This window comes from Dermacentor variabilis, chromosome 8 (genome assembly GCF_050947875.1).
Source record: "Dermacentor variabilis isolate Ectoservices chromosome 8, ASM5094787v1, whole genome shotgun sequence".
NCBI classification, from domain to species: Eukaryota; Metazoa; Arthropoda; class Arachnida; order Ixodida; family Ixodidae; genus Dermacentor; species Dermacentor variabilis.
In genome coordinates, this window is record NC_134575.1 from 21,595,595 (window position 1) to 21,667,683 (window position 72,089).

The 72,089-nt window shown below is 43.3% G+C and overlaps 1 long non-coding RNA gene across 1 annotated transcript; it reads left to right on the plus strand.

The window, feature by feature from the left end:
* The first annotated feature begins 23,217 nt into the window (after nucleotides 1-23,217).
* LOC142590944 (uncharacterized) lies at nucleotides 23,218-29,814 on the plus strand. The gene is made up of 2 exons (XR_012830280.1): nucleotides 23,218-23,486; nucleotides 29,545-29,814. It is a non-coding gene; the product is annotated as an uncharacterized LOC142590944 (long non-coding RNA).
* The last annotated feature ends 42,275 nt before the right edge of the window (nucleotides 29,815-72,089 follow it).

Sequence of the window (72,089 nt, forward strand, 5' to 3'; positions counted from 1 at the left end):
CATGCAGTTTTTAAAAAGATGTCTAAATCATCGACATGGTGAGTGCTAACAAGAAGAAGGTAACGATATTATTTATTTAGTGAATCACAATATTCACACGCTGCGAGAGCCCGATAAAACCACACGGCAACGGTACAGAGCAGTGACGCGATCGGTCAAATCTCGTCGAAAGGACAGGGTCATTCGACCCATAACAGCTGTTTTAAGTATAGATATTGAAACCAGGCCTAAATATTACCTACCTCGGGCCTTCAAGATCACTCGTCGGTTCCTAAAATCACAAGCATTTATCTTTGCAACTTTGTCTTGAACGATGGCTCAAATATTATTTCACACTAACACTGAATATCAGAAACGGTGTAAGAAAATTTTACATTTAAAGTTCGTCTCTATTGATAGCGATGAATATTTGCCGCAAGGCATACTATTCGATATGCAGTATGTATCCTTTAAAGCATTCGTTCAGTATCAATTCAGGCATTGTATTTGCCATTTGCTACTATCGTCCGCACAATCATAGCTAGTCGTCACACAGTAGCGGAGGAGATGGAATCGATTTACTTGCAAGCCAGGCTGAGTTCATTCAAAGAGGTAGGCATCTGCTTCCATCCTCTCATCTCATCATCTGCTTGCCAACCAGTCCTCTTTGACCTAGATTTGACAGCTGGTCGAAAGATCACCCTGATCAATGGTCATCGAAAAAATCTTTCTCCGCCATAGTAAGGCGATGCAGGCAAAGAGTAGATAAGACAGCATGTGTCCCACAAGTTCAAGAGGGAACCTTTGAGGGCGCTAAATTACATGACGAGAAAGCAAGGGGCTTGAGGCCTGCCATGCTGCCAAGACGGTGGGTTAGTAAGTGCTTGTATGTCGGTTTAGTAAATATTCGAAAGAGAACATATGAATTTTCGGCGCAGCTTGAAGATGCTTATTACGCTTCGAATAAGGTAATTTAATAAGAATGACGCACAAAAGAAGAAAACACACTTCATAGAACAAATTGTCTATCTATAATATTTCGAAATATTAAAACGTTGGCCCGAATTTACTGAAGAGCAAGCATAAGTATTTTCACTAACAGATCCGAACACAGGGTTCTATCAAACTGTACACTCGAACGAAATTGCCTGCGTCTACTTAGACGGGAGTTGCCTCAACGTACTAAATTTTGTTCGTGTATCTTGATTTCTAGAAAATGCTTTACTAGACAATAGAGAAAAGATGCTAAACTATCAATCTACTTAATTTAACAGCACTGTTTTTCTACTATAATTAGCCATTTCAGTTAAAAATATTACGCAATATAAATAATTTTTATTGATATATTAAAGCTCTTGCAGTAACGTATTCGATGGCGCTACTTTACACTTGTAAGTGTAGGTTAAGACATTCTTATTTAATTTCCTCAAGTGCATTGGCGATGGTATTTCAGAAAAATATACAAAGTGAAAAAAAGAAGGCTAATTCACATTCCGAAAATCATGCTATTGCACAAAAATAGTTTAAATCCGGAGGCTGCGTTGGTCGGCGGCCGTTAGCATTTCGCACCTGTCCCCTTTTCGCGCGAACAACGAAGCCACGGAAAGTTCAGTTGCTTCCGATGGCTTTGAAATGCTAGTCTTGAAGTGCAACAATCGCCATTTTGCAACAGCAAAACATGTGCGCCTGTCGAAAAAATTATTCCACCTTCTTTGGTTCGCAAAGGAGTGCGTGAGTGCACAACGCATTACAAACCTTACCTGGGGCTGACTTCAGAAGTGCATGAAATTTTGCGAGTTTGACCAGTGCCATTGAGTAGTCGCTATTTTAGAAAGGCTTCTTTAATTATTTGCAGAATTTTGAATATGAGCCAATCAACTTCATAGATGTACGTCCGAAAAAACACTTTCAGCGAAATTCTAAATGTGACTGCAAGCCCTCTAAAAAAACAAAATTTACTTGACGATGCGAAACATTTAGAAGTATCTGAGCACAGTACCGATACTCCGACAAACAGATCGTCAGTTTCAAATAGTTTCAAAGTACATCTTGCTTGCATGAACCACCGCAGCTTTGGAGACTAAAGATATGTAATTTGCTCCGCATTGTGGTGCCCGGGCCCCCAGCTCAGATATACGGCCACGGTGTCTTTTAAAATAGTTAAGCTGGCACCTATGATGAAATGAGTGAGACATTGTTCATATAATCGATTATCTTGAACTTAAGCGTGTCGTCTTATAGAGACGATGTATTTAGCGCCTTCTGACACAGTCGATTAGGCTGTTGCAGTGGCCAGCCGGCATTATTAAAGAACAAACACAAGTGTCTTCTACACCCAAGTTACAACAGCGTATTAACTTTAGTTGAGTGTGAAATTCCAAATGAGTCGCCCATATAATTGTAGTCTTACTCTGTTTGAGATGTTTCTGCACGTGCTCAAACTGTTTCAATGAGGTACATTCAACTTTAAGGACTGCTTGATTATAAAACAACTTTATTTTGCAGCAAATCAATTTTAAGGAAGCCCATCATTAGAACGAATATCTGTTAAAGACAAAATGACATTTACCGAATTCTACCATGGAGCTAAAGATAAAACGCTCTGTAATACTTTGCAAATTTTTATCATCAGACGGCATCAACTTTTTTAATTTCACTGTTCGTATTTTTTTCCTGTAGGGTGAAGACTGCATCTCTGACACGTCTTCAAAACAGAAAAGAGAGCCTAGAGTCCGATGATGTAAAACAGGAATCGCTGTTTAAGTGTCTTTCACCTGGTGAAGCGCCAAGCCTAGAACTCAAGTGACTTTCTGTGGAAGGGCGCAGTTTGTAATGACATAAATATAAAGATGCTTCTTAAAATTTTCAAGGCAGCCCCAAGATCTCTCACTGAGGTTGGCAACATAAATGATACGCCTTATAACATTTGTTTTTGCACGCGTAGAGAAATCTACCTGGTACAAAGGATTATGCCTCACACTAACGTACAAAATATGGCTTCTTTATGCGGGTCACAAAAATATTCCCGTTTCATGTGTCATCTTGCCTACAGTTTTGTATACAGACCATTTAACCACAAGAAAGTTTGTTTTGAAGTCAAATATTGTTCTTCGTAAATATTTATCGTCCTATTGCGAAAATGATTTCCGACCGTCTAATAATGTTCTCATAGGTGCATATATTCGGATCATATTACCAACCTATCCATGCCTAGGCTAAGATACCAAGCCTGCGAGCTTACTTTGCAAATGAAATACACATAGGACAGCCAACTAAATGCAGATTATTCCACGTAAAACGCCTGTAGTGTTTTTAACGCACGTATTGTGGGCGTTTATCCCGAACGCCTTCTTCCTCTGTATATTATTGCAGTCATCCTACGTTGATCTCATATTCAGTGCCAAGGGATCACCATCATTGGGTGTGTGCATTTGCTGGCTCGATGTTCAGTACTCGGGCTAAACAAAAGTCATTCCAACAGAGATTTCATACGTGGTGGAGGTTAGTCCAAGATCCTCAGAACTGTACCCGCTTAGCCTACCCTTTGGAGCATCGTTCAGGCCTCCGCTTGCGCTCACTGTCCACTAGCATCTTTAAGGCGGCTCCACCCTCCACTTCTACCACTACAGGTCGGACAGAGCAAGACACCCTGTATACTGTAACCAGCCACCAGCGTGACCCCGGCCTCTTCGCTGGTCTTCGTGGGGAAGATGTGGAAGGATGGCTGGAAGACCACGAGCGAGCAAGTTGCGCTAACCGTTGGGACGACACCCCCTAGCTCCACCACCTCCCCTTCCACTTGACGGGTGTGACGAAGACTTGATTCTACAACCAAGCTGCCTCTAAGCAGCACCCCCATCCAGCAGTTGGTAAACCAGTGGTTCTTCCTGCCATCGCAAAGAAAAACCATGATACTCGTCAACAACAGCCAGGCGAGTGTTACGCATCGTATATCGAAGATGTTCTTGTGCTGTGCCGCCTTGTGACCTTATTTATTTCAGAGTCAGACAAAGTACGCCCTATTATGACAGGCATCAGAACATTCGCCTTCATTGCCCTTGCCATCAAAAACACTGCTACAATTGCTGATATCGTCACAACATGTCAGCGCCTCGACGAAGTTGAGTCTCTTCATCTTCAGCCGGACGTTGACGCATATGCTACTGCGGTGGACTTACAACTGCGTATCATGATAAGAGCCATGATACGCGAAAAATTAGGGGCAAATGGCTAGTCATAGCCGCCGGTGTGCCCCAGTCCACCTACTAGTGTGGCGTCGCAAGACGTCATCAGAGATGAACTGGTGCCTTTCACTACTCCGCTGTTATTTTTGTGAAAACACGCCATCTGAGGTGCATTTGTAGTTCGCTTGAACTTTTAATTTCTCGAAGATACCCGGTAGCCTGCTGAATATCTCCGCGGCAAAACTTTCCTAATCAGTGCGCGCAAAACCCTTATATTCTAAACGCAAAACGTCCGAACACTATGTGAAAATAAACAGTGAATTTTTGCGCACTTGTCAAAGCAGCATTAGGGATCAAATGCCGAACTGGGGTTCAGCAGTCATCGTATATAGTTCACAATTTTGAGAGTAATGTGCATTTGCTTAATTTCAATTTCTTTTGTGCTACATTTAGGTGTGTTCGCTTCCCCTCAATTTGTGGAACCATTTTCTTTGCCCAAAGCCTCTAATAGCATGGGCCGAGCCACATCCAGAAACTTTGTTCAGCGACCAACATATGAAAATTGGTATCGTAATTTCGCGGAAGCTGTTACTTCCTGTCAGAATAGTGCTTTAGCTAGTCCGGGAGGCTGCTCAATGATGATTTAGTTTATTTGCTGTAAAAACTATGTAATTTTGGCCTCGGCTGAAATGTTCGATATGTCCATGGCGCAATTGTAACGCAGCCCTAAGTTTCACTGTGCAATATCAGAAAGCACACAGCTTGACGACAGCTTCTCCATGCCTAGATTGTATTTGCAACAGCTGGAACCTAGTGCGCTCTTGCAAATACGCTATTACAACATTGACTATTCTATAGCAGCGGTCAATGCCAAATGGGATACTGCAGCTGCAGTGACGTCGTACTGCGGCAATACTACCTTAGAGTTTGCCGTATGTGTGTGGCCCAACAGTGCCTAATAAAAGAACGTTGTCACTGCAGAAGCGGTGCGAAGTTTACCAAAAGGTTTTCAAATACACCCAGAAATTTACGCCTTGTAAGTAACCTAGAGAGTAGCTATATTAGTTTACTGAGCTATACTCAGCCGAATTAGGAAGCTGTAAGGCACATGATAAGCAAGGACCCTACTATTTCGCATTTACACTGCCTGCATTATTAAATTGCGTACAAGAACATCGGAGCGTATTTTTCCAGCCAGAATTTCGTGCTCGAGAGCGGGAGTGTCTCATTCCGATAGTTCATTACCCTGTTAGCATGCAGGAGTAATGTTAACCAATGCACATGTTGAATCATTGCGTTCGTCGACCAGATGGAAAACGTATTCGGAGACTGAAAAAGGCGTCACTTAGGAGGATGTCATTAGAATCACAAAAGGCTCGGCACTGGCTACAAGAGCGTTACGCTGCAAAAAAAATATGGCAACCACAATAAAGCTTCAATCCATCGAATTGATGATGATGATGATGTATGGGGTTTTGTGGCGCAAGGGCCAGGTATGGCCAAAGAGCGCCATGTCTGTGCTAATGATTTTGCGGTGTAATTATGATTAGTATGAAGTTCGTGTGAGGTGGCTGTAAAGAGGCCTTAAAATATACGCTCTACAGTGCGTAAAATCTGTACGATAAAATTAGGGCGATGACGTGTGACTTGTACTATGAACATTTAGATGCATTTAAAAAGAATGATACGATTGGTAAAATATATGTGATTGTGGAAAATCCATGAGCACTACTGCCTCCTTAGAGCCCTTGAAAGACAAGGGCCTGGAGGCATGTGCTATGCAAAACAATTATCGCAGTGGCATCCTCGCAAGAGAGAAGGCGCTACGAATTCATGGGACTAATAACATGTAAGACCACATCTTTAAGATAACCTAGCACTGTGTCTGTATTAAAAAGCGGTTCTGGACCAAGAAGCATTTCAGGATGAAGAGGAATGTGCTGTCGGTATGCTAATGAAAAATGTCTTTTTCTCTCAGATTCGGCTTCCCGACACTCCAGGAGGACGTGGAGTACGGTCAGCCTCTCCCCGCATCTACCACAGGTTGGAGGCTCACTTCCGGTGAGTAGAAAATTATGGGTGCCGAACGTGTGTCCTATTCTGAGACGACAGAATAGGACATCTGTTCGGCGCGATTTTGTAGTAGACGGCCAAAATCCTAACTGTGGTTTTATCAGATGAAGCTTATTATCCGTTTCCGCATCCCACATGTGTTGCCAGTGATCGCGCAGCCTCCTTCGCAAGAAAGGCCTCAGATCTGTGACAGGCACCGCAGAGGTAGGGTTAACAGCTTGCAATGTGATTGACGTGGCCATCTCGTCCGCTAGAACGTTACCTTCAATTCCCCTATGGCCAGGGACCCAGCATATTATGATATTCTGGTTAGATGAGTACGCTTTGCACAAGACCGAATATAGTTCATTAAATACGGGATTTTTATGTTTGCTGAGTGACATTAAGGCCTTCACGACGCTGAGAGAGTCTGTATAGATCGCTGCTTTTGGAAGTTTCGATTTTCTTATGTGCTTTACAGCAGAGAGTAGTGCGTAGGCCTCGGCCGTAAAGATACTTGTTTCCGGATGCAGTACATCGGATTCCGAAAACGATGGGCCGACGGCTGCATAGGATACCCCGGCATTTGACTTGGAAGCGTCTGTGTAGAACTCTGCGCAGCAGTGCTTGTGCTGGAGTTCTAGGAAATGCATTCGGATTTCAGCCTCAGGAGCGTGCTTTGTAACTTTTATAAAGGATATGTCACATTGTATCACCTGCCATTCCCAAGGAGGTAAGAGCTTGGTTAGGTGCATTAAGCGATGCTCGAGGAGCGGGACATGCATTTCATCGCTAAGCTGCTTCACACGCAGCGAGAAAGGCTGTCTTATGGAGGGACGATTGCTGAAAAGTGTAGCGCACGTCATATCGGTAACGTTATGAAAACATGGATGTTCAGGATTGGAGCGTGCTTTAAGGAAATATGTAAAGCTAATGAATGATCTCTGTAGGTGGAGAGACCATTCATTTGATTCCACATATAGACTTTGTATGGGACTCGTTCTGAACGCGCCAGTGGCCAGTCGGATTCCCAGATGGTGGTCTGGGTCTAGCATCTTTAGCGCGCTCGGGGCGGCAGAGTTATACACAACGGCACCATAATCCAATCGAGACCGAATTAGGCTCTTGTATAGGTTCATTAAACACTTCCTATCACTACCCCATGTAGTCTGGGATAGAAGTTTCAATAAGTTCATTGTTTTCAGACACTTTTCTTTAAGATGTTTAATGTGTGGGACGAAATTAAGTTTATTGTCGAGTATAACACCTAGAAATTTGTGCTCTTTGTTTACAGGTATCTGATGTCCACACATTTCCAAGCAAGGATCCGGGACCAGGCCTCTCTTCCTTGTGAACAGCACACAAGAACTCTTTTGAGGATTGATTTTAAAACCATTTTTCTCTGCCCACCCTGACACCTTGTTCAAACCATGCTGTACCTGTCTCTCGCATACTGCGAGGTTACAGGATTTGAAGCCTATTTGAATGTCATCCACATAGACTGAATACAAGATGGCCGGGGGTAAGGAAGCACGAAGCGTTGTCATCTTAACAATAAAAAGTGTGCAACTGAGCACGCCTCCCTGGGGTACACCAGTTTCTTGTGTAAAAGGACGTGACAGCACATTGCCAACTTTCACCCGGAAGGTACGATTGGACAAGTAGCTTTTTATTACGTTGAGCATATTATCATGAATGCCCATTTCCGATAAGTCTCGCAAGATGCCGTATCGCCACGTTGTGTCATACGCCTTTTCCATATCGAGAAATATCGAGAGGAAGAACTGTTTATGTATAAATGCGTCCCGGATATTTGTTTCAATACGTACAAGATGGTCGGTTGTGGAGCGCCCTTCTCGGAAGCCACACTGATAGGGATCAAGCATTTTGTTCTGTTCAAGGACATGGATCAGTCGCCGATTTATCATTTTTTCAAATACCTTACACATGCAACTTGTGAGGGCTATCGGGCGGTAGCTTGCCACTGATGAAGGATCTTTGCCTTGTTTTAGAACAGGGATCACAATGGCTTCTTTCCATGCGGTCGGAAGGTACCCTGCGTCCCAGATAGTGTTGAAAAGTGTAAGTAGTGTCACTTGCGTGTCATTGTGTAAGTTTTTCAGCATTTCGTACATGATTCTATCAGATCCTGGTGCGGAGCTCTTGCATGCACTCAAGGCAGCTGTCAATTCGGCAATACAGAAAGGACGGTTGTAAGGCTCATTCTCTCGGCTTTTTCTTGTTAAAGGCTTACGTTCTTCTATTTCTTTATATATGAGAAAAGATTGCGAATAATTGTTTGAACTTGACACGCTCTGAAAGTGCTCCGCAAGTGAGTCTGCCTGATCTTGCAGTGTATCGCCTTGTGTATTTACCAGGGGGAGTGAATATGTTTGTCGCCCTCTAATTCTATTTACCCTGTTCCAGACTTTGGCCTCGTCTGTAAACGAGTTAATGCTCGATAAATACTTGTGCCAGCTTTCTCTTCTGGCCAGTCGGCGGGTTCTCCTGCCTTGGGATTTTACTTGCTTAAAGTTGACTAGATTCTCTGCAGTGGGAGAAGCGCGCAGCAACCCCCACGCTTTGTTTTGTTTCTTACGAGCGATCCTGCAGTCTTCGTTCCACCACGGGACCCGCCGTTTAGATGCCAAGCCATGTGCTTCTGATATGCATTTAGATGCCATGTCTATAATGAAGCCTGTGAGATACTGCACAGCAGCATCAATTCCTAAACAAGACATGTCATTCCAGGAGATATTAGTTAAGTTTCGGAACTTCTCCCAGTCGGCTGTATCGATCCTCCACCTAGGAGCCTGTGGTAGACATTCTTTTTCTGTATGTGTTTTTAGCAGTATGGGGAAGTGGTCGCTTCCGTAAGGATTCTTGGTGACCTCCCATTCGAATTCAGACAGCATAGAAGGGGAAACTAGGCTGAGGTCAATTGAAGAAAATGTTCTGTTTGCGAGAGAATAATATGTGGGTGTCTTCTTATTCAGCAGACACGCACCGGACGAAAAAAGGAACTGTTCAACGAGGCGACCTCGCGCATCGATACGAGAGTCTCCCCACTGGCTGCTGTGCGCATTGAAATCCCCAGGCACAACGTAAGGTTCTGGCAATTCGTCTATGAAGGACTGAAATTCATGTTTAGTTAATTTGTAATGGGGGGGTATGTAGAGCGAGCAGACAGTGATAAGTTTGTTGAGGAGAACAGCACGAACCGCCACTGCCTCAAGGGGCGTTTGTAGCTGCAAACGTTGACAAGCTATGCCTTTCTGAATAACAATGGCAACACCGCCCGATGATGCGAGAGCATCATCGCGATCTCTGCGAAACGTAACATAATGTAGCAGGAAATTTGTGTGTTTAAATTTTAAGTGTGTTTCCTGTAGACACAGCACTTTTGGATTGTGTTTGTGGATGAGTTCCTGCACGTCATCAAGGTTTCTAAGAAGGCCTCTGACGTTCCATTGAATTATTTGTGTATCCATATTGGAGGTCAATAAGTGCTGTGTGTACAGAAACAGAAGTAGTGATTATGGAAATTACAGAGATTAAATTACAGAGCCCTTTCGAGGCCCTGTAACGGGAGTTCTGCCCTTTCTGGAGCGTTCGAGGGAGCCTTGCCGCTCCTTAGGCGCTTGATGCGCCTTGAGGATAGGTGTAGTGTCCATTGCCTCTTGTGAGGCGCCGGACACGTGCTCTTGCGAGCGAGAAGTCACCAGGGAGAGTCCCGCCTTGGAGGGCAAGACCCCTGCGCCCACCAGCCCGGAGGTCGATGGGGCTCCCTGGGGGATTTGGCTGCGCCGGCTGTTGCCAGCGCTGGATGGGACCTGGGAGGTTGAGGCAGCCTCGGCTGCGCCCACCTTCGAGGTCGATGGTCCCTTCTCCTCGGTTGGCGCAGCAGCGCTAGCTGCAACCGCCGCGGGGGCAGACGGCGTAACTGGCGACTCACTGACTGTGGGTCGGACAGCCGCCGGAAGCCTTTGTGTCGCTGCCCCCTGACGCGTCACATCGGCAAAGCTTTTCTTGGGCAGGTATGAAACCCGCCTGCGTGCCTCTTTGAAAGATATGTTTTGTTTAACCTTGATTGTAACTATTTCTTTTTCTTTTTTCCATGATGGACAGGACCGCGAGTACGCGGCATGTTCCCCATCACAGTTCACACAGTGGAGAGAGTTCTCACAAGCTTCAGAGGTGTGTTCGTGGGCACTGCATTTCGCACAGGTTTGGCGGCCTCGGCAGCTCTGCGAGCTGTGGCCGAAACGTTGGCATTTGAAGCATCTCAGGGGGTTTGGCACATATGGCCTAACACGAAGCTTGATGTACCCGGCCTCTACAGACTCGGGCAGATTACTTGAGCCGAAAGTCAATATAAGGTGTTTTGTGTTGATTTCTTTGCTGTCACGCCTGATCTTAATTCTTTTAACATTGATAACATTCTGGTCACTGAAGCCCTCCAAGAGTTCATCCTCAGTGAGCTCCAGCAAGTCATCGTCCGAGACAACACCGCGGCTGGTGTTCATCGTACGGTGCGGGGTTGCAATTACTTGGGTTTCCCCAAACGACACTAGTTTTGTCAATTTCTCATATTGTTTCTGATCGCGGAGCTCCAAGAGGAGACCACCGCTTGCCATCCTCGACGCCTTATAACCTGGACCAAAGACTTCAGTCAATGTCTTAGGAACAAGGAATGGTGAGATAGTTCGCACTGGTTTAGCTGGTTTTTCAGAGTGGATCACGTGAAAACGAGGGAAGGATTCTTTTTGCCGACCAAAGAACTGGAATACATCATCGGTGCGCCCTCTTTTCTGAGGGCGATCAGGAAGCGGAGGGAAAGAGGTTGCCATAAAGGGATTGAATTTTCGGCAATAACGCCAGCCACCCACCGGGGAGTCCTACAAGGGGACGCTACAGGGACTGTAAGAACAGGTCCTGCAAACGCCAGCTGTACGTTATCACTATAACCAAATATGAGATAACCTAGGTTGGTTATTCACACAAGGTTAACCCTTGCTGCCTGGAAAATTGGAAGTGAGAGGAAGATAGCAGAAGACAGGAAAGATGGAAAGTAAGAAAAAGACGAAGGTTGGAGGGAGAGCGAGAGACAGGAAAAGGCAACTACCGATTTCCCCCGGGTGGGTCAGTCCGGGGGTGCCGTCTACGTGAAGCAGAGGCCAAAGAGGTGTGTTGCCTCCGCCGGGGGGCCTTAAAGGTCCTAACACCCGGCATCGGCTCAACCTCCAGGATCCCCCTTTCCCCGGACACGGCTAAGCCGCGCACGGCTACACGCGGGAGGGTCCAAGCCTCGTGTGCTCGGGTACGGGGTGTCGCAACACACCAAACGCCTGCTGACGCAGACGCCCCTGCGGGGATCCATCGAATTGAAATTATGCCACCATTTGCGATACTTGCAGTGCTTCTTTTGACCGTTCACATTCAGAGTGAGTTCGCAATGTCATTCTTCTTCAGCAGTATTACGCAGGGCCGGCGTTTCCAGTTTCATCCAATAGCAAGCACGCCAGTTATCTATTTTGATCGGGCATATTGAACAGAAGGGCTTTAACTTAGAAATACCTTTGGTATCAAACGCATTCACTGCAACACAAGCACTTCTACTTAGACGATCCAGCCATTTTCTAAAAACAACATCTATGCTATACACCGTCCTCCTATGCTACATCAGACCCTGTTAGGGCCTCAGAAATACGTGCAAGAATGCCAGAATTCACACAGTATGCGCCATGTTTATTACGTTCAGTATGAAGGTTGCGTGCTATAACAATGGTTCGCGTATGACTCCTCAGGCTCAAGATAATTAAGAAGACACTTTCATCTAAATGATCGATGTTGCGGAAATACTTTAAAGTGAGACCATAATCTCCATTGAATAAGCTTCACACCATACCAAGAAAAGGAAAACCAATATTACTTCCGTAACATCCAAGGAATATGCATTTGAGTAAACATTGGCCCTGAAAAGCACAGCACCCTTTTTCGACCTCATTTAAATAGGATGTAGGCACTTTCGTACAATGCGACTGCGTGCTCTAGGCCAAATTGTGCTCTAGGCCAAAACAATTTCCGAGCAAGTCAGGAAAAGTTCATTCCAAGAGGTAGATATGTGCTTCCATCCCAAGAAGGGGAGAGATTGGACATACTTCGCATTTGTATAGTGCGCCCTGTTTCAAGTACATTCGACAGCTTGCTGAAGGATGACCCCAACTCACGGTCTTCTGATCATACCTTTCAGCGCAATGGCAAAGTGATATAGACACAGTAGACAATACAGCATGTGCTCCGCAAGTTCAAGAAGGAATCTTTAGGATGCTGACTACCAAAACGAGGTAGGAAGGGGCATAAGTGCTGCCATGCTACGAAGACGTTGTACGAGTTGGTGCTTGGATGTCGGGTTAATAAATATTCCAAAAAAACATATGATATTGCGCCGCTATTTGAAGAGCATTACGATGAGAACAAGGCAACTTAACAAAGATGACACACAAAAGAAGCACGATAAACGTGATGCAACAAATGTCTTGTCAAATATTTCGGAAGAATAAAATGTGGACATGGCTGTTACTCAAGATTGAGCATCAGTACTTTTCTATCAGCTGCCAACACAGGGTTCTGTAATACTATAAATCTGAATTAAACAATATCTATCTACTTAGACGGGCGGAGCCTTACAGTTATAAAGTATCTCCGTGTACCTTGATTTCTACGAAATGCATGATTAAACAATAGAGTAACGATGATAATCTACTAACATAATTATCCAAAACAGCAATTTTTATCTACTAGTATTGGTCATTTCAAGATTGTGTTATACATAATAATTTTTCATTCAGTTTTTCAAACTCTTGCAATAGCTTATCTTTCCACGGCCCCCGTTCAGCCTGGTAATTGAGTAGTAGGACCAGTCTCTTTATTTTCCGCTATTGGAAGGACGACTTTATTCCAAGAAGAAATAGAAAGCGTTAGAAGACCGCCATATTCTCCGCCCGAAAGTCATGCTATTTCAACAAATGAGTTCAGAACTAAAGGCATTGTTGGTCGGCGGCCGTTAGCATTTCGCAGCTGTCCCTTTTTTTTGCACGAACAACAAAGCCACTGAAAGTTTGGTGACTTCAAATGGCTTTGAAATGCTAGCCTTTAAGTACAAGAATCGCCATTTTGTTACGGATAAGACGTGCGTCTGTGGAAAAATTTATTGTGCCTTCTTTCGTTTGCCAAAAAGTGCTTGAGCGCACAATGTATTACAAACCTTAGTTGGGGCTGACTTCAGAAGTGCAAAGTTTTGCAAGCCACATCACTGCTATCTAGCAGGACCAATTTGACACCGGCTTTTTTGCTATTTCCATAAATTTTAATATGGTGCCTATTCGACCATTATAGATATATGTCTAAATAAACGGATTTCAGCAAAATTCCAAGCGCGACTACAAGCTGCCGAAAGCATAACAAGAAGCATCTTGATGACTAATACATCAATAATTTCAAGTATATGAGCACATTACAAATACTGAGACTAACAGTTCGTCAATTTCAACATACTTTCAAAATACATCTCACGTACATAGAAAGCCACATCATTTGATACTAAAGGTATAAAATATGCTTCTTATTGTAGTGCCTAGGCCCCCAGCTCATATATTCGGACTATGCGCTGTTTACAGAAATTAAGGTTCCACCTAAGATAACAAGACTAAGGAATTGTTGAAGCAATCAGTTATCTCTATGTGAAAATTGTTGTCTTGTAGACACGGCGTAATTACCGCCTTGGGAGATAGTCGGTTAGCCTGTTGAGCTGTTCAGGTGGCATTGTTAAACCAAGAAAACCAAGTCCTGTCCTCGCCCAAGGTGCAACAGCGTACTTACTTTAGCTTAGCGTGAAATTCCAAATGCGTCATCCCTACATTTCTGCTCTTCCACCACGGGCTCAAACTATTTCAATAAGCTACATTAACTTTGAAGATTGCTTGTTCAAATATATATATCTATTTCGCAGGAAATCAGTTTTGGGGACCGCTGGAATTTCAGCCAATGTGTATGAAAGAGAAAATATCATTTACCTGATTCTAGCATGGAGCTAGAAAGGAAACCCTCTGTGAAACTTAGGTACATTTTATATTCACACAGGGTCAACAGAATATCAACAGTTAAACTAAACTCTTGGTATATTTTGCCCTACTGGGTGAGGGCTGCATCTCCGACACAGATTCAAAACCAAAAATGGAGCCGAAAGATCTGTAATATAAGATATTAGCCGCTGCTCAAGTATTTTTCACATTGCCAAGCGCCAACTCGAGAACTCAAGTAGCCTTGCCGGGGAAGACACACCTTGTATCTACACCTTGTATTGGCTGCTGCGTGTTGTTGGTGGCAAGCCATCTCGGCTGTTCTGACTCCTCTATATATATTGTAAATATAGTTTTATATCCTCACAAAAATATAAGTACGCGTTTAGAACTTTCAAAGCAGCCAAGATCTTTCAGTCAGGTCAGCTGCTTAGTGGTACTCTTCGTTGCATACTTTTGTATGCATGTAAAAATGCGCGTAAAATAAAGGACTATATCTTGCACTAACCACGAAAAATAGCCCGTTTCATGCGGTATCGTGCCAGCAGTTCAATAAACAGGCAACTTAACCTTAAGAAATTTTGTTTTCAAGCTCAATATTGTTCTTCCTATATATTTATCCTCGTATTGCGAAAATTATTTCCGTCTCAAGTTTAATAATGTTGACAAAGGCGGATATATCAAGATCATTTTAACAAGTCCAGTGATACACAGCCAAACATAACAATTCATGCATCGCAATTTACAAATACACTAAATAAAGGAACAGAAACTCAATGCAGATTCCGTAACGTAAAATGGGAGCAGCATTCTTAACCGCACGCATTCATTGTTGTAAATACAAGCCATATGCCGCCTAATTGTAGCTCGCTCGAACTTGTTATTTCTAGAAGATGTCCCCGTAGGCTACTAAATATCACTTCAACAAAAATATAGTAATCAGTGCTCGCACAACCGTTATATCGTAAGCAGAAATCGTCGAAATAGTACATGCAAATAGTACAGCACAATGCGCTGGCGAGCTGGTTGGTGCGAATCCATAATTACTTTGTTTATCGCAAAACAACAGACACAAGAAAGAATAAAGGATAAGGCGCTGTGAGGACAAGGCGCTGTAAGGTAATGTATGGTGCTTGCTCTAGAGGTTCTTTGCACTGCAGAAACGCACAAACCGGATGTGCCTTTCTGTACGATAATTACGGAAAACAACAGTTGGCAGGTTTTGGTTAGCCGCTTTTTTAAAAACAGTTGAAGCATTTAACTATTGATTATCTTTATGGCATAGATAACTATTTCGATGTTTCTTTTCTGGAAGACAACCATTCAGTAGCCGACATTTTTTTTCTGTTGACGCCGAAGAACTTTATTATTCAATACCGCATGATTAGCTATGTCGTAGTGTGATGAGATGCATCGAAGAAAGTGGCGAGGTAGATTTCCGCAACGCAACCGGGTTGTCATCGAAAAATTTCATGTCCCTGCTTGAATTTTATCTAAGTGGAACTATTATCTGGTTCGAAAATAAGCTTTTTATTCAGAAAGATGGTGTGCGTCTTGGTTCATGTGTGACGGCTGCTCTTTGTGATATTCTTTTAACGTTTATCGACCGCGCTCTTAAGTGTGCTTCAAACAGTAACCCAGTTCAAATTTTTAGATATGTCGACGATTTTCTTGTATTAAACAGACTAACGATGAATGCTCTATTACGGTAGCTGACATTTTAACTATGTTCATTGACAATGTCAAAGGTTTAACTTTCACACATGAGCTATCTAGAGACAGTAACCTCCAGTTTCTAGATTTGCAGCTATCCCTACAAGCAAGTCACACCTGTTGGATGTACTCGCCACGTGCACGTAAGGAACTTTTACCTTATATGTTGGCGCACACAAATATTGTGAAATGCGCCATTGCTTTGATGTGTCTAGTATCTTCGTTAATGAAATCTTGTCATCACATTGCGAAGCAAAGTTTCATTGCACAGATAAATAGGCTGCAGGCTGCGGGTTACCCAAGTGTGGTGGTGACGTCAGTCTCAGAGGTATTGCTTCAGAAACTGAAAGGGAAGCGGCACAAAATAACTTTATTCCACAAATGAACAGGCCTAGAGCTGTGCCGTAATTTCATAGGTTGGCTCACAATCTCAATATGTCGCCGCTAGATACCAAATTCCGGTAGTGTTTTCTGCTCCTCAGGAACTGTCAGTGTTGTGCAGCCGTATTTCTAAAACAAGCAAAAATCCAGATTGTGAAAAGAACCACTGGAAGTTTGTAGATTGCAGTGTCGGTGTGGTATATAACATTCCGTTGTCATGTGGCAAAGTGCATGTGGGGAAGTCAGGCCGCTGTGTTAACAAGCGCCTTAAAGACACGAGCGATCCATACCAACAGGCACATGTTTCCATTGGCTCAACATAGTAAAAAATGCTTATGCAAAGCCATGTTTCGTGATACTACGATATTGAAAAAGGCGTGATACCGCCGCCCGAGAGTTCTCGGAAGCGTTCTTCATACAGTCATTCAGGTCACAGTGCATTAGTATGCCTTCTTTAACCTTGTACAGTGCTGAATATGGTTTCTTGGATTCTGTCGCATGAGTGCGCTCCTGTGATCGGATGTTGGTGCTTCCTGCACATGGTGCCCAATGCGCATGTTAATCTAGTTTCTGCTGTCTATAGAGGAGTTACGCAATAAAATGATGTCAGTTGAGAGTAGCACCTTGCCTGGTCGTCTTTCTTGTGTCCGTTGTTTTGCGCTAAACAAAGTAATTATACGCGCAAATACAAAGTGCATACAAAGGATTTTTCAAAGTAACATGAACGATCAAGTGCCAAACTATCGTTCTGCAATCAGCGTATACACTTCACACTTTGGAACTATTGTGCATTTCCTTAATTTCAGTTTCGTTTGTGCTAGGGTTCTTATTTTGCGCGATGCCTCTGAGTGCATGTTCCGAGTCACATGCTGAAACATTGTTCAGCCACCAACATGTGAAAATTGATACAGTATTATCTCGAAAGATCTTACTTCCAGTAAGAATAGTTGAGTAGCTAGTCCACAGGGGTGCTCAGGGATGTTTTAGTTCACTTGTTGTAAAGTCTATGTAATGTAGTCCTGTGCTGAAATATTGGATATTGTATTTACGTTAACGCACTGCTCTTTGGCTCACCGATGTAACCTTTACCCTATGTAATACCCTCCCTAGAGGGCTTTTAGGTTTATTAGGAAATAAATAAATAAATAAAATTCATGGCGCAATTTTGACGCAGCCCTGCGTTCTATAGTGCAATCACAAAAAGCACTCACCTTGACGATAGAAGATGTATTTTAATGACTGGAAAATGTAGAGAGGTCGGCCGGATAATGGAACATCTGGCCTGCTACTATACGTAAGGGAAGGGGAAGAGGGGAAGAAAAAGGGTCACAAGGGGGGATGATGATGGGAGGAACGAGGTGAAGGACACACTACACAACTGGTATCACAGGCGTGAGTCCAGGCCCGTGTCACCTAGGAAACGTGAAAGAGCACGCATTGCCTCTGTCGTCTGCCAACTCTGCGGCCATGCGCCTAGCAAGAGGTCCTCCGACAGTGGTCCATTGTGTAAACGTCTCAAGTATGTGCCATTGTCACTCTTTCGCGCGCAGACTCAGGGCACACCACGAGCACATGTTCTATAGTCTCTACAGCGCCACACACTGAACAGTCCGGTTAGTGTGTCCGTCCAATAATGTACAAATATTTGCGCGTGAAGGCGATGCCTATACGCAGTCTGTGTATCAGGCATGTATGAGGGCGTGGAATTCCACGCAGTATAGTAAATTTTATATCGGGATCCAGCCTTTTAAGGCGGACGTGACGAGCGTCTCGCTGGGCCCAGTGTCTTCTCGTCGCACTCCTCATTAATTCGGGCAGGAGGCATGTGATGTCCGGTCTGGAGAATGGCACTACAGTTCGCACGCCATTTCTGAGGGCGCGCCTTCCTGCAGCATAGGCCATCTCATTACCGTTGAGCCCACAGTGTCCCGGGATCCATTGGAACACTATGCGGTGGTCTCTTTCTTGAGCGCATGAAAGTAGCTCGGTGATCTGCAGTGCCAGAACCTGATATGCGGTGTGGCGCAGGAAGCATCCCAAAATTTGCAGCGTGGGTTTTGAGTCCGTGAAAATGCACCACTCTTGAGGTCTTCCCCCGCAGATGTGGCGAATCGCTTCCCAAACAGCCACAAGCTCTGCAGCGGTTGATGTAGAATTATGGTCTAATATGAAACCTCGAGTCATGTGTTGGGCTGGTATCACCACAGCTGCTGTTGAAGCCTTTGGTGACGCAGAGCCGTCTGTGTAAACATGAACATATGTCTGGTATTCTGACCAGATGTACACGAGAGCAAGTTGTTGTAGTCCACTGACGGGAACCAATGATTTCATTAGTATGCCGAGGACATGTACGCATACGGAAGGTTGAACCATCACCCACGGTGGTTTGACGGGGTGATATGAAAGGGCATAGCCTGATGTTATGTGGCGTAGATGGCAGCGGAGTGGACTTGTGAAACTGCTGTCCGGCCGCTCATGTAGAACCGACGTCAATGGATGGCAATGGTGTCGTGCCAGTAAGCGTAAATACACACGAAGTGGTTCGTGGGACAGGTATATCGATAATTTGCATACGCGGGCTTCCTCAATTGTGCCTTTGTTGGAGGCACGCCGTCGCAACATAAGACATATTTTGAGTGCCTGCGCTTGAACGCTCTTTAAAGTCCGTAAGCAGGAAATGCTCAAGTTTAAGAGTATCGGAAGGCTGTATCGAATGCAGCCTACGAAAAGAGACTGATAAAGTCTTAGTAATGAGCCTTCCGTGGGGCCCCATTTCATGCCTGCTGCGACGCGAAGAACATTGTAAAACAGATTAAGTTTTTGCTTCAACATATTAACATGCCTCGACCATGACAAACCGCGGTCGATGATAATGTCGAAGAATCTGTGGTGGGAGACATAAGGTATTATGACTCCGTTAATGGAGATCGGGTAGCGGCCGACGGATTTGCGCGTGAATGCAACCACAGCACAATTTTCGGCAGCTCAGACCAAACCCTGACGCCGTATGTATCGTGAAGTAGGTGACACAGCCCGTTGTAATTTCGCACGTAGTGGTGTGCGTGTTGTACCAGAAGCCCAGATGCAGATGTCATCTGCATATGCACTGATGTGGATGTGAGGTGGAAGTTCGCTCACCAGGCCAATCAGTGCCGCATTAAATATTGTTGGGCTGAGAACTCCTCCCTGAGGAACTCCACGGCATACCTGATAACGGTTAGTCTCTCCGTCAGGCGTGGACACGTAAACGAAACGGCCGCTGAGGTAGCTCACAATCCACAGGTAGAGCCGGTCGCCAATATCCAAGTCTTCTAGGGCATCAAGAATGGCTTTATGAAGGATGTTGTCGTAGGCTCCTCCTGATATCTAAGAAAACAGCGGCGACAAGTCGGCGTTGACGTTTTTCATGTTCCACTGTCGTAACGAGGTCAATGACGCTGTCAACTGAAGAACGACCCCGCCGAAAACCGGTCATCATGTTCGCATAAAGATCATTTCTCTCCAGAAACCATTCGAGCCTCGCCAGGAACATTCGTTCCATACCTTTTCGAACACAGCTGGCTAATGCAACTGGCGGTATGAGGTAAGCTCATAAGGAGTCTGTCCAGGCTTCAAGAGAGCAACCAGAGGGCTGATCTTCCACTGCTGTGGAACAATACCGGAGACCCATGTGTCGTTGTAATAATTGAGCAGCGCAGTGCGACAAGCCCTGCCAAGGTGAGAGAGACGAGTCCGAGATCCCGTCAGGGCAAGGAGCAGATGAATGCCGACACGACGCAAGAGCAGCCTCTAATTCGGGCATCGTAAAGAGCAAGTCGTAGTGGTCACTTGAGGAAGGTGGAGCAAAAACTTCGAATTGGATTGAGGCTGGTTGAGTTGTGCCCACAATCATTTTGCAGAAGTTGTCCGCTACCTCTACATCATTGCGGCGTCGGTAAAGGGCCAGAGCAGTGAAAGGGTACCTTTCTTGAGGGGGAAAACGTAGGCTCCTGACTACATGCCAAATACGTGACAGCGGCTTGCGAGGATCCAGTGATGAGCCGAACTTTCTCCAGCGCTTCCTTCCTAATTTCTCGAGATGGCGCTTTATTTGTCGTTGAGCTCGGCGACAAAGGGCGAGATCGTACGTGGATTTCGTCCTTCTATATTTTCTTTCAGCGCGCCGTCGGACTGCGCGCAACCTCTCGAATTCCACGTCGATAGGAGACCCCGGTGTAGGTGCACGTATGTTCCGCGTGGCCTCACCGAGGGCGGACGCGACCAAGTCTTCTATTTGGGTTTGTGACTCGAGATTCGCACAGGAACTCTCCACGAATGTCTTAAAAGTGGGCCAGTCTGTGCACCGCACATGAGACGAAGTGTTAGGTGCGAACCACTTAACGCAGATATACGTTGGTATGTGATCACAGCCATGTGTTTCCACATCACTGAACCAGCTAATAGAGGACTGCAGCCGTGAGGAAACAAACGTTAGGTCAAAGCAGCTATTATAGGACGTGCCATGCAAAAACGTAGGAGAGCCATCGTTAATATTGACGAAATTCTGTAAGTGCATAAAGTCGGACAAGGCTTCGCCTCGGTTATTCAATACTCTACTATTTACCGTACTGTACTATTTACTATCACTGTACGAAATATTTAAAAGTAACAGCATAATCTCGTTTGGCTAAGCTTGAAACATATCGAGAAAAGAAAAACGAATATTGCTTCATGTATCCATTGTGTTTGCAACAATCGGTATCTGGTGCACTCCTGCAAATATAGTATTAGAAAACTGGCTTTTCTGTAACAGCGTTCAACACCAAAAAGATATTGCAGCTGAAGTCACGTCATACTATGGCAATACTGCGTTACAGTTTGCCGTTTGTGGGGGCCCGACAGTACTAAAATAACTTTGTCACTGGAGAAGCGCTGAAAAGTTTAACAAAAGCTTTCCGAAAGAACCAGGAAATCTATGGCTTTTTGGTTAGCATAGCAGTGTTAGTTCACTCAGCTGTACTCGGGCGATTGGGAAGCTGGAAGGCACTTCATAAGTAAGGTCCTACTGTCTTGCGTTTAAACTGACTGCAGCAACACATTGCGTAGAAGGGCATCTGAGCGTTTTTTACCAACTACAATTTAGTGTCCGCGAGCTTAAGTGCCTCATTCCGATAGATCATTAACCTGCTAGGATGCTGGACTAATGTTAACCAATGCGCATCTTGAATCATTGCGTTCATCAACCAGATAGATAACATATTGGAAGACTGGAGTAGTTGGCACTTAGAAGGATAGTCATTACAACCAGAAAATGCGCAGCGCTGGCTACACGAGTGTTAGAGTGCAAAAATTGTGGCACCAATATTAAAAATTGATTGCTCGAATTGAAGTAATGCCACCATTTGCGATACTTGCACTCCTTCTTTTGAACGTTCACGTTCTGACTTCGATATGTCATTCTTGCTACGCAGTATTGTGCAGTGCCATGGTTTGTATAGCCATCCAATAATATGCACGCCAGTTATCTGTTTTGATCGGACATATTGAACAAAAGTGTTCTAGCTTTAGCAATGTCTTTCGTATTAAACTCATTCGCTGTGAAAAAAGCAGCCTCTCTCAGTTATTTCAGCCCTTTTCTAAAAAATGAGGTCTATGCTGTACACCGTCCTACTATGCTACATCACTCCCTGTTTTGTCCTCCGAACTACGTGCAATAAAGCCAACATTTTCAGAACATGCGCGCTCTTTAACACGCTATCTGTGAACGTTGCGCGACATCTCAATGGTTCTCGTCTGACTCCTTATGATCAAGATAACTGCAAAGACACTTTCATATAAAGGATGGATGTTGTGAAATATTTAAAGGTTAGAGCATAATCTCCTTTGGCTAAGCTTGAAGCATATCGAGAAAAGGAAAACGAATATTGCTTCTGTGACATGGAAGGAATTTGGATTTTAATAAATATTTGTAGCGATAATCACAGGACTCCCATTTAACAGCATTTAAGTAAGTTAAATAGGCACCTTCGTTCAACACGACTGCATAATCTAAGCCAAACTTTGTCGGCAAATTGGTATGAGGTTCAGGGAACAAAAATAGAGCACAAGCTGAACCGCACTTCTTCCCTATAATTGTAGGAGAGGTAGTTTTGGAGCAAATTTGCTATTATACCCCTCTCTTTTACATGCAATTCTGGAAGAAGGGTTGTGGTTTGCTGGAAGCATTATCATTGGCGGATGCAACATACGCTACTTCCCATGTCGCAACAGTGCATTAATGTGCAACCTGCGCTTCTTATGTAATACAATCATTTCATGTGTAACTTTTATCGGCACTAAGATGCCTTTGCGGCTTGTTTAGGATAGCAGTTCGCTCTATTCAACTTTGCGCAAACTTTTTCGGATATTCTGTGCGGGCCCCACTTGAAAGATAGAAGCACAGGCTGGCGAGTGTTGTATCAATAGGTGCCAAGGGGTGCCAATGAGACAATCATAGCAATGAGGAATAAATAAATGAGCCCTGCCTTTCTACGGGGGCTCACAAAACTATCAACAATGGCTAGATTTGGGCGATACAAAATACTGTGATTCGCTTTTAACTCTAGGCTGCCTGACTTGCTCGTACACTGCGCGGTATTCTGCAATCTTCTCGTACTGTGTCAATTGTTATGCTGATGCATCTTCACTTTTTCTCGAATTTGTTTGACGCAACACCTCATAGTAGGCACCTCGATACAATAGAAACCGTTTCACACAAAATGATAAAAACAACCGATTTACGTCGGGCACTCCACACAATAGCGCACGTGATAGTTGTGGGGCAACACGCGAAGAGCAAAACGGCGATTCTTTCCATCACAAGGCCTATATAAGCGCCCGCCACTAAAAGCCGATATTATCAGGTGTTACAAATTCTCAACCATGACTAAATTTACCAGCATGAACATTTTTCTTATTGTGGTTACATTTACCTTTCTGGTGACTATGGTGCAAGTTCCAGGGGAGGCATCTTTGTCTGCAGTTGTAAATCGCGTTAAAATTGAGGCAAGAGGTTTGAAACCACCTCCCCGTACTCCACGCCCTACTCGTCCACCCAAACCGCCGACTGGTAACAAACGTGAGCATAATTTTTTCAATTGTTCATTACGCATTTCATATGCGAGATTGATAACCTTAACTGTAGCCGAGTATACAGTTGCACTCAGCACAAGTACAAATAGAAACAGCAATGTGGCAATTAAAAAGAACAGTGAAAAGAAGAAAGAATTCCGCGAAAGTGAATTGAAGACAGCTTACGAAACATGCACTGAAACGTAAATTCAGCTCGCAGTATATTACTACGCTATTGCAAAACTCAGTACCCAGTATCCAGTGTCTAGTGCCACGCTGGATTATGCGCCCTGTGTCGTGCGCTGGATGGCGGGGCATTGGGCAGGCGTGGCGTACTGGGAAGCACTGAGTACTGGTGCGAAAAACTGTTCTAGCACGGTAAATACGCGTTACCATGCCATCATATACATATTTTTGAATACAGAAAGCAACAAAGAGCGTTGCAGTGTAATCAATAAATAAAAAATGAAAATGCTTGCAACAGGATTCAATCGTTGGACCTACAGATCCCAAGCACGGTAATTTACCATTAGGCCACGTGGAGTTTTTGTTTTTTATTGCCCGCTTTGACATGCACAAAGAATACACAAGAGTTAAAATATGTCAACAAGAGTATTGCTGGCACGACATATCACAATTTGTTTAATGCCTCCAATTTATCTAGCCCGTCAATCCATGTTTGCTGTTCAGGGAGTGCCCGAAGGACATCCCTGAACCGCAATGCAGCTTCAATGAAGTGATCGCGTGTAGGTCGTGAATTGACATCAGCATTGTTGAACTGCGTTCTAGCTTCCCACGAACAGCAGAAGCCCAGGAGCAATATAACGCCACACGAAAAACCCTCTGTTTGTAACGGTGGTAACACTTTCTTTAAAGTCCTTTGTAGCACATTCTAGAAAACGATGCGATCCCAGCAATCTAGAAACGCATGCTCTATCGTTTCACGTTTCTTGCATAAGAAGCAGTTAGTGGACTATGGAACGAAAATATCTTTGTTATGCTTCCATGTTTTAACTGATAATGTAATAGTGTGTAGCTTAAAGAGAAAAAAATGTACCGAAGGTTGTACTGGCATTCTTTTAACCCTTTTGAAGACATCTCCTGAGCTTCCACGGTTTGACATGCGGTAAATCGGTACAGTGAGCATGGTGTCTTATTCTGTTTTTCTAGTAATATTGGCTAGATACTGAACTGAAAACGGCCCATGCAACATTCTGCACGCAAGCGCGACTCCTCGCAGATAACCTTTAACGGCACCATGCATTGCTTCACACGACCATACAACAAATTGTGGAAGGTGACGATATAAAAGCACTTGCATGACTGTGCGAAGGAACACATCATTCTGATCGCAAAGGTACATAAAGCGCGACACAACTTCCTGCACAATTAAATGTGCCAACCGAAGGCCTTCTTTCTTTGCTGGCAAGAACAAGTTTGTGTCTGGTTCTTTCCCAAGTAGATGCCTATATGAAAACGGCGAACACACGGTAGATTTTTTTGGATGTTGATATGCGAAGCAGAGCACATTCATGAAATGCCATATCTTGTAGGTAAGAAATAGGTTACACACTGTGGCACTGGAGAGCATTGAGAGCTGTCACCCTTGCCACGCATTAGCCTACTCATTTCCTTCCGCCAGTTGTTCATTCCAGTACGGCTCAGGCTTGCGATAAGAGTCGAACGGCACGCCTAGATACTTTGTTGCAGTGCTTGACCAACGAAGGCGAGCAATGAAGTCTGGCGTTTCTTCCTATTCATCATGCCAAAGTGAGCAGATGGACATGGATGGATAATTTGCCATGTGAAGATCCAGAAGCACTTTTAGTTTCAAAGAGATACGTTTCGCACAGACATTCTAGATGTGCTATCACCCAGCAAGAAAAACTTACGCCTGTACAGGAAAGAAAAACTTGCTCTCCGTATTCAGTAGTATGGGAGGCGCCACAACATCGATTTTCATTCGCGATTGGTATTTTAACTTTGAAAAAGTCCCAAATGAACCGCTTACGCGGGGCGCTGTATGGGCTGTTACTGCCGATTAGGTAGCCGTTACCTTTTCTTCACTCAAGCGATATGCAGCGTTTTCTTAGCTCAATGATGCGTTTCATTCGACACGTCTGTCTAGTGATATATTTTCGTCAGAGAAACGCAGACTAGAGCAGGCAGCCTTCGGCGACAGCACATATACCTGTGTTTATGACGCGTTACATTGGCACTCATCGCTTTTTCTGCTGGCACTATAGGCACGAAAAAATGGTTTATTTACGTACAGCGATGCGAAAGCTGAAATATAGAGTGATTTATCCTTGTTACACTTGATTCTCGAGTCCAGACGCGCGGATAGCGTGCGGACGGACTCGGCGGATACGCTAGGCCTTTGCTTCGGTGGGGACTGATCTTGGCGCGCGTAGCTGCCAAAAGCTGGAATGTGTGCACTTGATCCTCAGAACCTTTTATTTAGTACAATAGGGATAGTGGAAGCGCACGAATGGTCTCAGTTTTGTTATCGGGCGATAATATACACCACCGGTGGGCTTCGAGCTCTGGGTCCGTTCGAACGCGTCTAAATGACCTGGATTTCATGTCCAAGCCACAACCCTGCGACAACGGCGACAACTCCCAGTCATACGTTACGCGCAAACTACTAAAAGACGCGGCGTCCTCAGCGTTTGCGTGGTTTTGTTCAAGAATTTAGTTGTCTGCCCAGTCAAAAGGGAAATGCAAAAAAAAAATGAAAGTGACCTTCAGTGGCAAATGCGCATGCAAAAACAGAGCAGTTCACGCACCTTTATTCCAAGCTGTGGCACATGACACATGATATAGCGCTATTTAGGACAAAAGAATTGCATCAAGTACGATTACGAACAGAGGCTACCAATTGAACTGTTCATACACTCTATTAAAATATCAAAGAAATTGTATAAAGCATTTAATAGTGAGCAGCACTGGTCCTTGCGTACTGGAAGCAGCGCGGTACGAACACTTCCAGCGCAGTTTCCAGCGCGAATTGTAGCGGGAACTAGCGCCTGTACAGCGCAAACCCGTGCGCCCCAGCATTATGGCAGGGAAACCAGCGTCTCGTCCAGTGCGACCCAACTTTATCCAGCGTTCTCACTGGAGTCTCAGTGAGTCTCAGCGAGCGCCAGCGTCATTAGAGCGATCTAGTTTCAGAAAACGCACTGGTTTAGCACTGGAAGGCACTGGAAGACGCTGGTTTTTGCAATCGGGGGAGGACCCAAAATCTGTGAAGAAGGATCACAACAAAAAAACACATCAATTAATGACCAAATAAAGCGGCTCCCACTAGATTTAAACTGTAATATGAGTGCCGAAGAGTACAGCTTTTTCAGTCAGTTTCCGTTCCCTTCCTGCCAGCAGCCTTCAAGAATTGGTCAGAAATGTTTCGTCCACGCGCGCTTTGCTTGTCTGTAACACGACTTCACAAAAACAATCAAATCGGTGCATCTGATATGGCGCCTACAAACTAATTACGCCTAATAAGGCCAGACGACAGTACAAAAAAATCGTTTCCGGTTATACAAGCTTTGAAAATAGCCACACTATTGGTCAGAATTTTCCGGCTCCTCCCTCATTGTCTGTCACCGATCTAGCAAAAGACCACAAAACGTCACCACGTAACATTTATGGGTGAATCGTTTGAATGTTCGCTTTCAAAGGTGGCGGTGGGCTAGGCAACCAAGGTTATTTATTTAATTGACCTAGCGTGTTAGTTATATCATTCTTATTTCTTTACAGACTAAAATTTTCCAGAATCAAATATTCCTCACCATTATATGAAACAATTTTCTGAACGCCTCAATTTGTCTGGACTTCCAACTTATTGACACCAAACCTCCTATCACCATTTACTGACCTCGATGTCCGACATATTTACTTTCACCCATCCATCCCTGCATCTGCATCTAACCTTGAGGTGTGAGGATAACCTTTACAACATGCTCGGAGAGATACGCCTAACAAACTTGCCGTAGCAATGTTGCCACCAATTACAATTCCAAATGATTCCAAAATTCAGTATGCGTGTTGCAATCATAGTACCCCCTTTAGAGCTGTATACGAATTCGCACTATTCTTACCAACTTATCTGTAATTTTGTCGCAATTATTATCAATCAAGCTGCTCCTCTTGACGCGAAGGCCTCCATTACAGATGGAGTGCGCATTACCGGCCACCCATTCCGTACTGCGCGATTTCATCCCCGCACCCACCAACGAAACGAGTGCTTTTCTTTCACGCTCCGGCGAACTTGTATTTTCTTTCTCAGTTTTTCACTCTGCTTCCCGTGTTCATTGTGCAAGATCTTCCGACATTCATACAAAGTGGACGAAATAGCTGAAGGAATGTATCGCATCTGAAGAATCACTTTCAACCTAATCGAACCCTACCTAACCAAAACTAGCCTACTTAGTGTCAATCCGGCAATAAAAAAGGAACGTGGCGTTCGTCGCACTTGGTCTATCAGTGACACTACAGTACAAAAATAAGTACACAACAGTGCGACTGGTTAGTTTGATAATTGAACGATCTCGTGAAAGACGTTTTCTTTCTTCATGTTAATAAAGATCGCGGCGAATGATGCTGCAGACCTGCTAATGCTCACAAAGCGCGTTGAAATCAGATTTGGACAGGTTCTGTTATTTGTGCCCGAATGTTCCACTATAAATTGTGCAGCTGGCACCGCGTAATCAAAGCAAATGTTTTTTTTAACGACGCATTGTTCAAAGGAGGAGTGGCCAATATTTTTCTGAAGTGAACGCCATACTTGTTGGCGGGGTCTGCAATGTGCCCTGCGACAGCGGTTGCTGCAAAAATTACCAAATCATAAAGGAAACCCCCGTACAAACTATCTAAAGATCACAAGGGCCAGACGCTGCTTACGATAGAAAGTTTCAGCTGCAATGGAAAAAAGGAACATTAACGGAAGACTATACTTTTAGATACAATAGGCCCAACACAAAGCACTTGTAGTGTTTCTATCTGTAGTCAGCTGTATTGTCCTCCTCTCCCACTCGCGTAGTAATTGTCAGTGGTAGTCATGAAGTAACTGCTACTAAAAAACCTTCAACACGAAACAGTCCTTCATTTAAACTCAACAGGTGTCACCCTCAGCAGCCTGAGGCTTTACATGAAGTTCAGTTACAGCCGGAACTTGTGGGAACAAAGCCAACTAAACCAGTTAAATAATGGTAGATTCAAAACAGTCAACCAAGTCGATGAGTTGGTATTGATAATTATGGAGTGGTGTTGACTTTCGCCTTGGGTGAAATGAAGTTAATAAGTTTTGGCCCATGGCACCAAGCAGATTTCTCAGAACGACAGAAGGCTGACCTACTTGGTGAGGATTCATATTGCAAAGAAGTGTAAGGCGTGCAGGTAAGAAAACAAGAGAAGTGGACAACACGAACGCCGGTTATCAAATGAAAGATAATTGAGGAGAAAAATGGTGTAGGCATGGCTTATCAAATGGATGAAAGTGCGTGCGTGAGTCAGCCTTCAACACAACACAATGTGCACAGGATGGGCACTAGTACTGTGGTTTCTTTAGGAATTATTCATCCATTCAAAAAAAGAAGCAGAAATTAGTATGAAAATATGGTAATAAGTAGGAAGTTTCTTCGCCATTTAGAAAGCAAGTGCCTAAGTGACTGTAATGAAGTTTATAAATTGCAGCGTCTTCAATCTATTGTAATTCTATCCATACTAGGTAAGTGATACATATAGATTGAAATGTAAATATTTTGCAGCATTACACTATTTTCTTTCTTTTTCGGGAACGCTTTCTCCTAAACATTAATATTGACCTGTTCTCATATACAGCATCTGTAACCACTTATTATAAAAAACAACAAAAGTGAACCTATGTTACAGTAAAAAAAATAATAGTTTTCGCTTCTTATAACATAGTCTTAAAGTGCTGTAAAAATAGGATTTACCTTGACTAATGCGTAGTTTTATTCTGTACGCGTGCTCAGAGAATCTGGTGTATCTAGCTGCTGAAATCTTGGAGTAATAAAGACAACAATGTTTTTTTTTTACCGCAGCGTTTGGCCGCAAGTAACACCTGGACACGAAGAACAACGATAAGAAGAATGAGGCGAGAATCTCCGTGAAGCGAACTCCAACAGGAAATGAAGAAAATTAGACCAGAAGAAACACGCTACAGATTATAAGAAGAGTGGTTCACACATCTTCGCACCCACTCCAGGGAAAACTGCTCATAAATGCTCATCTAGTGCAACCTAAATACTGGTTATTTCGTGCCCATCCTGTTGCATACAAAATATTGTATGAAATAAAAGCATTTCCTTTAATTTCTCTAGTCAGTTACAAGCTCAAATTGCTTAATCAGAGACATCGTTATTATATATGAGATTGCCATTCGTTGCAACTTCTGCTCGTAATATTCTTTTGTTGCTGTTTAGTATATGGAAATCCTATCAATGAGCGAACTCCTACAGGTCTGCTGGAAAGGCATTTGTGTGTTATCCAAAACAAGATCAGCGGGCGCAAGAATGTTCGTTTTATTGTGGCTGCTAGTGTCGTTGGGTGTACGTGAAAGCTCCATATGCCAGGGAAAATTCGGGCAAGGCGGAGATTGAAACTCAAAGCGGTGAGCAAAACGAGAACAAGGCGAAAGCAGGAGCCAACGTTGACAAGTGGACTTGTCTTCTTCAAGTCGACATATGCTTTCCTCGCCACATTATATCAAGGTGGGGTTCTAAAGGGGAGAGGGCGCAAGGCAGATGGGTTGTGCAACGACCGAAGATGTGTTAACGGCGAGGGTGTAGAATTAGAGATAAAACAGTGATGTGCAAAAGGTCAGGGACCCGGCCATCTGTCAATCACGCCCGTGTGTCAGCCCCCGTGTCAACGACGTGCACAGTAGCCCTATATTACCTGTTTTGCTGGTGGTTCATGGGCTATCGTGTCTCTGAAAGAGATAACAGAAGGAGCGACAGAAAACGGCAATACTACAATGAAATAAATGAATACGTAAAAGGAGAAAAGAACGGAAAGAAGAAGAAAAAGATGTCCAAGAAACCAGTCTAAGTGTTGTTGCCTATAGCTTGAAATTTAGCATAGCGAATAGACTCTAAAGCCCACTTTGAAACGTTGATGCCTATTGGTTGCGATGTCGTGAACTTATGGATAAGCTATGATTCATTGTATTTTCTTTCTTGTTCAGAACGGAAATTTGACTGTAAGTAGTCGAGCTAAGTTCCTCAAAGTTATATCTGGTTGCTTCAAAGCATGCATCAGAGCAGCCTACACTAAAATCTGACAGACCGTCAACATTTATATGAAAATAGTCGAATGCACTCCAAAACATACGCAACATCCTACGAAAACACCACCCAATATGATCAAGTAACGAGCGTCTGAGAAAAGCGCTTCCGTATGTACCAAGGTTTACTTACCGCCGCAACAGGAACTTCAATGACATCTTAGAGCATGTAAAATGCAGAAGGTCGCAAAGAGTCATAATAATAATAATAATAATAATAATAATCAGCCTGGCTACGCCCACTGCAGGGCAGAGGCCTCTCCCATACTTCAACTACCCCAGTCATGTGCTAATTGTGGCCATGTTGTCCCTGTAAACTTCTTAATCTCATTCACCCATCTAACTTTCTGCCCCCCCCCTGCTACGCTTTCGTTCTCTTGGAATCCAGCCCGAAACCCTTAATGACCATCAGTTGTCTTCCCGCTTAATAACATGTCCTGCCCATGCACATTTCTTTTTCGTGATTTCAACTAAGGTGTCATTAACTCTCGTTTGTTCACTCACACAATCTGCTCTTTTCTTATCCCTTAAAGTTACACCCATCATCCTTTCCATAGCTCGTTGCGTCGTCCTCAATTTTAACAGAAACCTTTTAGTACGCCTCCAGGTTTCTGCCCCGTAGGTGAGTACTGGTAAGACACAGCTGTTATACACTTTTTTAGGGATAATTTCAAACTGCTGTTCATGATCTGAGAAAGCCTGGCAAATGCACACCCCAGCTCATTCTTATTCTTCTGAATATTTCAGTCTCATGATCCGGATCTGCGGTTACTACCTGGCCTAATTAGATGTATTACATTACAACTTTTGGTGCCTCGCTACCTATAGTAAACTGCTGTTGTCTTCCGAGACTGTTAAACATTACTTTAGTTTTCTGCAGATAAATTTTTAGACCCACCTTTCTGCTTTGTCTCTCCAAGTCAGTGACCATGAATTGCAATTGGTCCCCTAAGTTGCTAAGCAAGGGAACATAATCCGCGAATCGCAAGTTACTAAGGAATTCGCCATTAAGTATTATCCCCAATTCTTCCCAATCCAGGTGCCTGGATACCTCTTGTAAAAACGCGGTGAATAGCGTTAGAAAGATCGTATCTCCCTGCCTGATGCCCTTCTTTATTGTGATTTTGTTGGCTTCTTTACAGAGGACTATGGTGGCTGTGGAGCCGCTATAGATATTTTCAATATTTTTACATCCGGCTAGTCTACACCCTGATTCCGTAATGCCTGCATGACTGCTGAGGTTTCATCCGAATCAAACGTTATCTCGTAATCAATTAAAGGTATATATAAGGGTTAGGTATATTCCGAAGATTTGTCTATCACCTGATTTATAGTGTGAATATGGTCCATTGTTGTGTAGCCTTTACGAAATCCTGCCTGGTCCTTTGTTTGAGAGAAGTCTAAGGTGCTCCTGCTGCTATGTGTGATTACCTTAGTAAATGCTTTGTAGATAACGGACAGTAAGCTGATCGGTCTACATTTTTTCGAGTCTTTGGCGTCTCCTTTCTTATGGATTATGATTATGTTGGCGTTCTTCCGAGATTCCTGTACGCTCGAGGTGATGAGACATTGCGTATACAGGGTGGCTAGTTTCTCCAGAACAATCTGCCAACCATCCTTCAACAAATATCCTGTTACCTGATCCCCCCAGCTGGTTTCCCGCTTTTGCACAGCTCCCAATGCTTTCTTTACTTCTGCCAGTGTTACATGTGGGATGTCCCATTCCTCTAGACCATTCTCTTTTTAATTATCGTCGTGGGTGCCACTGATAGTTGATACATCTGTAAAGAACTCCTCATTCACTTGAACTATATCATCGATATTTCCAAGGATATTGCCGGGTTTGTCTATTAACGCATACATCTGATTCTTGCCTCTTCCTGGTTTTTCTTCGCTGCTTTAGGCTTCCTCCATTTTTGAGAGCATGTTCAATTCTACCCATATTGTGCTTTCTTATGTCAGCTGATTTACACTTGTTGATTAACTTCGAAAGCTCTGCCACTTGTATTCCAGCTGTAGTGTTAGAGGCTCTTTTTTTCATTACGATAAAGACTTGCCCTTAAGGCATAATTCTTGATGCGTATATGTGTATTATATGTGTGCTGTGAGGCCTGTGTTGTGTATGAATTGAAGCAGTGTTTTGTGGAATCTGTTGTCATGTATCCAGCGGTCATAGCTGGTTGTCACACTGTAGCGGAGGCCGGCTTGCAGTAGGAGACGCGAGCGTTCCGATTTTAAACCAGTACATGTCCATATTAGGTGGTATGCATCTGCTTCCATCACAGGAACGGAGCAGTATGGACACGTAGCTCCCAGTGGTAAATGCGACCAGTTGCACCTTGAGATAACAGCCGGTGTAAGGGGCACCCCGGCCCGAAGCCTCCTAAACACAACTTCCTCCGCCCTAGTAAGGTGAAGGGGCACGGAGCAGACACAAGTTCTGCCAGTTGTATTCCAGCTGTAGGGTTAGAGGCTGTCATACATTGGCGTTTCTTAATGAGATATTTCGTCAGCAAAAATCATTTCCCCGTTATAGAAGCATGTTGTCGCCCAGAGTAAGAAAGAGGCAGGCACCTTCCAAGTGTCATTGAAATTAAAAGTTCCGCCAATAGGTATACACAAGAAGTCAATTTTAGCTTCACTTGTACAAATTCGGATGTAATTTGTGTGCTTGAATGTTCCTTCTGTAAGCAAAAATATATCGGGGAAACGAGACAATCAATGAACGCAAAATTAAATGGACAAAAGCTTCCTGAAGCTATCGCCGAGCATTTCAACCAACCAGGTCATGACTTTGATGAACCTGAACTCTACATCACAGTCAAATTTCCCTTCAGAACGAGAAAGAAGATACAGAGAATCATACCTTATACATAAGTTCAAGACATTTCAACCAGTATTCATAGACGTTTCAAAGAGAGCTTTAGAACCTATTCGCTGTGCTAAATTTCAAGCTATAGGCAACGACCCTTAGTTTCGCGTCTTTGGGTTTCTTTTTTACGAGTACCGGTGTCTGCATCTCCTTCCATTATCTCTCTCAGAGACACGATAGCCCACAAGCACCAGCGAAACAGGTAATAGACGGTTGCTGAGCACGACTTTGACACACCAGCTCACACACGGGCGTTTACACGTGATTAACCAGCGGCCTTGTCCCTGGCCTTGTGCAGAGCACTCCTTTATTCTAAATTCGACGCCCTCGCCACTAACACACCTTCACTCGTTGCCACGCCCACCCGCCTTATATTCTCTTCCCTTTAGAAGAACCCCTCCTATACTTACTGCGGCGAGAAATCATATGCCGCCTTGGAGAAGACAAGTCTCGTAGTGGAAATGTTGGCAGCTGCTTTCACGTTGTTCTCTTTTGCTTATCGTCTCTATATGCCAGGTGATTCGCAATGTGCATATATATCTGCTGCCATTCATTTCTTTTGATTTCCACGTACAAAGAAGAATGTGACGCATTTCTATGGGTGCAAGTCTAGCCTTATTCTGGGAGGATATGAGAAAATGGAACTATCCTCTAATTGTGTGTTTCGCCGAAAATAAGACTTTTAGTGCAACCTTGCTGGACACTGGAAGCTTTCTGTAATTTTCGTGAAGGCGGCTCGTAGCTCTTTTTTGACCCTGACAATAGTTTTTCAACCAACGGGGTTCATGTTTTTGCAATACAAACGCAAATGTACCTTTGCAAACATCGAAGAATGGTATATTTTTCAATGTCCGCCTGCACTGTAGTAATTCTTATGCTGCCTAGCATGGTCCACTTGCGAGTGGTTGCAGTAATGCAAAATAGAGTAATACAATAAAACACTTTTACAAAAGACACCATGTGCACCATCGAAAATTCGTCGTTGCAAGACTACTCCACTGTGAATATAGTGCTGCGCCCTACTGTGAACACACAAAGTCAACTATGTTCAGCAAAATAACACCGTCAACGTCTCGTGAAAAATTACTTTTGAAAAATATCACCAATATTTAAGCACATTATCAAGGAATGTCTGTCTAAGCGTTCCTCCTAAAGTAAAGGTTAGCCAGATGCTTCTGGCGAAACCTGAGACTGACGCTGTGTGCAGGTGGAGAGCGTCTAATGAAGCTATTCACTTCGTTGTAAATTTTGTTTGTACTCTACTCTGCAAGATTTTCCTATTTTCCTATTATTGTTTCGCTGGTGGTCATGGACTATAGTGTCTATGAAAGAGATAATAGAAGGAGCGGCAGAAACCGCTTCACCTGAAAAATAAAATTAATAAAAGCAAAGAAAATACTGATATGGAATAAATAAATACATGAAAGGAGAAAAAAGAAAAAAAGAAGAAAAAAAACTCTACGAAATCAAACTAAGTGTTCTTGCCTGTAGCTTGAAATGTGGCATAGGAATAGATTCTAAAGCTCACTTTGAAACGCGTATGCCTATTGGTAGGAATGTCTTGAACTTATCGATAAGCTACGATTCTGTGTGTTTTCTTTCTCGTTCAGAACGAAAATTTGACAGTAAGATGTCGAGCTATGTTCATCAAAATTAGGATCTGGTTGGTTCACAGCCTACACCAGAATCTGACAGACCACCAGCATTTATAACAAAACATTCTAATGCACTCCGAAACATAAACAACATCCTACCAAAATAACACTCAATATCTGCAACTAACGAACGTCTGGAAAAAGCGTTCCCGGATATAAAAAGGTTTACCTATCGCCGCAACAGGAATTTTAGGCTTTCTGTAACTTTCTGTAAGAAACAATACATCGTTTAAATGGCACTATGAATGAACGCAAGATTAAACGGACATCGTGCGTACACAGATAAAAAGTTTCCCAAAGCCGTCGCCGAGCATTTCAACCAACCAGGTCATAACTTTAAAGAACCTAAACTCTACATCTTACCGTCAAGATTTCGTTCACAACGAGCAAGAAAATACAGAGAATCATACCTTATCCATAAATTCAAGACATTTTAACCAATAGGCACAAACGTTTCAAAGGGAGCTTCAGAATCTATTCGCTATCCTAAAGTTCAAGCTATAGGCAACAATAGTTAGTTTGGTTTTTCAGCGCTTTTTTTTTCTCGAGCACCTATTTCTGCCTATCCTTCCATTTTCTCTTTCAGAGACCCGATAGCCCACGGTCACCAGCGAAACAGGTAATAGAGAGCTGCTGGGCCCGCCTTTAACACGCCGGCTGACACACGGGCGTTGACACGTGCTGGACAGGCGGCCCTGTCCCTGTCCTTGTTCACAGCACTCCTTCATTCCTAAATCGGTACCCTCGCCGCTGCCACACGTTCGCTCGTTGCTTCGCCAACCCGCCTTGCGCCCTATCTCCTTCACAAGAACCCTACCTATATGTACTGTTTCGAGGAAATCATATGTCGCCTTGAAAAAGACAGATCCATTTGTCGAGTCGCTGGCTCCGGCTTTCCCATCGTTCTGGTTTTGCTCCTCATCTGTATATACCAGGTGATTGTTAATGGTGCGTATGTACTTGCTGTCATTTATTTTTTTTTTTTTTAGTTTCTCGGTACGACGTAGAGTGAGACACATTTCAATTTATACAAGTCTTATACAACTGCGAGGCAATGAGACAACAGAAGTATCCTTTAATTGCGTGTTTCAAAGAAAATAAGAGACTTTCCGCACAACATTGTAGATACTAGCTTTCGGGAATTATTAGGCTGGTGGCGCAGAGCTGTCAAGAGCCTGCCAACAGCTATTCGATCAAAGAGGTTACCGTTTTTGCAAAACAAACACAAACGTAACTCGGTAGATATTCATGAATGGTGTATGGTTCAATATCCGCCTGCACTATAGTAATTATTATGCTGCATGCCTAACCTACTCCGCTTGCGAATGTTGATATAATGCAAAATGTAGTAATAGAGTAAAACACCCTTACAAAACAAACCATTTGCGCTATCAAAAATTTGTCGTCGCAAGGCTACTCCACTGTAAAAATTGTGGAGCGCCCTACCACGAACACATAAGGTCAACTATATTCAGCAAAATTACACAGTCCACGTCTCGTGAAAAATTACTTCACAAAAATCTCACCGATTTTTAACCACATTCTGAAAGTCTTACTGCGGCCGTCCTCCTAATATAAAGGTTCACCGGGTGTTCCTCGCGAAACCCGAGTCTGACACCGTGTGCAGGTGGAGAACGTCTAGTGAAGCTATTTACTCCATTGTAAATTTTGTTTGTTATTTTAATCTGCAGGATCTTCCTCATCGGTGCGTTCAAATACCCTAGCCAAATTTACAGCCTTGATGGCTTCAGCGCTACCGATACCAAGCCACCAGATAACATCGCATTCATCACAGGGCTATATAAGTGGGACATCGGACTGTGCGACATTCTATAGGCTCAGTGGCACGACAGCCATGACAAAAGCCGTTTATATGCGACGTCTTTTCGTTCTGCAGGTAAATTATCAGTATTCATTGTGAGCACGACGTACTGTTTATATGGCCCTTGTTGTGCTGCCGAGCCCACAGTGTTGCATTCATATTCCTTTCGATTGTGCACGTGTCCTCCATCAACTACTAATACTGTCAGGAGACGTCGAGTTAAACCCAGGTCTACGCACCCGTGCATGCGAAACGCAAACGTCCAGTGACATAATGACAGTACTGACTGAAATTCAATCTGGCCAAACTTCACTGCTAAACGAAATGAAATCCATGCAACGTAAACTGTCTCAGGACGACAGCGCTATAAAGGAGATGAAAGACCGTCTTGTCAAAATTAAAGAAGACTGCGTATCCCTGGTAGTAATAAAAACAAGTTCATGATATCCGGACGCTTGCTGATCAAAATGCAAAAGATATCTCATTGATTAAGGCCAGGCTGAACGACTAGGAAGACCGCCCGCGGAAACCAATCTCCTTCGGACGGGGAGAAATGGATGGGAGGCGCGCACATGCTTCGCCGCTATTGTGAATGTGAAATGTTTCGCAAATAAGACCTGCACAGCCATCGTGGTATTTTGACCAATAGGTCACATCTTTAAAAAACGGCTTGCAGCCGCATTCATTGCAGTGTAGTGATAATTCATATCACTAGCTTGTTTTCAAACCTTGTTCGCGCATGCGGTCACTGATTCACCATCGACCGTTCGACCAATATAAACACTTGATGAGGGCCGCCTTCATGCTAGATCTTACAATACCGTGCTTACCTATGTTTAAGTGCACGGAGTAAAAGGGAAGAAGGTTCTTGTGAGACTGAAGAGCGGAACCCTAACATACATGGTTGCCGATATCGAGAGCTCCAAGTTAAGAAATGCAGCTTATTCGCTGACGTGGTCATTTCTAAACAAATCTAATACGGTGAGGAACATGTGATATATCAAAGCAGCAGTAAAATGCGCGACAGGAGTGTTAGTAATATCAGCAATTAAAAAGTGAGCAACATATCGCATTACTTTTACAGTGCTCGACTGGCTGTGCTTAGCTTTAAGTTTGCGGCCATAGCTCGCCAATAAAATGTCATTTAGAACACGGGAAATACACTAACCTAAGCACACACCCCTACTATGTACAACAGGGTGTGTAGTAATGTACAGCAGAACATCTACAACCGACGGAAGGAGGGAAAAGAATGGCATGCAATTAAGTATCCTACGTGATGTGAATATGATGCATAACATCTTCTTTAGGTTGCCACGATGCATTAAAATACTACCTTATTACAAGATAATCCGCCTTAATTATTCCACCTATTCTAACTTCTACGAACCATTATCCAAAATAATGCCCAATATTCTGCTTTTATGTATTTTATTTCACATTCCATCAGCTTCAATAATCCACCCTATTTCATTTTAGTTGTCTTAATTCACTTTTACTTCGTTAACCCAACTTTGCGAGTAGTCCTTGTCGGTTTTCTGAGTGTTGGCCATGGCGCCAGTCCGACACCTTGGATTTTTGCTGTGGGATTTCGCAGTGTGAACCACAGCATATCCAGCTCGGGAACCTGACATCATCACATGGTGACGTGTTTACGTACCATCGAGTAATAACGACGAACTGTAGCTTTTTGGCTTCGTGGGGCGTATAAAACGTTCGCCTTGAAATTACAGCAGGACTGATTCACTGGTTGTCCAGGGTAATGCGAATTGCGATCAAGCAATGTAACGAAAAGCGTATCCCGGACGCCCATTTTATTGAACACGTGCTGTAGCAATTTTTTGGAGTTTCGTTGCTTCCCCTTTATGGAACATACTCCGGTAAGGTCCCATTTTGCAAAGGCAATCACTTGCCAATGTTCCCCATCAGCACGGAAGCGTGGCGACGCAGTGATAATGAATGACGAAAGAATGACGACGAATAATGACGAAGACATGACAACAATGAGACAGGGATTTCTAAATTAGAGCGACGAAATAATGACGACATGAGGGCACTGAGGTGATAACGGCTGCATGGCGAGTATGGCGTCGCAACGGTGGTATGATGATAATTGAACGAAGGAAAGGTAATGATGGCGATGGTGCAACTAAGACTGCATAACAACGATTGTATGAAAGTGGATGCATGATAGCTTGTAGGTCACGACGACATCAAGACGACGACATGACAATGGGGCATAATCACGATTTAATGCCAACAGCGCGCTTATGGAATGACGAACTGGGAATAAAGTCCATAAATTGAAGAAAGTTGTATGAACGCAATGGGATGGAAATACGGAAGTGCTGGCTTTGGCGACACGACAGCGTGACGGCGAGGGCATAATGACAGCAATGTGATAATGACATGACGAGATTCAGATGCCAGAGTTATAGTTATCCCGACGGGCTGAGACGAAATTTCATACGACGCTATGACAATGAATGTAAGACGATGGCTTCATGACAACGGAATGATAACAATGGGATCATGACTAATGTGTGATAACAATCGCGTGAAAACTATATCACGAAACCTGTATGTGGAAGATGGTGCGACGAGAATCGGAGAAGCTGGAGTGGCGATGAGGAGACCACACCCACCGGTGTGAACAAACCAGATGAAGGAGGAGGAATAATAACATTAGTTTGAAAAAACAGGCGTGACATCGCCTTTGTGATGCCGACGTAATCACAACGAATGCATGACAACGGGAGCATTGTAACGATTGAGTGACGATAACTTTATTACGATACCATTTTGGAATAGAAATTACATCAACGAATTGACGAAAGGGGTATGATGACGAGGGCACGACGGAAAAGGGATGACAGGATTGAAGGGATGAAGACTGAAGTGGTTGATGCTTAGAAGGACGGTGATTACAATCACAAAATGCATAGCAACGGCTACAAGAATATTATGCTGCAAAATATGTGGCAACCATAATAAGACATGAATCATCGAATTGAAGTTTTGCCACCACCTGCTATAGTTGCACTTCTCTTTTTGACCCTTCTCCTTCTGAGTTAGCTGGCAGTGTCTTTCTTCATGATTGTATTGCACTTAGTGTTACACTGAGGGAACTAGTGGACGAAGATAAGTTAGTGTAACACTAAGCGCAATACAATCATGAACGTCCACTAATTAGCCCCGTTCATTGTTTTAGTAAATGTCATTCTTCTTCAGCAGTATTACACAGCCCCGGTGCTTTTATTTTCATCCAAGGAAAAGCACTACATTGTTATAACTTAACTGGGCGCTTTAAACAAAGTTGTTCTTACATTAGCAGTACCTATGGCACTAAACGCATTCGCTGGGCAAAATCATCCTCTCTCAGATGATCTAGACATTTTATAAAAACCACATCTCTTATATACACCGTCGTCGTATGCTAAATCACCTCCTGTTAAGGCCTCTGAAATACGCTCAAAAGCCCTAGCATTCTCAGAGCATGCGCGGTGTTCAACCCGCTCAGAATGAATGTTGTGCGATATCACAATAGTTCGGGCATGACAACCTAAGGATCAAGATAGTTAACAAGACATTTACGCCTAAAGCATCCACGTTGCAGAAATATCTTAAAGTGAGAGCATAATCTCCATTGACTAGGCTTGACACATATCGAGAAAAGAAGAATGAACATCAAATTTCAATTTGAATAAACATTTGCCCTGAGAATCACAGGAGACTTCTTCAACAGCATTTAAATAGGTTGTAGGTACCTTCGTTAAACATGACTGTACAATCTAGGCCAAATTTTGTCGGCAAATAATCCCACTTTCCGGTAATAAAAACAGAGCACAACCTGAAAAGCGCTTGTTGCGAATAATTGTAGGAAACGCGGTATTGGACCAAATTTTCTACTTTTATCTCTGTCTTTTCCATGGATGAAGGTTTGTGGTTTACTGTAAGCGTTATTGTTTGTGGATGCAAAATACGCCGCTTCTCAAACAGCTATGGTGTATATTCATACAACCTTGCCCTCTTATTTAGTATAATCACTTCACGTGCGACTTTTCTTCGCAGAAATATGGTTTTGCGGTTTGCTTAGGAAAACAGTTCTGCACATTCACCTCTGTGCACACTTTTTCGAATTTCCTGTGTGGGCCTTCGTTGAAGCGACTGCTGTGATAGAAGCACAGCCTAGCGGGCTGTGTATCAATATGAGCATGAGGGTGCCAATGAACCACTGATAGCAATGAGCAATAACACATTGAGCACTGCCTCCTTATGGGTGCTCACAAACTATCATCAATGGCTAGAATTGGCTGGTGCAAAATAATGTGATTCAAATTTAACTCAAAGCGGTCTGATTTGCATTTAACTCCAGGCGGCCCAGGTCGGCCGTACACTGCGCGGTGTTCTGCGATTTGCATTGTGTGACTTGCTAAGCTGATGCATCTTCACTTTTTGTCAAACTTAATTGACGCAACACCTGGTCGTAGGGACACTGATAAGAAAGTGTTTTACACAAAATGACAAAATACTGATCTAGGTCAGGCATTCCACACAACGATGCACGTGATTGCTCACGCCAAAGAGAAAAGCACAGAGCGCAAATTCGTTCCATTACAACGCCTATATAAGCGCACGTAATCAAAAGCCGATATTACCAGGCGTTGCTAATTCTCAAATACGACGAAATTTTCCAGCATGAACGTTTTTCTTATCGTGGTTACATTCGCCTTTCTTCAGAATATGCTGCAAGTAGCAATTAGGCATGTTTTCCTGAAGTTGTATGTGGTGTTTGAAAATGAGGAAAGAGCTGGGGCAATACATCCGACAACACCACGACCTACTTCGCGCCCTGTACCTATACCGCCAGGTACGCCTAGAAGCCGTGAGCATATATTTCTCTATTCAGTACGCAATCTATATGAGATGCTCATACCGTTAACCAGAGCCCGGTATAGATTTTCACTCAGAACAAGTACCAATAAAAGAGCAACGTGTCAATAAAAAAGAAAAAAGAGAACAAGAAAGAATGCTGCGGATGCGCATTGGAGATAGCTCGCAAAACGTGCACTGGAACGTAAATTCAGCTCACAATATTTTACCAAGAACCCAAAAAATTAGAAGTGTGGTTACAAAAAGAACACACATAATGTCCAATAAACAGCTCTCAATAATCATTCTAACTTTAATATGAACGGTGAAACATACAGATTTCTCAATCTCTTTCTGTTAGATTCCTGCCAGCAGCCCTGAACGTTTGGTTAGAAATGTTTCGCCCACGCGCGCTTCGCTTATCAGTAGCCCCACTTCACGAAAACTAAGAAATCTTTACATCTCATAGGGTGTCGACAAATTAAGTACGCCTCAGAAGGCCTGAAAAAAGATTATTTGACGCTTCAGAACTCAAAAGCCTCAAGCGATTTTTTGAGGCCTTACACGGTTTTGCCAATAGCCCCGCCATTGATCAAAATTTTGCGGCTGCACCCACATAGTGTGCTCAATCCGTTGTAAAAAAGCATCACGAAACAACGCCATGTCACATGGATGGATGCACGTTTTGAGCGTTCGCTTTCAAAACTGACGGTTGGCTAGACGACCAAGGAGATGCTCGCATTTTACCTGAAGTGGTAGCTTATTTATTCTTATTTGTTTACAGGCGAAACGTTCCCTACATCCAACTTCTGGCACTATTACTGGAAACTATTTTTGAACGCATCTATTGTTTCTGGTTTTTCCACTTTTATGTTATCATTTTACAAGAAACATTAACAGGTAACGTCAAGCTGTCTGGCTACGGGCCCTTAGCAAAACACGAAGAAGAACTGGGGATCGCCGTGCTGGTTAGCAACAAGGTGACCCACAACACTCACAACCTTAAGATGACGCAAGTAAAATCGAATACATGATGATAGAGATCATCTCTAGCCCAACGAACCGTGAAAGTGCATTCATCCTGAATGTCTACAGTAGTCCCGAAGCTCCAAGACAACGCTTCAATGCCCTAATCACCAAGGCCACGCAACTAGCGCGCGACTCTCCTTTGATCATAGCTGGTGACTTCAACGCGCCGTACCACACTTGGGGCTACCCATATAACCCTAACAAGGGGGAGGACCTCTGGCATGAGGCTATAAACCTAAACTTGATGCTAGTCACGGACCCAGCGTTCCCCACCAGATGCGGAACATCGTCGAACCGCGACACGACACCGGATCTCACCTTTGTCAAGAGCATTGCAGCGGTCAAGTGGACGAACCTCATGGTAGACTTTGGTAGCGACCATTATATCTTGGCCACGCACCTCCAAGTCGAGCAGAAGAGAGAGCGCATGTTCCAGTACACAGACTGGGACAAAATTCGGAAAATTAGGGAAGAACGAACAGAGAGTGAGGACAAGCCTAGGCTCGAAAAATGGGTTGTACATGTTAGACAAGACATCAAAGCTACCAACAAAGAGGTTTGTACCGACCTCTCAGCGGAAAAGTTGGACAGCCGTCTGGCTCACCTGTTGGAGGACAAGCAGTCCCTTCTCGCAAGGTGGAAAGGGCAACGGCTCAACCGCAGGCTCCGAAAAAAGATATCGGAAGTCAACAGAACTATAGAGGAACACTGCAGAGCCCTCTCTAAACAGCAAGGGAATGAGTTGTGTAACTCGATCGACGGGCAGATGCGCAACAGGGGCACCTGGAACCTCCTAAATTATCTCCTCCAAGAGACGAACACTAAAACCAACCAACACTACACACTGGCGCACACTCTACACACAGCGAAGCGAGAATATTCCAGCAAGGAAATTTTATCCAAACTCGTGAAGAAGTACCTATCAGTAGCATCGAGCCCTACACCACCTTCCCCTGACTACGAAGGCTCCGAGAACCCTGAGCTCGACGCAGAATTCGGGATTGAGAAGAGCAGGCAGGCGCTCCACGCCCTCAACGGCAGATCGGCTCCGGGTCTGGACAAAATCACAAACAAAGCTTTGCGGAACCTGGACGAGAGGTCCATCGAATACCTAACGGGCATCATTAAGCAAGCATGGAGCAGTGGTAAAGTCCCGGAAATGTTGAAATTGGCCGACACCATTCTCATCCCCGAGCCAGGCAAGCCGCCCAGCCTCGATACCATCCGCCCAATTTCGCTCACATCGTGCGTGGGGACAGTTGCTGAGCACGCAATCATAAACAGGCTTTGACGCTACCTGGAGGACCACGACATTTACCCACACAACATGATCGGCTTCAGGGTCAGACTCTCGATGCAGGACGCGATGAAGCTCATCAAGCATCACATTATTGACTGTAATACAAGGGACACGAAAGCCATACTAGATCTAGATCTGGAAAAGGCCTTTGATAACATTCTTCACTCGTTCGTTTGAGCACAATTTCCAGCCTTAACCTAGGGAACCACTTTGATTCCTACACGATATCTTTCCTGTCAGGCAGACAAGCCACTTTAGGATCTGAGACCTGACTTCAGAAATGATCAAGCTGGGGTCTAAGGGGACGCTACAAGGGGCAGTCATATTCCCAACCGTCTTCAACCTCGTAATGATTGGTCTATCCAGGACAATATCTGCTATCGACGATATCAGTCATACGATATACGCAGACGACGTTACCATCTGGTGTACGGGAGGTAGGGACGGACAGGTGGGGACGGCCCTGCAAGAGGCGACTGATGCGACCTGTAGCCTGCAAAGCCTGATCAGCCTGTAAATAGTGTAATATGTCATTTCGTCTATTTACCGTGTACTCGTTGACCCCCGTGGCAACATACCACTCGAGCCTTCGATGTAATCTTCTGCAGCTTGGTTCGATGCCGGTAATCATGCTAGCGTTGCCATATAACTCCTGCCTTTGGGAAGGTGCTGAGGCCAATGGCCCTTTGCCACTCGCTGCGGTGATTCCGATCGGAAATAGTTTACTTCAATGTATCGCTCGAGCCTTCGTTTCGTGAGGGCCGCGCGAGCGATCGGCCTACTTTGCCGTTTTACACTGTACCTCATTGAGTGACAGAGTTTTAGTTTCGGTTAACCTTAAAGTCTGTGTGCCATTGTTGATTTGTCAACATTAAATCAATATTGGCACACCGACTAGAAAGCTAACGGAAATGAAAACTCTGAGATTTATTGAGGTACAATGTAAACTGGCAGTAGAGGCACAACCACCAATAGCAGTATGCACAGCAGAGTATGCAAGTGTGTAGAGCTGAGTATGCAAAACCAACAGCAAACCAACGTTCACATTCAAATAGGTACGCTTAAGTGATTTGAATAGGAGAGCATAATGTCTTCTGTAAGTTGCCACAATGTAATAAAATACTACTACACGATGCAATAAAATACACGATGCAATAAAAAAACTAGCCTAATACATCACATTCCACCTTAATCCACCTTGCCCAAATTTGAACCTACGATAATCCAACTTAATGTCCGTTTAACACATTATCTAGTTTCTTTCACATTATTCAACATTATACCACCCTAATCTAGCTTTATGGGCTTTATTCCCCTTTTATTTACGTTAACCAAACGTTGCGAGTCGGGCAATTCAGCGTTTTTGTGTTGGCCGAGGTGTCTGTTCGATGCCATGGCTGTTTAGGGTGTCATCTCGCAGTGCTAACTGCAGCACGTCCAGCGCGGGAATGTGACGTCATCACTTGATGTCGGTTTTGGTACCATCGAAGAATAACACCGGACGGCGGATTTTTCACTTCGTGGGGCCACAAAACTTTCGCCTCAGAATTACAACAGGAATCATTCACCTGCTGCCGAGGGTAATGCAAATTGCGATGAAGCAATACACCGAAAAACGGTACTTCTACTTTATTCGGAGGTTGCTTGGAAATTCGCCGTTGATGCTTACTTCTAAGCCTTCTCATTGAAATAGCTGGAATACTTCCAAGCACGCAGTGAATAGCATTGGGAAGATTGTCACCCTTTCTGACCCATTTCTATATGTATGTTCCTGATTTTCTTCTATAGAATGAAGGTAGCTGTGGAACCTCTGTAGATATTCAAAGTATTTACGCAAGCGGACTGACTCCTTGATCACGTAATGCCTCTATGACTGTTGATATTCTCTATGACTGCTCGTATTGCCGGCCTAACGTGAGGATTTTTCTCGCTCATTTTATTTTCCTCTTGTCATACATTGCTTGCCATTGGCTCAAGCCGGCAATCACATGCACGTAGCACCAATGGGTCCATCGATCAAGCACAAACAACGAATATCCGTGATATCGAATTTTTCATTAACCCGATCTACGTCCCTTTCTTGAGTCTTGAAGCTGTGTAACATGACATATTCAAAAAGGATTCGAGGTGCTTAAGACGCAATATTGCAGCTGTAAAGCAACAACCTACGTTTCAGAACTTAGTGCGCTTCACAATGTAACATTGTAAAACATCTTTTTATACAATACACATTCTCCACATACGCGACTTCATCGCAAATACGTCACGCCAATTGTTTAATGCTTGGCTATTGCACGAGGGGATGAAAATGCTATTGCAGTGGGTATTATAGCACTTGCGGCCCAACAGTATGCATTGTATATCAAAAACGATCACGGGGCTCTTGCCTATGCTGCTTCTTTTCGTTATGCAGGCTTTGTATACTACGTAGGTTTGACATGGTGCCATAATAACATCAACGCATTTTATATGACCAGGTGGCCTCATCTTGCCCATTGTATGTTGAAAACCTGAATGGTAACGAACATTTTGTCATTTACAGTTTGAATTTATTTTTGGCGTACGTTTTTAAATTATTTCAACCCTAGCTTAAAGAAAACTTTCGCTGGCATTGAATTGTTACTTTCCCTAGAATTTTGAGTATTGTTACTAGAAAGAGCCAGCAATAAATTAATCTTCTACCACCTGCGTTTAAGCTGCTGAACTCCCTTGTAGCAGCTTTTCATGAATGCGCCACCGAATTTGAATCACCCTTTTTTTAATTTTTTTTTGTGACTATTCTTCCACCAATACAAATTCACGATTTTTACCCTCCCTAGCAACAATCTAGTAAATAAAACCATTTGACATACTTTTTCGAACACCAATAACCTATTTAGTAATTTAACTTGAAACACTACAATTGAATTGTAAATAATGACCATCAACTCTCCATTCGAATTGGATTATAGACATCATCTTAGCGTCTTAGTAATGCATTGTGAGGTCATTTTTGCATCATTAGTACTTTTTTCGCTACAGGTATCCTTAAATACGGTTGAGCACTACGAGCAAAAAGGAGTGTCCGAAAAAAAATTAAGTGGGCAAATATTCCTTCGTAACGACAATGTTTGAATGATATGTGTGTGTATGCATTAGTTTGCATGAAGACTCCGAGGAGCGATGTTTGGCAAAAAGGAATCTCATCTCTTGGCGCTGTGTTATTTCCAAGGCATTGGTTTTTCTGTGGTGCATGGGTCCCATGTAATACATACAATTTCACTTCCGGTCAGATGAGCGAGTGTAAAAAGGTAACTGAATGTCAGGGGGAGGCTGCTGCTAGCTTAAGTAAATTATGGGGTTTTACGCGGCAAAACCGCTTTCTGATTATAAAGCACGCTGTAGTGGAGGACTCCAGAAATTTCGATCACCTCGGGTGCCTTAACGTGCACTAAATCTAAGTAGACGGGTGTTTTCGCATTTCGCCCCCATCGAAATGCGACCGCCGTGGCCGGGATTCGATCCCGAGACTTCGTGCTCAGCAGCCCAACGCCACAGCCACTGAGCCACCACGGCGGGTGACTGCTTGCTTATGTGTCAGACAGCTAAATTTCCCGAAGGCCGACTTGGATACATTGTAAGTACTCGTGTTCCAGGATACGATCTTTGTTATTAAGAGCTGGAGCTACGTTTGCTTCAGAATTCTATACCCTCCGTACAACATCCCCATGCTGTCGTCACTAGGCTATGTACTATTTAGAAAATTTTGCGGACAAAACTGTCGGACAGGAAGACAGCGCCTAAATCTTCGTGATATGTTAGCGAAAAAATTTTCATCTCCATAAAATGTGTAGCCAAGACTTCTACGCAGGAACGCAGAATTTGCGCCCTAAGCTCCCGCAACGTACGTGTCTCACACACATCTCGCAAATATCGACAAATGACAAAGGAAACAGCATCCATGGCAAGAAGGAGGAATGAATAACAATGAATACAATTAAACTCAAACACGACCCATCACACAACTGTAGCCATGTAAAAAATGAGGCCGTTGGTCGAAAAAAAAATGTCTAATCATCGACTATGTCAATGCTAACAAGAACATCGCAACGAGAATGCCGTTCAGTCAACGACAATGCCAATTAGTCACAATATACACATTTGCCGAAAGCCGAGTAAAACCGCACATCAAAGCCACAGAGCAAGAACGCTTTTGGTCGAATCTCGGTGATGGCACAGGGTCATTCGACCCTCTGCCATCTGCCTGTGCCAGCTGCTGTAGATATACATTTTGGCACCAGACATAATTATTACCTACCGCGAACCTTCAAGACCCCTCGTCGGGTCTTCAAAGGCAGAAGCACTTACAGTAACCGTGGATCAAGCACTATTTCACACTAACACGGAATGTAACAAACGGTTTAAGAAAACATTACATTTCAAGATCGTCTCTCTTTAATTGTGGTGAAGATTTCCCAAAACGCATATTATTCGATATCCTATATGTATGCTATAAAACTTCCTTCAGTACGTATTCAAGCATTGTATTTGTTATTCGCTACTATGGATCCATGAAATCATAGCTAGCCGTCGCGCAGTAGCCGAGGCCTGCATATAGTAGTAGGTGGAAACAATTTACTAGTAAGTCAGGACAAGTTCATTCCAAGAGGTAGATATCTGCTTCCATTCCTAGAAGGGTGGAGATTGGACATATTTCACATTTGCATAATGCGCCCTGTTTGAAGTACATTCTACAGCTTGCTGAAGGATGGCCCCAACTCATGGTCTTCTGATCATACCTTTCAGAGCAATGGCAAGGTGATATAGATACAGTGAACCATGCAGCATGTGCTCCGCAAGTTCAAGAAGGAATCTTTAGGGCGCTAAGTACCGTGACGAGGCTGGAAGGGGCTTAAGTGCTGCCATGCTGCCAAGACGTTGAGCGAGTTGGTGCTTGGATGTCGGGTTAATAAATATTCCAAAAAGTAGATATGATTTTTACGCAGCTTTTCGAAGCGTCTTAGATTGAGAATAAGGCAACTTAACAAAGATGACACACAGAACAAGCACAATAAACGTTATGCAACAAATGTTCTGTCAAATATTTCGGAAGAATAATATATATACACGGCTCTTACTAAAGATTTAGCATGAGTACTTTTCTATCAGTTGCCAACATAGGGCTCTGCAATACTATACATTTGACCTAACAAATATTCATCTACTTAGACGGGCGGAGCCTTACATTTAAAAGTATCTCCGTGTACTTCGAATTCTACGAAATGCATTGTTAAACAACAGAGGAACGATGATAATCTATGAACCTAATTATCCAAACAGCAGTATTTTCTATTAGTATTGGTCATTTCAAGATTACGTTATACATGAAAATTTTTTATTCAGTTTTTCAAACTATATTGCAATAACTTATCTTTCCGCGGCCCCAGTACACCCTGGTGATTGAGTAGTAAGACCAGTCTTTCTTTATTTTCCTCTATTGGAAGGGCGACTTTATTTGAAGAAAAAAACAGGAAGTGTAACAAGACCGCTATCTCCTCCCTCCGAAACTTATGCTCCGAAACCGCGATATTATCCGCCCGAAAGTGATGCTATTGCAACAAATGAGTTCAGAACTGAAGGCATTGTTGGTAGGCTGCCGTTACCATTTCGCAGCTGTCCCTTTTTTTGCACGAACAACGAAGCCACTGAAAGTTTGGTGACTTCAAATGGCTTTGAAATGCTAGCCTTCGAGTACAATAATCGCCATGTTGTTACGGATAAAACGTGCGTCTGTCGAAAAATTTCTTTTACCTTCTTTCGTTGCTAAAGAGTGCTTGAGTGCACAAATCTATTGCAAAACTTAGTTGAGGCTAACTTTAGAAGTGCATAAAATTTTGCAAGCCTGATCATTGCTATCGAGCCGGACCAATTTGATACCGGCTTTTTCGCTACTTCCGTAAATTTGAATAGGTGCCTATTCGACATTATAGAGATACGTCTAAAAAAACGGATTTATGCAAAAATTCCAAGCTCGACTACAAGGTGTCGAAAGTACAGCTAAACGCATCTTGAGGATTTATACAGAAATATTTTGAAGTACCTGAGCATATTACAAATACTGAGACGAACAGTTCGTCAATTTCAGTGTACTTTCAAAATACATCTCACATGCACAGAACGCCACATCATTTGATACTCAAGGTATGAAATATGCTTCTCATTGTGCTGCCCAGGGCCCCAGCTCATATATTCGGCCTATGCGCTGTTTATACAAGTTAAGCTTCCACCTGAGATAACAAGAGTAAAGCATTGTTGAAGGAATCAGTTATTTGTAATTGGAAACTGTTGTATTGTAGAAACGATGTAGTTCCCACCTTGTGAGATAGCCGGTTAGCGTGTTGCGCTGTTGAGGCTGCATTGTTAAACCAAAAAAACACAAGTCCTGTCCTCGCCTATGGTGCAACAGTGTACTTACTTTAGCTGACCGTGAAATTCCAAATGCGTCACCCCTACATTTCTGCTCTTCCTCCACACGCTCAAACTATTTCAATAAGCTAAATTTAACTTTGAAGATTGCTTGTTCAAAAATATATATCTATTTCGCAGGAAATCAGTTTTCGGGACGGCTGGAAATTCAGCCAATGTCTATGAAAGAGAAAGTATCATTTACCCGATTCTGGCATGAAGCTGGAAAGGAAACGCTCTGTAAAACTTAGGTACCTTTTATATTCAAACAGGGTCAACAGAATATCAGCAGTCAAACTAAACTCTTGGTTTATTTTGCCCTACTAGATGAGGGCTGTATCTCCGACACAGCTTCAAAACCCAAAATGGAGCCGAAAGGTCTATAATGTAACACATTAACCGCTGTTCAAGTGTCTTTTCACATTGCCAAGCCCCAACTCGGGAACTCAAGTAGCTTTGTCGGGAAAGACGCACCTTGTGTCGGCACCTTGTATCGGCTGCTGCGTGTTTTTGGTGGCAAGCCATCTTAGCTCTTCTGACTCATCCTCTCTATATATCGTAAATATATTTTTATGTACTCGCAACAATATAAGTACGCGTTTAGAACTTTCAAAGCAGCCAAGATCTTTCAGTCAGGTCAGCAGCTTAATGTTCCTCTTAGTTGCATATTTTTGTATGCATGTAGAAATGTGCCTAAAATAAAGGACTATATCTTGCACTGACCACAAAAAATAACCCGTTTTATGCGGTATATTGCTAGCAGTTCAATGAACAGAACACTTAACCTTAAGAGATTTTGTTTTCAAGCCCAATATTGTTCTTCTTATATATTTATCCTGGTATTGCGAAAATTATTTCCGTCCCAAGTTTAATAATGTCGGCAAAGGCGCATATATGAAGATAATTTTAACGAGCCCAGTGATACACAGCCTAACATAACAATCGATCCAGCGTACTTTACAATTACACTAAATGAAGGACCACAATCTGAACACACATTCCTGAACGTAAATTTGGAGCACCATTCTTAACAGCTCGCATTCATTGTTGTAAATACAAGCCATATGCTGCGCAATTGTAGTTCGCTCGAAGTTTTTTTTCTGGAAGATGTCTCCTTAGGCTACTGGATATCGCTACAACAAAATTTTGGTAATCAGTGCTCACACAACCGTTATATCGTAAGCAGAAAGTATCGAAATAGTACGTACAAATAGTTTAGCACAATGCGTCGGGCAGCTAGTCGGTGCGAATCCATAATTACTTTGTTTAGCGCAAAACAAGGGACAGAAGAAAGACGACAGGATAAGGTGCTGTGGGAACAAGGCACTGTAACCTAATATAAGGTGCTTGCTCTAGACGTTTTTTTTTCACTGCAAAAACGCACGAACCGGATGTGCCTTTCTGTACAATAGTTAGTGAAAACAACTGTTGGCAGGTTTTGGTTAGCCACTTCTTGCAGAAACAGTTGAAGCATTTAACTATTGATTGTCCTTATGGCATAAAGAATTATTTCGATGTTGTTTCTTTTCTGTAAGACAACCATTCAGTAGCCGACATTTTTTTCTGTTGACGCCGAAGAACTTTATTGTTCAATACCGCATGATTAGCTATGTCGTAGTGTGATGACATGCATCGAAGAAAGTGGCGAGGTAGATTTCCGCAACGCAACCGGGTTGTCATCCAAAAATTTCATGTCCCTGCTTGAATTTTATCTAAGTGCAACTTCTATCTGGGTCGTAAATAAGTTTTTTATTCAGAAAGATGGTGTGCGTATTGGTTCATGTGTGACGCCTGCTCTTTGTGATATTCTTTATCGCTTATCGACCTCGCTCTTAAGTGTGCTTTAAACAATGACTTTGTTCAAATTTTTAGATATGTTGACGATTTTCTTGTGATAAAACCGACTAACGACAAATGCTTCATTACGGTAGCTGACATTTTAACTATGTTCAATGACAGCGTCAAAAGTTTAACTCTAACACATGAGCTATCAAAAGACAGTAAACTCGAGTTTCTAGATATGCAGCTATCCTTACAAACAGGTAACACCTGTTGGATGTACTCGCCACGTGCACGTAAGGAACTTTTACCTTATACGTCGGCGCACTCAAAGATTGTGAAAAGCGCCATTGCTTTGATGTGTCTAGTATCTCCGTTAATGAAATCTTGTCATCACATTGCGAACCAAAGTTTCATTGCACAGATAAATAGGCTGCAGGCTGTGGGTTACCCAAGTGTGGTGGTGACATCAGTCTCAGAGGTATTGCTTCAGAAACTGAAGGGGAAGCGGCACAAAATAACTCTATTTCACAAATGAACAAGCCTAGAGCTGTACCGTATTTCCATAGGTTGGCTCACAATCTAAAAATGTCGCCGCTAGATACCAAATTCCGGTAGTGTGTTCTGCTCCTCAGGAACTGTCAATGTTGTGCAGCCGTATTTCTAAAACAAGCAAAAATCCAGATTGTGAAAAGAACCACTATAACTTTGTAGATTGCAGTGTCGGTGTGGTATATAACATTCCGTTGTCATGTGGCAAAGTGCATGTGGGGAAGTCAGGCCGCTGTGTTAACAAGCGCCTTAGAGAACACGAGCGATCCATACCAACAGGCACATGTTCCCATTGGCTCAACGTTGCAAATAATGCAAATGCAAAGCCATGTTTCGTGATACTACGATTTTGAAAAAGCCGTGATACCACCGCCTGAGAGTTATCGGAAGCGTTCTTCATACAGTCAGTCAAGTCACAGTGCATTCGTATGCCTTCTTTAACCTTGAACAGTGCTGAATATGGATTTTTGGATTCTGTCGCATGAGTGCGCTCTTGTGATCGGATGTTGGTGGTTACTGCACATGGTGCCCACTGCGCATGTTCCTCTAGTTTCTGCTGTCTATAAAAGAGTGACGCAATAAAATGATGTCAGTTGAGAGTAGCGCCTTGCCCTGTGGTCTTTCTTGTGTCCGTTATTTTGCGCTAAACAAAGTAATTATACGTGCAAATACAAAGTGCATACAAAGGATTTTTCAAAGTAGCATGAACGATCAAATGTCAAGCTATGGTTCTGAAATCAACGCATACAGTTCACACTTTCGTAATAGTGTGCTTTTCCCTAATTTCAGTTTCTTTTGTGCTAGGGTTCTTTTTTCGCGATGCCTCTGAGTGCACGTGCCGTGCCAGATGCAGAAACATTGTTCAGGCACCGACATGTGAAAATCGGTAAAGTATTATAGCGGGAGGTGTTACTTCCTGTAAGAATAGTTTCGTAGCTAGTCCACAAGGGTGCTAGGGGATGCTTTAGTTCATTTGTTGTAAAGTCTATGCAATGTAGGCCTGTGCTCAAATATTCCATATTGTATTTATGTTAACGCACTGTTCTTTGCCTCACCGAGATAACCTTTACCCTATGGAGCACCCTCCCTAGAGGGCCTTTAGGGTTATTTGGAAATAAACAAATAAGTAAATAAATTATTAAATAAATAAATAAAATTTATGGCGCAACTTTAACGAAGCCCTGCGTTTTGTAGTGCAATCGCAGAAAGCACTGAACTTGACGATAGCTTATTCATGTCTGCATTGTGCTTGCAACAAATGGTATCCAGTGCACTCCTACGAATATACTTTTTGGAAAATTTGCTTTTCTGTAGCAGCGGTCAACACCAAAAAGATATTGCAGCTGAAGTCACTTCATACTAGGGCAACAGTGCATTACAATTGGCCTTTTGCGGGTGGCCCGACATTCTAAAAAAACGGTGTTACTGGAGAAGCGCTGCAAATTTAACAAAAGTTTTCCGAAAGAACCATGAAATTTATGGCTGTTTGATAAGCATTGCTGTGTTAGTTCACTCAGCCTTACTTGGGTGATTGGGGAGGTGGAAGGCACTTCCTAAGTAAGGTCCGACTCTTTCGCGTTTAAACTGACTGCACCAACAAATTGTGTACAAGGGCATCTGAGCGTTTTTTTACCAACCAGAATTTCGTGTCCGAAAGCATAAGTTCCTCATTCCGATAGATCAATACCCTGCTAGGATGCATGACTAATGTTGAGCAATGCGCATCTTGAATCATTGCGTTCGTCAACGAGATGGATAACATATTCGAAGAATGGAGTAGTAGGCAGTTACAAGGATGGTCTTTACAATCAGAAAATGCGCAGCACTGGATACTAGATTGTTAGACTGCAAAAAATATGGCAACATTATAAAGAATCGATCGATCGAATTGAAGTTATGCTACCATTTGCAATACTTGCACCCCTTCTTTTGAACGTTCACGCTCTGAGTTCGCAATGCCATTCTTGTTAAGGAGTATTGGGCAGTGCCAGCGTTTCTATTTTCATCCAATAAAATGCATGCCAGTTATCTATTTTGTTCGGGCATCTTGAACAAAAGTGTTCTAACATTAGCAATAGCTTTGGCATTAAGCGCGTTCGCTGTGACAAAACCAGCCTATCTCAGATGACCCAGCCATTTTCTAAAAACGACATCTATGCTGTACATCCGCCTACTATGCTACATCACTCCCTGCTTTTACCTCCGAACTACGTGCAATAACGCCAGCATTCTCAGAGCATGCGCGTTGTTTAACACGCTTTGTGTTAACGTTGCGCGACATCTCAATGGTTCTCGTATGACTCCTTTTGATCAGGATAACTACAAGGACACCGTCATCTAAAGGATTGATGTTGCGAAATATTTTAAAGTGAGAGCATAACCTCCTTTGGTTAAGCTTGACACAAAGTGAGAAAATGAAAACGAAAATTACTTCTGTGACATGGAAGGAAGTTTGATTTGAATAAATATTTGCAGCAAAAATCACAGGACTCCCATTTATCCGCGTTTACGCAAGTTAAATAGGCACCTTCGTTCAACACGACTGCATAATCCGAGCCAAACTTTGTCCGCAAATTGGAACGAGTTTCAGGGAACAAAAATAAAGCCCAAGGTGAACCGCACTTGTTTCATATAATTGTAGGAGACTTAGTTTGGGAGGAAATTGACTATTATATCCCTCTCTTTTTCATGCACTTCTCGAAGAAGGGTTGTGGTTTGCTGGAAGCATTATCGGTGTTGGATACGTTACTTCCAATGTCGCAACAGTGCATTTATGTACAACCTGTGCTTCTGATGTAGAATAATCATTTCATGTGTAACTTTTATCGGCACTAAGATGCCTTTGCGGCTTGTCCAGGATAGCAGTTCGTTCAATTCATCTTTGCGCAAACTTTTTCAAATATTCTGTGCGGGCCCCACTGGAAGTTTCGGCTGCTAGGATAGAAGAAGCACGGGCTGGCGGGTGTTGTATCAATAGGTGGCAAAGGGTGCCAATGAGACAACGATAGCAATGAGGAATAAATCAATGAGCCCTGCCTTTTTATGGGGCTCACAGAACTATCAACAATGGCTAGAATTGGGCGGCACAAAATACAGTGATTCGCTTTTACCTCTAGGCTACATGGCTTCGTCGTACACTGCGCGGTATTCTGCGATCTTCTCGTACTGTGTCAATTGTTATGCTGATGCATCTTCACTTTTTCTCGAATTTGTTTGAAGCAACACCTCATCGTAGGTGACTCGATACAAAAGAAATTGTTTCAGAGAAAATGATAAAAATAAGCGATTAACGTTAGGCACCTAACATAATAGTGCACGTCACAGCTGTGGGGCAGCGCGCGAAGAAGAAAACGGGAATTCTTTCCATCACAAGGCCTATATAAGCGCCCGCAATGAAAGCCAATATTATAAGCTGTTGCATATTCTCAAACATGACTAAATTTACCAGCATGAATGTTTTTCTCATTGTGGTCACATTTGCCTTTCTGGTGGCTATGGTGCAAGTTCCAGGGGAGGCATCTTTTTCTGCAGTTGTAAATCACGTTCAAATTGAGGGAAGAGCTTTGAAACCACCTCCCCCTACTCAACGCCCTACTCGTCCACCCAAGCAGCCGACTGGTACCAAACGTGAGCATATTTTTCTCAATTGTTCATTACGCAATTCATACGCGATGCTAATAATCTTAACTGGAGCCCAGTATAAACTTGCAATCAGTAAAGTACAAATAGAAACAGGAACGTGGCAATAAAAAAGAAAAGTGAGAAGAAGAAAAAATTCTGCGAAAGCGAACTGAAGACAGCTGACGAAATATGCACTGAAACGAAAATTCAGCCCACAGTATTTCACTGCCTCATTGCAAAACTCAGTATCCAGTGTCAAGTGCCACGCTGGATGATGCACCTAGTGTCGTGCGCTGGTTGGCGGGGCATCGGGCAGGCGTGGCTTACTGGGAGGCACTGCGTACTGGTGCGAAAAACAGCTATAGCGGGGTAAATACGCGTTGTCTGGCCATCATATACATCTTTTTGAATACAGAAAGCAAAAAAAGAGCGTTGTAGGGCAATCAATAAAAAAATGAAAATGCTTGGACCAGGATATTCAATCGTCGGAACTACAGATCCCGAGCACGGTAGTTTACGATTACGCCACGTGAGCATTTTTTTTATTGCCGGCTTTAACATACGCAAATAATACACAAAAGTTGAAATATGTCAAGAAGAATATTGCTGGCACGACATATCAAAATTTGTTTAATGCTGCCAATTTCTCTTGCACATCAATTCATGCTTGCTGTTCATGGAGCGCCCGAAGGACATCGCTGAACCGTACTGCAGCTTCAATGAAGTGATCGCGTGTAGGTCGCGAATTGACAGCAGCATTATTGAATTGCGTTCTAGCTTCCCACGAACAGTAGAGGCCAGGGAGCACTATGGCGCCATAGGGAAAACCCTCTGTTTCTACCGGTAATAATCTTATCCTATTTGAATCTAAAGGTAACTCTTTCTGTACCGTCCTTTGTAGCACATTCCAGAAAACGATTCGATCTCAGCAATGAAGAAACGCTTGCTCTATCGTTTCACGTTTCTTGCATAACGAGCCACGGGACAAAAATACCTTCGTTATGCATCCATGTTTTAACTTATAATGTATTAGTGTGTTAATAAAGAAAAAAATGTTTTTACCGAAGGGTGTACTGGCATTCATTTAACCATTTTGAGGACATCTACTGCGCCCCCACGGTTTGACATGCGGTAAATCAGTACAGAGAGCATAGCGCCAATTAGGTCCTTATACAGTACTCTTCTAGAAATATTGGCGAGCCACTGCACTGAAAACGCCAGATGCAGCATTCTATACGCATTCTATACGGCGCCATGTATTGCTTCACACGAGCATACAACAAATCCTGGAACGTGGTGATATAAAAGCACTTGCATGACTGTGCGAAGGAGCATATATTAAGCGCGACACAACTTGTCGCACAAATAAATGTGCCAGCCCAAGGCAAGAACACTTTACACTTCGTTACGGGCAAGAGCAAGTGTGCGCGGCTGGTTCTTTTCCAAGCCGACGCCCATATGAAAACGGCGAAGACACGGTGTGATTTTTTTTTTATGTTGACCCACGAAGCACACAGCACATTTATGACGCACCATATTTGGGAGTTAAGAAATAGCTTACAGACTGTGCCACGCGAGAGCATTGACAGCTGTCGCCCTTGCCACGCATTAGCCTTCTCGTTTGCTCTCCCCACTTGTTCATTCTAGTACCGCTCAGGCTCGCGATAAGAGTCGAGAGGCAGGCCTAGATGCGTTGTTGCAGTGTTTGACCACCGAAGTCGCGCAAAGTAGTCTGGCGTTTCTTCCCATCCGTCATGCCAAAGTGAGCAGGTGGACATGGATGCATAATTTACCATGTCATGTTTGAAAGGCACTTTTAGTTTCAAAGAGATACGTTTCGCACAGACATGATAGATGCGCTATCACCCAGCAACTAAAACTCACGCCTGTATAGAAAAAAAAAACAACTTGATGTGCGTATTCAGTAGTATTGGAAGTGCCACAACATCGATTTTCATTAGTGATTGGTATTTTAACTTTGAAAAAGTCCTTAATGAACCGCTGACACGGGACGCTGCATGGGCTGTTACTGCCACTTTCGATAGCCATTACTTTTTCTTCACGCAAGCGATATGCAACGTTTTCTTAGCTCAGTGATGCGTTTCAATCGACACGTCTGCCTAGTCATACATTTTCCACGGAGAAGCGCAGGCTAGTGCTGGCAGCCTTCGGCGACAGCACATATACCTGTGTTTATGACGCGTTACATCGGCGCTCATCGCTTTTCCTGCTGGCACTATAGGCACGAAAAAATGATTTGTTTTCGAACACCGACGCGAAAGCTGAAATACAGAGTGATTTAACCTTGTTACACTTGTAGATTCTTGAGTGCAGACGCGCCGATGGCGTGCAGACGGACTCGGCGGACACGCAAGGCCTTAGCTTCGGTGGGCACCGATCTCGGCGCGGGTAGCTGGCAAAAGCTAGCATATGTGCAGTCGATCCTCAGAACCTTTTATTTAGTATAATAGAGGAAGTAGAAGCGCACGAATGGTCTCAGTTTTGTTATCGCAGCGATAATATCAAACAGCGGTGGGCTTTGAAGCCTGGGTCCGTTCGAGCGCGTCTAAAGGACTTCTGGATTTCATGTCCACTCCACAATACTTTGACAACGGCGACAACTCCCAGTCATACGTTACATGCAAACTACTAAAGAACGCGGTGTCATCTGCGTTTGCGTGGTTTTGTTCAACGATTTAGCTATCTGCCCGGCCAAAAGGGAAAATGCAATAAAATAAAGTGATCTTCAGTCGCAAATGTGCAAGCAAAAACAGGGCAGTTCATGCACATTTATTCCAAGCTGCGACATGAAATCGAGTTTTATGACCTCGAGATATAGCGCTATTTAGGACAAGAGAATTGTATCAAGCAAAGGAATTCTATAAAGTATTAATTATTCATCAGAGCTCGTCCTTGCGTACTGGAAACAGCACGATACAAACACTACCAGCGCAGTTTCCACTGCGACCTGTTTCGAGAACTAGCGCCTGTACAGCACAAACCAGTGCGCCCCAGCGCCCTGGCAGTGGAACCCGCGTCTCGTCCAGTGTGAGCCGGCTGTTATCCATCGTTCTCACTGGTGTCCCAGTGAGCTCCAGCGAGTGCCAACGTCCCCAGTGTGATCCAGTGTCAAAACACGCGCTGTTTCAACACTGGAATGCAATGGAAGACGCTGGATTTTGCAATAGGGTGAGAACACAAAACCTCAGAGGAACGATGAGGAAAAACACCTAATTAATGGCCAATTAAAACAGCTCACACTAGATTGAAACAGTAATATGGGTGGCGAAAAGTACAGCTTTCTCAATCGGTTTCTATTCCCTTTCCGCCAGTAGCCCTCAAGGATTGGTAAGAAATGTTTCGCCCACGCGCGCTTCGCTTGTCTGTAACGCGACTTCACAAAAACTACAAAATCATTACATCTCATAAGGCGCCTACAAACTAATTAGGCCTAATAAGGCCAGACAAAAGAAAAAAATTCAGTTTATACACCCTTTGCCAATACATCCACAATTGGTCAGAATTGTCTGGCTCCTCCCACATTGCCTGCCACCCGATATAACAAAAGACCACAAAACGTCACCACGTCACATGAATGCGTGGCGGTTTTGAACGTTCGCTTTCAAAAGTGGCGGTGGGCTAGGCAACCAAGGTTTTTTCTTAATTTACCCAGCTTGTTAGTTATGTTGTTCTTATTTCATTACAAACTAAAAATTTCCAGAATCAGACATTCCTTACCACTATATGAAACAATTTTTGAACGCCTCGATTATGTCTGGTCTTCCAACTTTTTTGACACGAAACCTCCAATCACCATTTACTGATCTCGATGTCCGACATATTTACTTTCACCCATCCATCCCTGCATCTGTATCTAACATTGAGGTGTGAGGATAACCTCTACAATATGCTCGGAAAGATACGCCTAACGAACTCGCAGTAGCAATGTTGCCGCCATTAAGAATTCCAAATGATTCCAAAACGCAGTATGTGTCTTGCAATCACAGCATCCCCTTTTGAGCTGTATATGAATTCGCACTATTCCTACTAACTTGGCTGTTACTTTGTCGCTATGAGTATCAATCAAGCTGCTCCTCTTGACGCAAATGCCTTTATTACAGAAGAAGCACTCGTTACCGACCATCCATTCCGCACTGCGCAATTTTATCGGTGCACCCACCAACGAATCGAGTGCTTTTCTGTTACCCTCCTCCGCACTTGTATTTTTTTCTGCGTTTTTCACTCTGCTCCCTGTTTTATTTCCGCAACATCTTTCGACGTTCAAATAAGATGAACGAACTAGCTGAAGGAAGGTATCGCTTTCAAACGCCTTCGCCCTTCCCCATGTGAAGAATCAGTTTCAACCTAACCGAACCATACCTAACCAAAACTATCGTACTTAGTGTCAACGCAGCATTACAAAAGGAACGTGGCGTTAGTCGCACTTGGTCTATGAGTGACACTAGAGTATAAAAACAAGTACACAACAGTGCGATTTGTTAGTTTGATAGTTCAGCGATTTCATGAAAGTCACTTGCTTTCTTCAAGTCATTAAAGATTGCGTTGAATAATGCTGTAGACCTACATATGCTCACAAAGCGCATTCAAATCAAATTTAGACAAGTTCTGTTACTTGTCACCGAACGTCGCCCTGTAAGTTGTATAGATGACACCGCATGATCAAAGTAAATATTTTCTAACGATGCATTGTTCAAAATATGAGTGGTCAATATTTGTCTGAAGTGAACGTCATACTTGTAGACGGGGCCTGTAATCTGCTCTGCGACAGCGTTTGCTGCAACAATTACCAAATCGTAAAGGAAAACCCCGTACAAACTATCTGAAAATCCCAAGGGCCACACACTGCTTACTATAGAAAGTTTCAGCTGCAATGGAAAAAAGGAACACTAACAGAGGACTATACTTTTATATACAATAGACCCAACGCGGAGCATTTGTAGTGCTTCCATCTGTAGTCTTCTGTATTGACCATCTCTTCCACTTGCATAATAATTACCAGTGGTACTCATGAAGTAACAGCACCCCAAAACCTTCAACCCGAAACTTTCCTTCATTTATACTCAATAGGTGTCACACTCTGCCGCCTGAAGCTTTATAATGAAGTTCAGTTACAGCCGGAACTTGCGGGAACAAAGCCAACTAAACCAGTTAAATAATGGTAGATTCAAAACAGTCAACCAAGTCGATGAGTTGGTATTGATAATTATGGAGTGGTGTTGACTTTCGCCTTGGGTGAAATGAAGTTAATAAGTTTTGGCCCACGGCACCAAGCAGATTTCTCAGAACGACAGAAAGCTGAGCTAGTTTGTAAAGATTCATAATGCAAAGAAGTGTAAGGCGTGCAGTCTTGAAAACAAGAGAAGTGAACAACGCCAACGCCGATTATCAAATGAAGGATTATTGAGGAGAAAAATGGTCGAGGCATGGCATATCAAAATGATGAAAGTACGTGCGTGAGTCAGCCTTGAACACAACACATTGCGCACAAGATGGGCACTCGTACTGCGGTCTCTTTAAGAATTATTCAGCCATGCAAAAAAACAAGCAGAAATTATTACGAAAATATAGAAATAGGTAGGTAGTTTCTTCGCCCTTCAGAAAGCAAGTGCCTAAGTGACTGTAGTGACGTTTATAAATTGCAGTAACTATAGTAATTCTATCCATACTAGGTAGGTCATACATATAGATTAAAATGTCAATATTTTGCAGCAATACACTGTTTACTTTCTTTTTCGGGAACGCTCTTTCCTGAAAATTTATTTGATCTGTTCTCTTATAGCAGCATCTGTAACCACTTCTTATAACAAAAGCAACAAAAATGAACCTATGTAACAGTGAAAAAATAATACTTCTCGCTTCTTATAACACAGCCTTAAAGTGCTGTAAAAATAGGATTTACGTCGACTAATGCGTAGTTTTATTCTGTACGCGTGCTCGGAGCATCTATTGTCTCTAGCTGCAGAAATCTTGGAGCAATAAACACAACAATGCTTTTTTTTTACCGCAGCGTTTGGCCGCAAGTAGCACCTGGACACGAAGAACAACGGGAAGAAGAATGAGGCAGGCGAGAATCTCCGTGAAGCGACCTCCAACAGGAAATGAAGAAAATCAGACCAAAACAAACACGCTACAGAATTTACGAAGAATGGTTCACACATCTTGGCACCCACTCCAGGAAAAACTGCCCATAAGTGCTCACCTAGTGCAGCCTAACTACTGGTTACTTAGCACCCATCCTGTTTGCCTACATAATATTGTATGAAATAAAAGCATGTCCTTTAACTTCTCTAGTCAATTACAAGCTAAGATTGCTTAATTAGAGACAACGTTATTATATATGACATTGCCATTCGTGGCACCTTCTGCCCGTAATAATCTTTTCTTGCTGTTTAGTGTATGGAAATCCTATAAACGAGGAACTCCTACATGTCTGCTCGCAAGACATTTGCGTGTTATCCAAAACAAGATCAACGGGCGCAAGTATGTTCGTTTTATTGTTGCTGCTGGTGTCGTTGGGTGTACCTGAAAGCTCCATATGCCAGGGAAAATTCGGGGAAGGCTGAGATTAAAACTCAAAAAGGTGAGCAAAACGAGAACAAGGTTAAAGCAGGAGCCAACGTTGACAAGTGGTCTTGTCTTCTTCAAGTTGACATATGCTTTCCTCGCCTCATTATATGAAGGTTGGGTCCTAAAGAGGAGAGTACACAAGGAGGGTGGGTTGTGCAACGACCGAAGGTTTGTTAGAGGCGAGGGTGTAGAATTGTGAACAAAGGAGTGCTGTGCACAAGGTCATGGACCCAGCCATCTGTCAATCACGTGTCAATGCCCGTGTGTCAGCCCGCGTGTGAGCGACGTGCACAGCAGCCTTCTATTACCTGTTTCGCTGGTGGTCATGGGCTATCGTGTCTCTGAAAGAGATAATAGAAGGAGCGGCAAACACCGGCGATACTGCACTGGAATAAATGAATATATAAAAGGAGAAAAAAAAACGGGAAGAAGAAGAAAAGAATGTCTAAGAAACCAAGCTAAGTGTTGTTGCCTATAACTTGAAATTTAGCATAGCGAATAGACTCTAAAGGCCACTTTGAAACATTTATACTTATTGTTTGCGATGTCTTGAAGTTATGGATAAGGTATGTTTCACTGTATTTTTTTTTCTCGTTAAGAACAGAAATTTGACTATGTTGTCGAGTTAAGTTCCTCAAAGTTATATCTGGTTGGTTCAAAGCATGCATCAGACCAGCCTACACCACAATCTGATAGAACGCCAGCATTTATAAGAAAATATTATAATGCAATCCAAAACGTATGCAACATCCTACAGAAATACCACCCAATATCATCAAGTAACGAGAATCTAAGAAAAGCGCTTCCGTACGTACCAAGGTTTACCTATCGCCGCAACAGGAACTTCAAGACATGTCAGAGGGCGTAAAATTCAGCAAAGAATTCAAAGAGTAATAATAACAATAATAATATTAATATTACTATTAAAATTATTAATCAAAATGGCAATGCCCACTGCAGGGTAAAGGCCTCTCCTATACTTCAACTACCCCAGTCATGTGCGAATTGTGGCCATGTTGTCAATGTAAATTTCTTAACCTCATGCGCCCATCCAACTTTCCGCCACCCCTGCTACGCTTCCCTTCTCTTGGAATCTAGCCCGTAGCCCTTAATGACCGTCGGTTATCTTCCCTCTTAATAGCATGTCCTGCCCATGCACCCCATTTCTTTTTCTTCATTTCAACTAAGATATCACTAACTCTCCTTTGTTCCCTCTCCCAATCTGCTCTTTCCTTATCCCTAATGTTACACCCATCATTCTTTCCATAGCTCGTTGCGTCGTCCTCAATTTTAGTAGTAACCTTTTCGTACGCCTCCAGGTTTCTGTCCCGTAGATGAGTACTGGTAAGATACAGCTGTTATACACTTTTCTTTTGAGAGATAATTTCAGCCTGGTGGTTCATCCTATGAGAATGCCTGCCTAACGCACCCAAGCCCACTCTAATTATTCTGATTATTTCACTCTCGTGATCCGCATACGCAGTCACAACCTGCCCTAAGTAGATGTTTTCCCTGACTACTTCCACTGCCTCGCTACCTATCGTAAACTGCTGTTCTCTTCCGAGACTATTGAACATTACTTTAGTCTTCGGCATATAAATTCTTAAACCCACCTTTCTGCTTTGCCTGTCCAAGTTAGTGACCATGAATTGTAATTGGTCCCCTGAGTTGCTAAGCAAGGCAACGTCATCCGCGAATTGCAGGTTAGTACGGTATTCACAATCAACTATTATCCCCTATTCTTCCCACTCCAGGTCTCTGAATACCTCCTGTACACGCTGTGAATAGCATTGGAAAGATCTTATCTCCCTGCCTGACGCCCTTCTTTATTATGATTTTGTTGCTTTCTTTATAGAGGACTACGGCGGCAGTGGAGCCGCTATACATATCTTTCAGTATATTTACACACGGCTTGTCTACACCCTAATTTCGTAATGCCTGCATGACTGCTGAGGTTTCTTCTGAATCAAACGCTATCTCGTAAACAATGAAAGCTATGTATAAGGGTTAGGTATATTCCACAGATTTGTCTATCACCTGATTGATAGAGTGAATATGGTCCATTGTTGTGTAGCCTTTACGAAATCCTGCCTGGTCCTTTGGCTGAGAGAAGTCTAAGGTGTTCCTGATTCTATTTGCGATTATCTTATCAAATATTTTGTAGGCAACGGACAGTAAGCTGATCGGTCTATAATTTTTCAAGTCTTCGGCGTCTCCTTTCTTATGGATTATGATAATGTTGGCGTTCTTCCAAGATTCCTGTACGCTCGAGGTACATGAGACATTGCGTAAACAGGGTGGGCAGTTTCTCCAGGACAATCTGCCAACCATCCCTCAACAAATCTGCTGTTACCTGATCCTCCCCAGCTGGCTTCCCACTTTTGCACAGCTCCCAAGGCTTTCTTTACTTCTGCCAGCGTTACATGTGGGATGTCCAATTCCTCTAGACCATTCCCTCTTTCATTATCGTCGTAGGTGCCACTGATACTGTATAAATCTCTATAGAACTCCTCATCCACTTGAACTATATCATCGATATTATCAATGATATTGCCGGGTTTGTTTCTTCACGCATACGTCTGATTCTTGCCTATTCCTAGTTTTTTCTTCACTGCTTTAGGCTTCCTCCATTTCTGAGAGCATGTTCAATTCTACCCATATTATGCTTCCTTATATCAGCTGATATACGCTTGTTGATTAACTTCGAAAGCTCTGCCAGTTGTATTCCAACTGTAGGGTTAGAGGTTCTCATACGTTGGCGTTTCTTAATGAGATATTTTGTCGGCAAAGATAATTTCTCCCTAATAGAAGCATGTTGTCGCCCAGGGTAAGAAAGAGGCAGGCACCTTCCAAGTGAAATTGAAATTAAAAGTGCCGCAAATAGGTACGCACGCGAAGTCAAATTTAGCTTCACTTGCAGAAGTTCGGGTGTGATTTGTGTGCTTGAATGTTCCTTCTGTAAGAAAAAGGTATATCGGGCAAACGGGACAATCAATGAACGCAAGATTAAACGGACAAAATCTTCCTAAAGCTATCGCCGAGCATTTCAACCAACCAGGTCATGACTTTGATAAACCTGAAGATCTACATCACAGTTAAATTTCCGTTCAGAACGAGAAAGAAGATACGGAGAATCCTACCTTATACATAAGTTTAAGACATTTCAAGCAGTATGCATAGACGTTTCAAAGGGAGCTTTAGAACCTATTCGCTATGCTATAGGCCACAACCCTTAGCTTCGCGTATTTGGTTGTTGTTTTTTTGATGAGTGCCGGTTTCTGCCTCTCCTTCTTATATCTGTTTCAGAGACACGATAGACCAAGAGCACCAGCGAAACAGGTAATAGACGGTTGCTGAGCGCGACATTGATACACTGTCTCTCACGGGCGTTCACACGCGATTGACCAACGGCCGTGTGCATGGTCTTGTGCACAGCACTCCTATATTCTAAATTTGACGCCCTCGCTGCTAACACACCTTCACTCGTTGCCGCGCCCACCCGCCTTACATCCTCTTCCCTTTAGAAGAACCCCTCCTATACTTACTGCGGCGAGAAACCATATGCCGCCTTCAAAAAACAAGTCAAGTTGTGGAAGCGTTGACTCCTGCTTTACCATGTTCTCCTTTTGTTTATCGTGTCCATATGCCAGGTCATTGGCAATGTGCATATATATCTGCTGCCATTTATTTTTTTTTAGTTTCCGCGCACAAAAAAGAATGTGACACACTGCTATGGCTACAAGTCTGGCGTTAATACTTGGAGGGTATGAGAAAATGGAAGTATCCTCTAATTTTGTGTTTCGCAGAAAATAAGAGACTTTTCGTGCAACGTTTTGGACACTGGAAGCTTTCTGGAATTTACGTGCAGGCGGCTCGTAGCTGTTTTTTGACCCTGATAATAGTTTTTCATCCAACGGGGTTCAAGTTTTTTCAATACAAACGCCAATGTAACTCTGCAAATATTGAAGAACCGTAAATTTTTCAGTGTCCGCCTGCACTGTAGTAATTCTTATGCTGCCTGTAATGGTCCACTTGCGAGTGGTTCCAGTAATGCAAAATATAGTAATACAGTAAGACACCTTTACAAAAGAAACCGTGTGCACCATCGAAAATTCGTCGTTGCAAGACTACTCCCCTGTGAATATAGTGCTGTGCTCTACCACGAACACGCTAAGTCAACTATGTTAAGCAAAAACACCGTCCACGTCTCGTGAAAAATTACGTTTGAAAAATATCACCGATTTTTAAGCACATTCTCAAGGAATGTCTTACTCGGCGTTCGTCTTAAAGTATAGGTTCAGCAGATGCTTCTCGCGAAACCCGAGACTGACGCTTTGTGCACGTGGAGAGCGTCTAATGAAGCTATTCACATCGTTGTAAATTTTGTTTCTTACTCTCCTCTGCAAGATTTTCCTCATTGGTGCGTTCGTGTACCTAAGCCAACGCTACAGCCTCAATGGCTTCAACGATGTCTTCGGACGTCGGTTCCAAGTCGATTATCGCGTAGGTGAGCGGAGCTGCGCTGGAGCCTGGGTCTGCAACATGATAAGGGTTGCGATGCCGTCCAGTGCTGCCTGCGCACATGGTAGTTCAGCAGCGGCTGCTGAGAATACTCGAGGCTGCAAAATGTTTGTTCGCTGCAAATCGGCAAATCAAGTGTCGCAAGAACCTAATTTAAGTCTTTGTAAAGGGAAATTTTACGGTGATGCATTTAGGGCTACAACGCGAAGCACTCCCGCGCGGCGGTGATGGCTTGCGCATGGCGCCGCGTTTAAATCCCAATAAACCTATCAAATCTCAATTAAAGAGCAACCAACCATTCAACCTTCGTCCGAGTTTGACATTCTTCTTTTTAGGGTAAACTAATATTCAATACATATTATTAGTTATAATGTGCATAATTTACTTGACCTCGCCACAACCTCATTGTGCAGGTTAGTATTATCTAGTATCCAAACATTTTCTTTCAGGCGTAGCGTTTTATCGGCTGCACGTTGGAGGGCAGGTGTGCGGCTGCACACTCCACTCTTTCGTCTTAAGGCAAATACTAAATACACTAAAGGCAAATATCAATTCAAGCTAAAGTGATAAATTAGTGCTCCGGAGTCTCTAAGGCGCCAATATTGTCGCAGACAGGGCCTTAATAATTAAAAAACTTCGGTAAATGCAGGACATGATTCAAGCAGGGACATTCAAACACTTGCCCGATGACGAAAACACTCCTCCCTTTAATTCTTTCACTTGTACTAAACCACTCGTTGCAAAAAATATCACTGTATTGTATTAAAAGACGAAATAAAATACTACTTATCCAGTTCTCTTTCATCTTTAGAAGAAAGAACTCATTGAAATTACCCTTCACAATCCCACGGGTGGTCGAAACGTTTCGATGTCACTCGACTCTGCGCAGCCTGCGCTTTCGCATTTCAGCAATTTCGATATCGCGTAGTGATGGGCTGGTTTCGCTGTCTCGCGAAATTCACACAAGCTGCAAGTAGCAGAGATTTCAACTTTCAGGTTATGTCGAGGGATGCCTGAATGGTCCACGCCACTTTAGAGAATACCAGCTGCAGCGGCGAATCCACCGCTCGGTCTTGGTTCGGTGCTGCCATCTGTCGGGCGCCGTTTTACTAACCGACGACCGCAGAGGGTGGGGATGGCGTATGCAACGCCACCACTCCCTCTGTTGGTCGGCGGGAGATTTGAATTTCTAAAGAAGCATTGCGACCATTTAGATGCAATTTTCACGTGAACTCTCTTTTCGTGGCATGACACATGTGTTGCGATGTTTCTGGAATGGTATTCAACCAGTCCACGTCGACCTAATATTTGTTATTAGTGTGCGTTGATTGATGTGATTCAAATTAATATACCAAGCTATTTGTGTTGTGTCAGTCATTTATAGCATGCGGTTTTCGTATTAGTAAGCTGTAATGTTCAGAGGCGCGTGTTCTTCTGTTGAGCAAACGCGTCGGCCTAAACTGGCGAACACGCTAGCGCCACTGCTGGCACGTTTGCCGTCGTCTTCATCTGCAGGTGGCTCCAATGCCGCATACTATACCAGCGTTCTTCTAGTGCACCTGCCTCTGCGAAGGCGCTGACGGCACGGTCCTACTGCCAGTCACTGCCATGCTTTCGGTCTCAAATTCTTTCCCTCAATATATCACGAAATGAAAACACGTATAAAGTTACGCTTAAATTTCGCATTATGAAGTAGCGTAATCGCCGGACATTTTCCGTTGTTCAGCATATTATTACGAGCAGTAAACAGCGCTGAACAACAGGACGGAGAGAGGGGCACAGACGACAGCACTGACTAACGTCCAAGTGTCCTTATTCTTTCAGTTAGAATAAATATATTCTCCCGCTATCTGAAAACCCTAAAGCAACGCAAATTCAACATGCGAAGGTGCAATGAATTGCAATCAATGAGATAGGAAGGCTATCTCCGTAGGGAACGAGGGGAATGGAGTGGAAGCTTAAACATGATTCACCGCTATTATGAATGAGAAAGGCTTCGGAAATAATAAGTGCGCGGTTATCGCGGTTTTTTGGCAAATAGGTCACATCTTTAAATACAGCTTCCAGCAGCATTCATTGCAACTCAGTGATAATTTACTATCACTAGCTGTTTTTGAACCTTGTTTCAGGGCTCGAGCATGCGATCATTGATGCATCACCCCGTTTGACCACAATAAACTCTTGATAAGGGGGTCCGCCTTCATGCCAGATCTTGCAATACCGCGCTTAACTATCTTTGCGTGCGTGGAGGAAAAGAGAAGAAGGCTCTTGTGAGACCGATGAGCATAACCCCAACATGCATGGTTTCTCACCATCGAGAGCTTCAAGTGTAAGAAACGGAGCTTATTGTCTGACGGATACTCCGCGGTCAATTCAAAGGAATCTAAAACTGTGCGGAACACGTCTTGTATTATAGCAGCAGCAAGCTGCGCTTTAGGATTGCTGTTGTTACAAAAATTAGATAGTCAGCAACGTATCGCATCACTTTTAGAGCACTCGATTGGCTCAGCATAGATTTAAGAAAGCGGTCGTAGCTGGCCAATAAGATGCCACTTAGAACAGGGGCAATATATGAACCGATGCACGCACCACCACTATGTACAACATAGTGTGTAAGAAAGTACAGCAGAGTATATACAACCAACATAAGCAGGAGAAACGATGACATTCAATTAAGTATCCTTACGCGATTTGAATGGGAAAGCATTAGGTCGTCTTTTAGTTGCCACGATGCGTTAAAACAAAAACCTAATATATCATAATAAACCTCAAGTGAACAATCTGCTCTAATTTGTGCCGATCATATTCCAACGTAATTCCCCAATAATCTACATTTATCCACTTAATTTCACATTCATACACTTTTATCCACCCTATTCCACATTAAGTTGCCTTTTACTTGTGTTAACCCAACTCTGGGAGTGAGCCATGTCTGTTTTCCGCGTGTTCGCCAAGGCGTCAGTCCGATACTTTGCGTGTTTGCCGTAGGAGTTCGCAGTGCGAGCCACAGCAGTTCTAGCCCGGGAACCTGACGTCATTTATACCATTTTATTGAACACGTGCAGTAATTTTTTCGAGTTTAGTTGCTTCGGCAATATGGCACCTACTCCGATAAGGTCCCATTTTGCTATGGCAATCGCTTGCCAATGTTCACCAACAGCACGGAAGCATGACGACGCAGTGATGATGAATTACCAAAGAATGACAACGAATAAGACGATGGCATGACAACAATGAGATGCAAAATTCCAAGTTATAGCGACGAAATTACGACTACAACCTGTCGACGACGACATCAGGACCACCAGATGAAGACGACTACATGGAGAGCATGGCGTCATGACGCTAATAGGACGACAACTGAATGAAGGGGCGGCAATGATGGCGATGACACAACTAAGACGGCATAAGGACGATGATATGAAAACAGATGTATAATAGCTTGTGACGGCGACATCAAAACGATGCCATGACAATGGTTTCATAATCACGATTCAATGACGACAGCGTTCTTACGATGGAATGATGAACTGGGAATGAAGTCGATAGATTGAAGAAAGTTGTATGAACAAATTACGATGGCAATACTCAAGTGATGGGGATAGTGACATGACAGCGTGACGAGGATGGCAGGATAACAAAGCTGTAATGAAGAGATGACGAGAGTAGAATGTACAAGTAACAGTTATTACGACGGAATGTGACGGAACGCCAGACGACGGTATGACAACGAATGCATGATGACGGTTTCATGAGAATAGCATGAAGACAATGGGATGACTACGAATGTTTGATAACAATCGTGTGACAACCGTATCACGAAACCTGTATGTTGACGATGGCATGACGACAATCAGATGGCGAACCTGGAGTGGCAATGAGCACGACCCCCACCGGTGTGAAGTAACCAGATGAACAAGCGGAAGTGACGGCGATGTCACTACAAAGATGGAATAACGACCACGGTATGAGAAAATAGGCGTGACGTCGCTTATGTGATGACGACGTAATGACATGCAAAGCATGACAACGGGGGCAATGTAACGATTGAATGGCGATAATTTTATTACGATAACATTTCGGACTAGAAATTATATCAATGAATTGACGAAAGTGGCATGCCGACGACGGCACGACGGATAAGGGTTGACCGAATTGAAATGATGACGAGGTTGTAACAAAAGCGTGACGACGACGACATGAGCAGAGTCGGTTGTTGTATTTACAGTATGACGATGGACGACTG